Raw genomic sequence first — 72,089 nt, forward strand, 5'->3', positions numbered from 1 at the left:
CTCAGATCTCTATGTTACTCATTCCTTTAGGTTTTCTGAGAAAATGTCCCCTCATCAATGAAGGCTTCCTTGACCACTGTGTATAAAACAGCAATCCCTCCTCACCTCAGCAACCCCTAGTTTCTTACCCACCTTCATTGTTACCCTTTACAGTTTCATATCTGATATGTTACACAATTTTTTGTACATTGCACATATCTCTCAACCATAAGCTAATTGGAGGCAGAGATTTTTTTTTTCTATTTTTCAATACTTTTCCTTCAGCTCTTGGAACAGTGTCTACCATGAACAAGATGCTCAGTAAATATTTATAGAATTAATAAATAAAGGGTAAACATGAGATAAATAGGAGATCAGAGTATCTAAAAGTCTTTACTGGGAGTTGCAAGGATTCTCACATGGCCAGAAAATGCATACAATTTAGAATATTTAAGACACAAAAGGAAGAATATGTAAAAAAAAAAAAAAAAAAAAAAAACAGTTGAAAAACAAAGGTGGAATATTTTATATGTTTTTTTTTAGAATGATAGCTTCAAGTTTATGAACTCAGATAAAATCATTTGCAGAATAACTTAGTTCATTCATTAATAACTCTCATGCAAAGTTACCAAGATAATAAAATCTTTCAGTCCACTGAAGGTTATCACATAACAGATACTGCCTTAGCTTTGTAGATCATTAAGAGATTTAGCTGATGCTCATTCCAACAAACCCTTCATAGGTAACACACTGATAAACTAAAACATTCTATAAATTTCTCAGTAGAAATGTAACTGGGAGCCTTGATGACTTTCAAATTTTTGAAAAAAGGGTTGGGTACCAATTCAAATTTTGTCCTCAGTAGGCTTTAGGACTCTGGAGGGAGTGTCATGCAACTCCTTGAAGCCATGTTTCTTATTTATAAAGCAATTATAGATAGCAATTCCTACATCACATGGTAGTTATGAGGATCAAATGAGATACATCTATTGAGATAGCATGGGGTCATAGAGAAAAATAATCAAGATTCCTGGATGTTAACCTTAGTCCCCATATACTTGGTGTGTGGCCCTAAAAAGACAATTGACCTTATGGGTTTCAGCTTCTTCTTTTTTTTTTTTTTTTTTGTATTTTTTTTTCTGAAGCTGGAAACGGGGAGAGACAGACAGACTCCCGCATGCGCCCAACCGGGATCCACCCTGCACGCCCACCAGGGGGCGATGCTCTGCCCCTCCGGGGCGTCGCTCTGCCGTGACCAGAGCCACTCTAGCGCCTGGGGCAGAGGCCAAGGAGCCATCCCCAGCGCCCGGGCCATCTTTGCTCCAATGGAGCCTTGGCTGCGGGAGGGGAAGAGAGAGACAGAGAGGAAGGAGGGAGGAGTGGGGAGAAGCAAATGGGCGCTTCTCTTATGTGCCCTGGCCGGGAATTGAACCCGGGTCCCCCACACGCCAGGCCAACGCTCTACCGCTGAGCCAACTGGCCAGGGCCTTTTTTTTTTTTTTTTTTTTTTTTTTTTTTTTAATGAGAGGAGGTGAGACAGAGACAGACTTCCACATTCGCCCTGACTGGGATGCACCTAGCTAAGCCCCTTACCAGGTGATGCTCTGCCCCTCTGGGGCCATTGCTTGGGGCAACTGAGCAACTTTTACTACCTGAGGCAGAGACTCCACCAAGCCATCTTCAGCGCCCAGGGCGATCCCTTTGAACCAATTGAGCCATGGCTTCAGAAGGGAAGGAGAGAAAGAAGGAGAAAGGACGGGAAAGCAGATGGTAGCTTCTCCTGTGTGTCTTAATCGGGAATCAAACCTAGAAAATCCACATACTGAGTTGATGCTCTACCACTGAGCAAACTGGCCAGGACCTGACAGCTTCTTTACCTATAAAATTAAGTGATATGGCTAACTGGATCTCTAGGATCTTCAAATTCTCAGAAGGTATGATACAAAATCTTTGAAAAATGTAAAGTAAATGGGACAATGAATTACTAATACCAACAGTTGCTAAAAAATGATCAGGCTAACCTCTATATTTACTCAAGGACAGTTTCCCTTGTGATAAACTGACCCTGACCCTGCCCCGCAATTTCTGCTCCAAAGTTATCTAGAACAATCAAGCTGGGTCAGTCACCATATACCCACCAACCTAAGAACAAGAGTTACTCTGAATATTAAGAAGGTAAAGCCATAAATCCGTCTTATGATTATTAAGCAAGTCTTTATGTACATAGACCAACACCATTGGAAATATATCACTTTTTTTGTGTAGGCCACTAGATTTTTATTCAGCAAATGACTAAATCAGTGATAGAACACAGCAGCTTCTTAAAAACTTCATAATTAAACAATAGTTATAAATACAGATTAAAGATTTCTATTTGATGGTGAATAAATCAGTTTATTATTTAATTTTCTTTTTTAAAAAATGGAAGAATATTTCATACTTTATTAAAGGTTATAAGGAGATAAATACTTCAAAGTTATCTTTGTGTTTTGAAGAACAATAGTGTAAGTGACCTTTGATCTCACATACTATCAAATATATATCTTTTTGAAATGTCTCCAATAAAGTAATAATTAAAGCTCATTACTACTCTAGGTTATTGCATGAGCCTAAAGAACACTTTAATAATAAAAATAACTTATATTTAGCAAGTTTGGCATACTACACATGTTTTATTCTCTAATTGTTTAAAATGCAATGCATGCCAAACAAAGGATCTTTCAAATATGCCTCATATCTTTTATCTTAGAAATAGTGTTTTTTTTTTAATTTAAGCCAATCTTGAACCATAGAGCTGATCTTCAACACCCAAGAGCTGATCTTTATCATTTCCCTGTTTATCTCATTGAAATGACCAGTGAAGATGCTAATTTTGGAAATACAATAAAATCTACATTACATAGAAAAGCTTGATATTAAAGTCTATTAAAATTGTCAGTGATTACTACAGTTTTTAGCATCACCTGCTGTGAGCTTTTACAAAAGACAGGAGGTGTACCAGAGAATTCCTTTCTTATCTGACGCTCATCTCTTGAAATTCATTTGTGACTATTAAATAATAGCAAATAATTTGTTCTGCAGCACAATTACAGCCTTTTTAATAAGCCAAATAACCTAAGCACAATCTCTAACAATGACATGCTGAAATAGAATAAAATTATGTTATTTTTCATTGTTAGAAATGGTTTGACTTATAACAGTTCTTTCTTTTTTTTTTTTTTTTTTGTAGTTACATATTATAAAGGAAACTTCTGTTTTGGGACAAATCTCAAACAGAGTTCAATAACATCAGAAATTTTTTGGAAAAGCAATCATGTGGGGTTTTTTTTCTTTTGCTTCCTGTTCAAGGATTTAAATCTTCTTTTATTAAGTGTCATGTTTATTGAGTGGCATTATGGCTTTCCTTCCCAACCAGGCAGCCCTCCCTTCATCCTCTTCTCACTTCCCAACACTCCCTCCCGACTTTCCCCACTTTTTTCCTGTGTTAATTTGCACACCTCACCTGCTCCCCTGTAATTGACCGTTGCTCTGTGTGTGGTATTCGAAGGGCCAGGGAAAGAATAATGAGAGGAATGCACGTGTCAGCTTCCTTTGCCTGATACACAGCCACTGGCGCTGGGTTTCTGCCCTTTCCCTGAAGTTAGTGAAAATACATAAGTAAACCTTGTGCTGCACTTTGAATATTATCCAAAGAACCCAAAGTGCTTTATAAACACAATACCCTTGACACTGACTGCCACTCATTATCCTCTTTCAGGAGAGGCCAAGCAACCCCCCATCCTAGAGCTCTGCCTTTGAGAACATTTGGTGCTAGACCCTTTGACTCGCACATCTGGGAATGTGCACTGAGAAATCGCTACCGCTCAGGCTCTGGAAGTATCCTGGATTCAAAAAGTCTGTGTGATTAAGCGGGTGAGCAGTAGACATCACCACCACCACCACCCTCCCCAGGCATTTCCCCTGATTAGACTGAAATCCAGCTCATATTCTTAATGTGACAATTTTGGTCTGTGGGTTCATATTAGGTTCACAGTTGAAAATAAGCAAAACTAAGTTCCAAAGTTCCACTTGGAACCAGGAAAAAGTTGAATTTCAATTAAAATAGACTTTTGTATTTGTACTTACCAATATGGGTTAACTGGGAATTTAGTTGAAATTAAAGTATCTTAAATAAATATTGCATACAAAGACATTCTGAAAATTAAGATTAATTTCTATTGACTAAAATAATATTTTGGGGAAAAGATATCTCAAAATGATATAAAAGTTATGTCACTTATTTGTTCACTAAGAAGTGGAAGGTCACCTCTAAAATTTCCAAGCCACTGTTTGATCAACTTTATTATTTATTAGAAATATCTAGTCATCTATATCTCAGCCAAATATTATGTACTGGATATTTACATTTATATCTGAAATTCAGATTCAGTATCTACATCCTTAACCAGTCATCTTTTATATTGTTTGTGACATCTTGAGGATATTTGAAATATCTCTTTGAAAAAGGTATTTTCACAGGTATTTGAAAATCATGGAGCTAAAATACTTTTTTCAAAAACAAAGAAATTACCATAAGCAGTTATGAATTAATCATGGCTCATATTTTGACTTATTTGAGAGATTAAATTTTTTTTCCATTCACTTGAAGTGAACCACTAATCAATTTGGATGAAAGAACAAACACATTTATTTTAAAAGTAAAGTTTAGTAACATGACATTATAGCAACTCTTTAGAGTATAGGGAAATAAAATTAATTGTTCTTTACTATATTAGAGATTTATAAAGATTCATTACTTCATTCTATGGTAAGTAGAACTTTTGAAAATGGACGTGGTCATTAACCATTTGGTATACTACGAAGTTAACTAGAAAAGTGTCTCTGAGATGCCAAACTGGCTTCAACTCCTAACTAGTTTATTGCTCCACTGGCATTCGCATGCCTAAACTCGGGGAAGGCTGTGCTGTACTACAGTGCCGCACAGCAAACACCTGGAATATATTCTCCAGAGTGAAAACAGCAGGGAACTGACCAGAAATAACCTCTCTCATATTATTGCTTCAATTAGACCAAAACAACTTTCCCTTTGAAAACTTAATAATAAACACTGCAGGTCATTCACTTGTTTTGAGCCCCTTTGGGAGAGAAGAGCAGATGTATCCCCTTAGCCAGCCCCCTTGCTGTCATAGAGACAAGAAGCACAAATCAGGACAGATATTGATTTTAATTGGAACCAACAGCACCTACATGCCATATTAATTTTCACATCTTCCTGAAAAAGAAAAAGAAGGTTGGTTTCAGTTCCATCAGGTTGATTAGACAGTGACATAATTGATGCATTCATAGATTGAACAATACCTAAGAAAACGTAGGTACCTCTGAAAGCTGCATTGTGTACCCAAAACATAGAAGGAAACATCCTTAGTACATTAGATTCTTGTTTCTAACCTGTGAATAGCTGTTTTCCTTAGTAACTTTCACTGGAGTCTCAAAAGATGCCACAGTACATAAAAAGAACAAACAGTGAAAAGAAACTTTTATAAACCTAGATGGTTTTTCTTCTCTTCATTAGAATTGCCCAGTGGAATTTTTTCCACACAAAACAAAACTGACCTTCAAACTTACTTCTTTAACTTCACTAGAGCCTCACCCTGCTTTCAACCAAAAGGGGACACCACTGTCTGTGAAAACACAGACTCCTACCCCCTACCTCCCAGTTTTGTCTTTCCTCCTGATACATTAATTCCACACACGCTGGGAAGTGCGATTTGTTTTATACTTATTCCATTGATGGATATGCAATATTGAATTGGTTGCTGACCCTACCCCAAAGTAGTTTTCAGACTTTGCTAGGCTCTAAATTGAGACATTTGTGTCAGTGGGTCTAGGGTGTGGCATGGCACGGGAATCTGCATTTATAACTAGTGCTCCAGTTAATTCTGATACAGGTGATCCCCGTTTTGGAGACCAATGACCTGGCAGTGTTGAGCCTACATAATAATGACACTTAAAAAGATAGGAACTAAAAGGGACCAATTGTCAATGTCATCTCATTTATTCCTATAGTGGCAAAACAGTCAATCATTGATCTGGTAAAACTGCAATCACAGATCTCACAGGATAGTAGCTGCATGTGATTTAGCTTCATTTGATTCAGCTATCTAACTCATATTTTTTTAGAACTATCATTTGAGTAGTAATATGTTGAGTATGGAGAGAGAAAATGTTGAATAAAACAGAGAAAAATTTTCATTGTATTTCCAGGTTACTAATATGTCCCTATAGTATATGTGTGCATATGCTTATTTACAGGGTTTATGTGAGAGAATAGGAAAAAAATGATAAAAATAAAGTGAGTTATTTAGGAGGAAAAAACTATAACCATCAACTGTTTTCTTCTTACCAACCATAAAACAATTCATATTTTAATATTTTGCTCTACTATATAGATTTTTATATCACATCTGAAGAGTAATGATTGTTTTAATAGTGATATTTCAATTCCCTATTATTAAAATGATACTTTTATGTTTTATAATAAGAAAATATATTTATGCTAAATTATAAATTTTTAAAATTTCAAAATACTATATATATACTGTAATACATTTTTGTAATAATAATTATCTATTTTTATGCTAGAAAAAAAGTTTTATCTAGTGAGATTACAGGTTATTTTTACTTTTTCTTTTTTGCTATCCATGTTTTCTAAATTTGCTATAACAGCCACATATTACTATTTTTCACATATACTCTAACAATAAATAAGAAAGTATTTCAAGTTGACTATTACCTAACAACTGGGAACTTTTGAAACAGAAAGGGAGCCAGAAAAAAAAATGAACAAATAAAGAACATTGTAGAAGGGTAACTTTATGTGCTCTTTAATCTTTCTCTTTTCCTGTACTTTCAGTCTTCATGGAGGGAATTTCAGGACAATATTCTCATTTACAGATGAGTCTTGAAATTAAAAAATATGGCTGATGCTAAAACAAATTTTAGTTACAGATCTGGGACTAGTCCTTCTCCATCAAGGCTCCAAAGAAGCATGCAGAATCTTATTGGAAAATCTTGTCAAAGAGTGTAATAACAAACTGTTTCTGGGTTTGAAAATATCACCACTTAGAAATGGAATATATCCACCCCTCCCTATACTATATTTGAAAATTAAGAAGGTCATTAGTAATTTACAAATGTGTAGAAATGTTCAGAGAAAGCTAAAAATAGCCCTAACAGATTTTTATTATAATTGGCTGATATTATTTCTGCCTCTTTAACATTTAAGGTGAAGTCATCAAGAATATACTATAGATTTAAGAAAATACAAATAAAACTAAAAACAAAACAAAAAAAGCAAGGTAAAAAGCAAAGAGAAATGATATTAAACCCAAAGGTATTAATATGAGTTGACTTGCAAAAAGGCAAAGATAAAAAGAAATAGTGATGTCAACAACAACAGAACAATACCTATAACTTACTGAGCATTTGCTAAGTGCTGGACACTGCTGGGCAGTTTACATAAATCATCTCCGATCTTGACACAACCCTAACAATTAGATAATAATAACCACATGCACATGTTAGGAAATAGAATTCAGAAAGATTAAGTGAATTGCTCAAGGCCATTTCAAATCATAGAATAACTGCATTTTATACCATGTTGCTTCTAAAATGTTTAGAAAATTACTATGTATTCATTTTTTTTTCATTCAGTTAGTCATTGAACAAACCAGTGGAAAACAAATAGACAAAGCTCCCTGCCCTCATGGCCTTTCTAATTAGAAGAAATAGCGAAAGAATATAGATGAGTAAATTATGTAATGTGGTGAATAATGGTAAATGCCATGGAGGAGAATAAGGCAGGGAAGAATCCTAAGTAATGCTGGTGGGGAGAGGAGCACCTCCTGGAGGACTTTATCTTCCAAACATTCAGATACCGTTCTATAATATTTTGGAGAAATATAGACCTGCGAGTATCTTGATTATTTTCAAAGCAAGCTATACACAATCATTTCAGAGGGGGTGGGGACTAGGGAAAGCTGTTTTCTAGTCTAAAAACGAATTACATTTGATCTGATAGTCCTTTCCCACATTTTAGTCTTAAAAGTACAATGTCCTCCACAAACAGTGGTGATAGCCAGAGGGGAAGAAGGGTGGAGGGTAGGTGGAGGTGGGCAAAGGAATGGAAGGATGAGGACAGAAAGAGATTTTACTTGGGGCTACGGGCACACGATACAGTGTGCAAACAATGTTGTATTGAGTTATACAGTTAAAACCTGGACCCCAATAAATTCAATTTAAAAAATACAGTGTCAAGAGGAATTCAAAGATCTTTTACCCACCCACTCCCACCCCTGTCTCTCTCTCTTTCATATTCTTTTTTCTTTCCCATCACTGATTTTAAGTCAGTTTGGGGAGTTGGGCGGTATTTGATTCAGTCAAAGCTCCCAGTTCTCTAAGAAGGTTTTCCCAGGCTTGGGTTTAAAAGACCCCCTGGAGAAGCACTACAAGACAAACACTAATTAGCGTAACAATTTATTAAGGAAGATCTTTGATCTTTTCTCACCTACACAGCTGCCTAGTTCTGCTTTGTCTCCACAATTACAGAATGTGTTTATATAACTAATTAACACAACAGATTGAGTTTTACTGGGTACATGATAATAAGTGGTCCAAATGGTTGATCTCTTGATAAAGGAGGAAGTGTTCAGAATTAGCACTTTCTTAGATATCCAAATAGAAGTAACCATTGTCAGTTCCCATAAAACAAAAGTTCTTACTGTTCCCAAATTGGCCACTCTCTTATAGTAAACTTCAGCATTTGAACTCTCACTACAGAACGTTTTAAAAGAAAAATATGTAAATATAGCAAATTCTGAGCTATTTTCAGAAATGGACAAGCTTTTTAAATATCGTGTTTATTTTCCCCCTATAAATTCTCCTATTTGTAACATAAACTAATTTTAGACAAATTAGTATTTTGCAGAAAGAATGTTTGACTTTTGCTTTGTTAAGCTCACCTCTAAGAGATAAACAGTTGATAGTTGTAAATAAAACCAGTTGTGGAAATTATAAAGTTTAAAATAATTTTTTTGTTGTAACTTAAAATTCTAATATTATTTAGTTACATTTACTTATACTGTTAAAGGATTAAAATCTTCCTGCTTTGTTTGCCATTGAGCACCTTCTACCGCACATTCTGAATTCTAAAAACGCTTTTACTTAGACAAACGAATGACATATTTCCAAGGGCAGGTGAATGTCTATATCAAAAAGTTTGAGTCAGGCTCAAAAGTCCAAAAATCTTTTCCTCTCCAAGAGCTGGTAACATATACACATTTTTTCCCATCCATGATTTTTAAATTTGAAATTCAGTTCACTCTTCTGAGAGGTTTTTGTTTATGCACACTGGTAAAACTCAACTTCCTATAGAAAGGAAAAGATAGAACTTGTGATTAGAAAACAGTTTGACAGTTTAAGTGCAAATGAATCAGACACATGTGGATTAAATTTCCCTTGATACACACATGATTTTTAAAAATGAAAAGGAAAGCAACTTGGCCACAAAGATTTTAGATTTTTTCCAAACCCAAAGCATTTGAAAGAGAATCCAGATTATGGTTGGGTTTTCTTCTCCATAGTCAACTCTCAATTTCCACATGTCAATATCTGGAGCTTCTCATCACCAATTCAATGTGTAGATACATAACTACTTGAACATATTGATTTTTACTTCCATATTATTTTAGGGTCAAAAGAAATTAAACTGATTGTGAACAAATTGAACCGAGGTAAGGGAGAGATTCCTTATTCGAGGTACACATTCCCAAGATAAGTGGCAGCAACTGTATTCTGAAGAATATTGGTATATGAACATCTCACACATTGGGAGAAGTAAATGCATTCAGGGAAAATCCTAATATAAATTTTAGGATAATCAAGAAAGTGAAGGTACAGCAGGCCACTAAAAGAGGGCATACCTTTAATCCATTATGCTTCTTTTTAATGCAGTCATTAATCCTGGTCAATATCCTGAATAAGAATACCCTCAGTTAGTCAAGTCTTACTCATATTTACAGAAGATACACTATTCTAATATTGAGCATTTTCTCTTGTATTTTCCCTTTATCAGGTAATTTAGATAATGTAAAATATCCTGTTTATAGAAAATGTAACTTCAATGATATTTTATTTTTAAATGTCTTATCTGCATGAGGCTTTTGGATTTTCATATAGCAAATATTTTTAAATTGATGACTATATAGACATCAAAAAGAAAAAAAGAAGAAGGAAGAAAGGAAGGGGAAGGAAGGAAGGAAGGAAGGAAGGAAGGAAGGAAGGAAGGAAGGAAGGAAGGAAGGAAGGAAGGGAGGGAGGGAGGGAGGGAGGGAGGGAGGGAGGGAGGGAGGGAGGGAGGGAGGGAGGGAGGGAGGAGAAAGAAAGCAAAGAAAAAAGAAAGGAAAGAAAAAGAAAACAGAATTTTTAGATTTTCTTCAAAAGTCATTTTTGGAGAATAGAAGCACAAAAGCACTAAGAATCTTTGGGATATTTAGGAGCCAAACTATGTATAATGTTGGCAAAGCTTAACAGCGGCAGCATAAAACAAAACCATTAGTTTCTGTGAGTGATAACTGTTATAGACACCATGGTAGGTGCTTCATATGCATTACCTGTTTGCATGTCAATATGCACTCACTAAAAAATGAGAATTATAGGTTAATTAACTCACCTATCGCTACAGAACCAAATTCAGACTCAGTTTCTTCTCTTTCTAAAGCCCAAGCACCTAATCACTTTGTGTCCTCCCCTTAAGTATTATGCAGGGAGCCAGCCTCCTTCAATCCAAGACTCTTTTGTAGGTTCAAATTCTTCATTATCAATTAGGAAACTGCTTTCTAACCAGTTACTGGATTACTGAATGTGTCTTTCCTGAGGGTTTGGTAGAGGTCAACTGTCCCCAACACTTGAAATATGAGCACATTTTCAAATTTGAAAAACCTTTTTAAATTATTTACTTTTTAAAGAATTATTTATAAAACTTTATTTTAGTTTTATAAATAGACATTTCTTTTAGGAAATGGAAATTATTTAAGGAAGTAGGCATACATTATGTTAGTATGAAATAGAACTTCTTTGCAGAGAGCTTAAAAGATTTTAAGTCATATACATTTAAAATATAAACTGGTCAGAAACCTCAGAAATGTTTATTTATAGTTATATATATATATATTATTAACCTCTAGTTGAAAGTTAAATAAAAATATAAATAGAATTTCAGATATTTAGCCTATTTTATCAGGTCAATAACTTTCAAATGTATCTATAAATTAATAGATATATCTTCACAGTCAGTTTTGTCAGTTTTTTAGATTCGGCTATTTGCTGTTCTAAATTACAAAACTGTTCTAATTTCCATGAAACCAATTTTTAGTAAGCCTATTCTTATTTAAAGGAACAAATATATCTCTTGAAAAAATACTATAGATCAGAATACTTTCAAATAAAATTATCTTTAGATTACATTTCTGATCCCTAAATATGTTCATTTTTATTCTCCCTCAAATATTTGAGAAAGCCAAATTAGTTTATGGAACCTATACTTTCCTAGAAAAGTCTGTGAATACAAAATAATTATTTAAACTCATTGGTTTAACTTTTATGAAGCATCATTATTTTCAAGACATTGTTTTCTGCCTTTAAGAAAACTGAAGCCGACTCAATCAGTCACTCATTACTGTGTGACATAAGGATACAGTCCCCAGAATAAAAGAAATTTTCCTTTCCCCAAATTTTATCATGTCCTCACAATAGTATGAAACTTTAGAGCAGCTTATTACTAGTTGAATATATCAATTAACTGCTAGTCTCAAATATTCCATTTGCTGTTGTGCCTTACTTATGATAAACCTGTTGAACCTAGATTCAAAGAGCAGAAAAGAATTGTTGGTAGAGTCAAAATAGATGTCAAAGAAAGAGCCAAAAAATATATTTTCTTGGAATGTAAAGTCATTTTGAAGCATTTCCTATACTTTTAACTTAATTCATTCAATAAATATGTCCTGCATACCTCTGTTTGAGGCAGCTGGTATTAGAGGTAAATAAAACCAAGTCACTATTCTCAGGGAGCTTCCTTTTCAGAAACACTTAGCTAACCTCCCTGTTTCCAGCTCATTTGCCTTGGACATTGTCACAGAGCCAGAAGAAAACTTGGGTCACCTGGAAACTCTCTGTAATGTTACTTTCTTACATTAGCAAGTGTTAACAGTTAACTCAAGGGGGGGGGGGGAGAACACTTGAAAATAAGCTTTATAATATTAAATCATCAACTGAGTTTTCTCTAAAAAACCCATAACAACGGAAGGTTACTTGTGACGGGCACATTCTTCCTTGTTGCACCAGGAAAGATAAACCCCTCCAGAGTTGCCACCTGTGGGGTATGGGAGGACCGACGTCCTTCTTCTACTCTCAGACCACGAGGCTCATTCTTGCCATAATGAAGAGGCTGATTGATGGAGTCACCTTCCCCGCCGCTGACACTCTTATCTTTCTCAGCTTAGCAGTAACAGACATGACCTGCTCCCTACCAGCTGAGCCCTGTGTGAGGGGCCTGTCCATCACTCGGTTTCCCCACTCCATCTGTTCTCCCTCCTCCTCCAAATTTCAGCCCATATGCCTACTGGCAGCAACCAATATGTCTGTCTGTCAGTAGCTCTGTAATGAGACCAATTTATAAGGTCACATAATCCTGACTTTTCAGGAAGAAAAAATCTCTTGCCCCAGTTACTGAAAGTCACCTTCGTCTTTAATTCTCACGACTGTGGGAGGTCATGTACAAACCACCAGAAAGTAATTTAGAATTAATTTCAAGCGATCTTATTTCCCCACCAAATTTCCTTAAAAAGTATCCCCTTGTTTTGCTTTATTTGCCAATGTACTTAGCTAGAAGTTGCAAAGTGAAAATATTGACCTTTAGGGAGGAAACAATTTAGCTTATTCTGTCAAATAAGTGAACACACGACTTCACTTCCAGTAGTGTTTGTGGTTATCAGCACACCCTCCCTCTCGCTCGCATAGGAAGTCTATGCACAGGATTTCCAAAGACCTGTCAGTAAGAGTTTGTATGGCACAGCAGAAATTTCCGCGGGAACATTTTGTGCCTTCAGCTGACTAGTGCAAATTAAATTCTGTGTCAGTTTTGCCCAGAGGCTAAGAGCACCTCATTAGATTTTATTGAATTCAAATAACTGCAATCAAAATATTTGTAAGCGGAATGCAACCAGTGAGTCTTATTTTATGATATAAGCTGTCATGGGTAGTATATTACATTTCTTTTCTATAAAGCACGGCACTTTATACCACCCAATTCCTCCTGCTCAAAAACCATCAGTGATGTTTCATATGTGGATGTTGCTATATGTTTAACAGGAACAGATAAAGACCAAACGCTGAAGTGAATGTTTAAAAAACATTTCAGGACATCTGAACTTTGAGAATGATCAGTTTTTGCTTTTTTGTCATTTAGGGACTCCTGCTGGCTGGTCAGAGAGCCCATGCAAAATAGTCTCCAAGAAGCTGTCTGGCAGTGAACTGTCATTTTTCTCAATGAAAAGACATTTTTCTCTGGGAATCCAGTTTTAGGTGACTGATAATATCTGTCCATGCATCCTGAAGCTGCTCTAGGATTTAAGACCTGGGATCATTGTCTAATACATAAGAACCTAGGGGATTGGTTCAATCGGGATTGTGGATTATACTTGTGCTCAGTACCAATTATGGTCCAGCTATTTTCCTGTATGTTACCCCATTTAATATTGTAATTGGAGTTGGAAGGATCATTTGAATCTGACATAGACATCTGGCTTCTTATCACCTAGAACTGTCAGGATTCTCTATAAGAGTCTGGAGCCCACATCGTTGCCTCGCAATTGGTGGGCTCTACTTAAGGTCTTGTAAACCGGAAGCCATGTGCAGCAGCCTGCGCTCCGGGATTCGTTGCTGCACTGTGCTGCAGGGTTCAGACTCGATTTCCTGGCTACAGTCCCTCCTCTCCCCACCTCTACCAGCCACCCCCGCTGGGCCTTTCCATCACCAATTTACTCTGAACTAAAAAGTAAGTGGGTGGAGAAGGCAGTTAGTAAAATGAATGCCAAATGTCATGCTTCGATGTTTACAATTTTTAACTGCATTTACTGTTTCTACTTCATTTCTGTATTCCTGGCTTTTCAAACTGCAACTTTCTATCGGTAAAAATCTTAGTTATCTCTTCAAGAATTAAGCTTAATTCTAGTATTAAATGTTGATTATGTGGCTGATCATAATCCTCTATAGTAACACATAAAACATTGAGTCTAAAAAGAATCATGCAGAAGCTAAGATAAAAAGCAAAACAAAACAAAAAAAAAACGTTACTTAATGTGCTAATTCTGTCTTTCTCAGGGTTTGTTTTTGTGACTAAGGGCATTTATTAATTTGTATACAATATAACAAAACCTAAAACTGGTATCCTCATAGTCTAGGCTGTTTTCAGTAACTTACATATTAAATAATAAGTATATATATATTTTATCTAAAACTAAGTATTTTGTTTTTTATGTTCAAGTATTAAGCCCAGTATATAAGTATGTTAATATTTTTTTGGACAGTGAATATGGCCAGCCTTTGAGATTTTGTTCTAATTTAATAAAAATACCATATTGTTCTTCATATATGTCATTTTACTGGCCTACCATTGCAAAGAGATTTTTACTTGAATTTTCATTAATAGTGACAGACCTATGGACCTACACAAATCTATCTACATCCTTTCATTTAATTTCACTTTTGATTGACATTTGCAGAAAAGCTGGCTGAGTTTGTTTTTTAGACTACAGCTAAAGAGCAAAACTGATCAGCCTTGGATTTAAGAAAAAAAAATTAGCATATTCTAGTCAATGAATCTTGGATATATGTAAGTCTCATCATATTTAATAAAAATGGGACTTTCCTAATTTATATTTTAAATTATTCATCACTGTGGTATAAAGAATTTAGGAATAAATTATCTAGAGATAAACTGGTGATTAGGTATCTAAAAATTGCTTAAATTGCTTTGAGGCCCTGGCTGGTTGGTTTAGTGGTAGAGTGTCGGCCTGGCATATGGACATCCTTGGTTTGATTCTTGGTCAGGGCACACAGGAAAAGTGACCATCTGCTTCTCCACCCCTCTCCCTCCCCCTCCCCTTTCCTTCTCTCTCTCTCTCTCTCTCTCTCTCTCTCTCTAACTCTCTCTCTCTCTCTCCCACAGTCATGACTCAATTGATTTGAGCACATTGGCTATGGGTGCTGAGGATGGCTCCATAGAGCCTCTGCCTCAGATGCTAAAAATAGCTTGATTGCAAGCATGGCCCCAGATGGGTAAAACATCGACCCCAGACAGGTGTTGCCAGATGGATCCAAGTTGGGGCACATGTGAGAGTCTGTTTCTCTATCTCCCCTCCTCTCACTTGGAAAGAAGAAAGAAAAAATGTTTTGAATCTATACTTTCGTTTCCAATTCTCTAATTTAGAGTTTGGAGAAAATCAACAGAGTTGTAAAAAACTGACTGAGAGCTTTTGGGGTCTAACACTGAATAACTGAAGTGGTCAGATGTATGTCGGTCACAGCTGCAGATGCAAATAGTATTCCATACACATAAAAGTGGTTGATTAGTTTCACCATGACATGGATGGACACATCAGCCTACCTCTTAAGCCACAGCACTAGTCAGGCACTTTGCTGGAGGAAAAGAAGGGATCCAGAAATGATGTGTGAGAGCCCAGAAAAGAAAAACAGAAAAAAAGAAAGAAAGAAAGAAAGAAAGAAAGAAAGAAAGAAAGAAAGAAAGAAAGAAAGAAAGAAAGAAAGAAAGAAGGAAGGAAGGAAGGAAGGAAGGAAGGAAGGAAGGAAGGAAGGAAGGAAGGAAGGAAGGAAGGAAGGAAGGAAGGAAGGAAGGAAGGAGAGAGAGAGAGAGAAGGGAGGGAAGGAGGGAGGGAGGGAAGGAAGGAAGGAAGGAAGGAAGGAAGGAAGGAAGGAAGGAAGGAAGGAAGGAAGGAAGGAAGGAAGGAAGGAAGGAAGGAAGGAAGGAAGGAAGGAAGGAAGGAAGGAAGGAAGGAAGGAAGGAAGGAAGGAAAAGCAGGGCTCGTTTATGAGTGAAAGTTGTGCAGTGCCTCTGGAAAGCAGCGTGCTGAGACAGAGCAGACAACCAGGGTTAGGGAGATTAGCAGAGGCCAGATCGAGAAGGTCCAGCTAAGCAGTTTGGAGTTTATCCTCAGGGCAACAGCTTTTTAATAGAGGATTAACATGATAGTGTTACAAGCTAGGATGAAGCCTCTACCAGTATGAAAAGTAAAAGGGGGCTGGGCAGAGAATGGAGGTGGGAGAACAAGTGCAATGATACAGTCTTGGCAAGAAATGTTGAGAGCCTGAAGCAGTGTGAATGGAGAAAGGGGACCCATTTAAAACTATTATGGGGTTGGAATTATTAGGACGTGATGACTGACCGGATTTGGGTGTTTAGAAGAATCAGGAAGCAAGGAGGGATCAGAGTTTCTCACTGGAGTAAATGGGATACTCTTCTCAGGCAAGCAGGAGGAGGAACAGGTTTGGGGGAAACATACTAAATTCTTCTGGGATGTGTTGATTTGAAGTGTTTCGAGAGCATGCATGTGGGGAAGGTCAGCACTCAGTGGGAGCTCTGAAAGAGGAGCCTAGAAGATTTGGAAGTTTCAGGGGGAGATCAAGTGTGTAACCACAGAAGTACATGACATCGCCAGAGTTTCTTATCTACTTATTCTAAGCTAAAACAGGTCTCAAAACACACTTTCTTGAAAGAGTCAGAAGCCCTTTCTTCTACTGATATCTGAGGTATTAATCTTGATCTATATGAGAAAGGGTTTTTTGGGGCTCAGGGTAAAACTGAAGCAAATGTCCTAGAGATCATTGTCCTAGTATGATATAAAAGACACCATGTAGTATACCTATCATTTCTGGAGCTACAGTCCTATAAAACTGCTCATGATGTCAGGCAGCTAGAAAATGTCTTTTTGGTGGACTAAGCCAAACATATTTTTCATGGAAATTTTTCCTAGCTGAACAACTTGTACCGAGTTAACCTTATCCATGAGAATATTTCTGGAAGCTCTCCTATCCATCCATCTAGAATATTTATAGACAGCTTAGCAGTCAAACTTCCATGTATGTACTTCCTTTCTTCTCTTCTTCAGACAAGTAAATTACAAGACACTAGACATTATAGGGACATCCATATCCAATTCACTATCTCAGTCCCTTCTTCCTACACTTTCCTCACATTTAGACTCCCCACATTTACTGGTTGACTACCCACTTTTCCATATTAACTCCAGTTTGAAACACAAAGAATTTGGGAGGCTTCAATTTCCATCCAGACAAACTCACCAGGTCCAATTTTTAAGTTCTCCTTTTTAGTTGCTTCAAGACATAGCACCTCAGGACTGGCCCTTGTGCATCCAAGTTGTGCTTAGATCCAAGTTCTTCTCATTGATGCTCTGATATTCATGATCTAGTTCTTACTAGCAAGAACCCATGTAGCACTTATCCCCATTGCCACAGTTCTCAAGGTTAGAGATGTGATTTTATTTATTTCTAAGTTTCTGTTTTGTCGTATTCTTCCTCTCATTTTAATCAATCAGGATTAGAACTATGGATCTATCCTCTACCCCAGCTGCTTTATGAAGTCTTGAAGCTCTGAGGACATTTGACCTTCCTGTATTTTTAGGAATCAAGAGGGCCAAGAATATGGTCAACAATTGTACCATTCACCAATTCTGTTCCACTCTGCCCTGTGAGGTTTAGACTTTATTGCTTCCTCTCAGCACTTGTGACTTGTCTAGTGAAATGTGATTGAACATGTCAGTTGTGGCCCAGATTTTGGAAACTCTATTCATCAGTGAGGATGATTTGGAGCAGAGTCGATACATTCTATCCCCCACCAATCTTCAATAGAAATGCAGCATGAGTGACAAACAAACCTTTATTGTTTTAATTCACTGAGTATTTTTTTTTATTGTGAATTACCATAGTGTCACTAGCTTATCCTGATGAACAAAATCACCTTCCTCTTTTGCTGTCTTTGGGATCCTGCTCTTATATGTCAACTGGATACTTATCACCTCTGGAAGCTACTGGTTATAGTACCAGGCTGACAGTTGCTGTGCACAGTAAATACCTTGCTTTACCTTCTTGTCTAAATCTCGGAACAGGAGATTTAGGGCAAAGAAGAGTCTTTCTTAAAATATGACTATGATTCTTAGCACAGACTATGATTCTTAGTATTAAAAAACAGGGGATGAAATTTTCATTCCTGGTGAATACTTAAAAATAAGGTATGGATTGAATCAATCTGGAATGAATTAAAGCGTTTCTGCCTAAAAGCAAGGGGGTGGACTGGGATTGATTACAAACTACAATTCTGCTGCATTGAACAGTGAATCTCTACTCTAATGGCTCGTCATTGTGGAAACAGTACTCAAAAATGTTTGCTAGACATTACAGCGAAAAGGTGTTTTATTTTTAGAGAGATAACTAGTGTGTTGATATCCCCCCTTTAATAAGGTGAGTATTAAGTTGATGTAACTAGTTAAAATTGGTGTAACAAAGACTACAAAAGTATATTTTCACGTATGTCTCAGGGAATTGTGGGAGGCCTGCCCCAGGGAGCCCACTTTGCATTGGAGTCACATCAAGGCTTCAGGACTCTTGCCAAGGACATTGGCATGCCTGAATTCACAGAAAACACAAGATATACTGATTTCTCTTCTAGTGCCACTTCCTGGGAGGGCAACAGTGGAAACTATTAGTCCTAATCCTGGCCCAATCACTGACTGACCAGTTTCCTTCAGTAAAAAAAGATAGAACAGCCTGACCAGGTGGTGGCGCAGTGGATAGAGCGTCGGACTGGGATGCGGAAGGACCCAGGTTCGAGACCCCGAGGTTACCAGCTTGAGCACGGGCTCATCTGGTTTGAGCAAAAGCTCACCAGCTTGGACCCAGGGTCACTGGCTCCAGCAAAGGGTTACTCGCTCTCCTGAAGGCCCACGGTCAAGGCATGTATGAGAAAGCAATCAATGAACAACTAAGGTGTCGCAACAAAAAACTGATGATTGATGCTTCTCATCTCTCTCCTTTCCTGTCTGTCTGTCCCTGTCTATCCCTCTCTCTGACTCTCTCTCTGTCTCTGTAAAAAAAAAAAAAAAAAAAAAGATAGAACAATCTTTTTAAAAATCAACTTTATTGAACTATAGATTATATTTTTAAAATATACTAACTTAAAGGTATAGTTCAAAGTACGTGCTTTTGTGGCTACAACTCCATTAAGGATATGAAACAGTTCCACCACCCCAGAAGTCTCCTCAGATCCCTTTGCAGTCAATACCCCTTCATCCATTATACTGACTTCTATTACCATAGTACTTTTTGTTCTTGAACTTCATACATAATCATATGGCATGCAAGACTGCACGTGGCATCTTTCTCTCAACATAATGCTTCTGACATTCATCCGTGTTTTGACTATATCAATAGTTCATTGATTTGTACTGCTGAGCAGTATTCCTCATGTAAATGGACCACAATTTGCTTATTTACTCAGTTGATGACAACAATTGAGATGATTTTGGAGTTAGTTTTTAAAAAATATCCAGAAGTGGAATTGCTGAGCCATAGGACAAGTTTTAGTTTAACTTTATAAGAAACTTCCTGACCATTTTCCAAAGTGACTGCATAGCTTTATATTATGGACAATGTATGAGAATTTCAGTTCACGTCAGTTTGAATTTGTATTTCCCTGATGACTAATGACATGCAACTTTTCATGTATCAATGTGTGTGTGTGTGTGTGTTTCTGTGTGTCTATGTGTATGTGAAGTGTCTTTTGCTCACTTTAAAAAATCTGATTAATTTTTTATTAGTGAATTGTAAGAGTATTTTTATTATATTCTACATGCAAGTTCTTTTTCAAATATATGCATTGTGATTATTTTTCTCCTAGTCTGTGGCTTACTTTTTCATTTCATTAATGATGTCATACGAAGAATGGTAATTTTTAATTAATATGAAACAGTTTTGAGTTTTCTTTTTCTTTTTAGGACTACACTATGTTTCTAGTTAGCTTTTGTGAAAAATGAAATATAGAGGTCAAGGTTCCTTATTTAAGTGATTATTCAGTTATAGTTATTCTAGCACCATTTGTTGAAAAGATTATTATTTTAACATTGGATATTATTGGTACTTCTTTCAAAAATAAATTAAATATATGTACAACTTTGTTTTTAGACTTTTAAAAATTCTTTTTTCTTGATATATTTGTCTATTCTTCTACTATTACCATACTATCGTAATAAGGTCTATAGTAAGTCTTGAAATCAGATGGTATAAATCCTCCGACTTTATTTTTCTTTTTAAACAAAACTGTAGTTTGCATTTTTTAGGTATAGTGTTCTCAAAATTCCCATTAGATCAACTTGTTTGATAGTGTTGTTCAAATCTATATTCAGACTGATTTTGTTTTTGTTGATGTGAACTAACAATTGAAAGACTGTGCTAAAATTTTTATGTTCCCCTGTAGTTCTGGGTTTATTGTTTGTTTGTTGGTTGATTGGGTGGTTGGTTTTTGGTCTCATGTTTTATCAAGCTACATTGTAAGTTTTAAATTTGGATGTTATTTTTCATCTACAATCTTCCAGGATATTATCTTTGTAATATGTTATGTCTTTAAAAATGACCCTCAATTTCTGTTATACAAGTTTCTTGAGACTATTTTTGCTTATTTTTAATATTGTCAATAGCTTGCTTATTTTTAGCATTTTATGTTACATTGTTTTCCAATCTTGTATTCACAACCACTATTTGTTTTGCTTTTCCTTCTTTAACCAGTTCAACAACTCCTGCCTTTTAATTGGAGTGCTTAATCCATTAACATTTAATGCGTAGCAAAGTCCATTTGTTTTTTATTTATACTCTTTGTTTTTGTGCCCTTTTTCTTCCTTTTCTTTTATTTTGCATTTATTGTTTTCTAGTATTACTACATTCTATTTTTCCTATTGTCTTTGAAACTATACTTCATTAGCCTCTTTTTAGTGATTGCTCTAGGATTTACAGTATGCATTCTTACCTTATAGTTTACCTCAAATTACAGTTATATTATTTTTATTTAATGAAAGAACATTATTATTTTTCTATTTATATGCTTTCTTGCCCTTTTTCTATATTTATCATATATTAATACTTAGCTCTACATATAGCCTAAACTTCACAAAGTATTATTATTGTTTTATTTTATCCAATGACATTTTAAAAATTAAGAAAAGAAAGAAATCCTTTTGTATTTATTTATATTATTATTTCCAATGATCTTATAGTTTCTTATAGATTCTAATTTCCTTTAGGTATTATTTCCTTTTTACTGAAAACTCCCCTATCATATCTTGTAGTGTTTGTTTACTGGCAACAAAGTCCCTCAGATTTTGTTTATGTCAAAAAACTTTTAACTTTGATTTTTTAAAAAGCTTTTTTTTAAATATAATTGAAAGCTGTCTTTCTGAGTCTCTGTAAATATGCTATTTTATTTTTGCATCACTCATTGTTTCTGATGAAAGGATTGACATTGTTCTTATCATTGTTTTCTTTTGTGTAACATGACTACTTTTCTGGCTGCTTTTGAGATTTTATGTCTAAAACAGCAGTTTAACAATGTTGTGCTTAGAAGTGGCTTCCTTAGTCATTATTCTGCTTGCGGTTCACTGAGCATCTTGGATCTGTGGGTTTTGTTTTATCAAATTAGAAGATTTGCAGCCAGTAATTCTTTAGTTTTTCTGGCACATGCTCTTTTCTCTTCTTCTGGGAATTCTCTTTAACAGCATTAAATATGTCATTGAAAGCTTTTTTAAAAAAGAATCTTTTTCTTGGCTTCTGCTTGGATCATTTCTATTGACCTGCTTCAATTCAATCATCCTTTCTTTTATTTTTTTGTGGGGTTTTTTTTTTCAGTTCTTTGTTAATTGCATCTAGAATTTTTTTATATTTAGATATTATATTTTTATTCTAGCATTTCTATGCCGTTATTTATTTCTCCAAAAACTCTCTAACATTCTCAATTACCTATATTTTTACCATTATATGTATCTTTCTTATAGTTTCTTTAATATATTTGTCATAATTATTTTAAATCTTTGTGTTTAAAGATTTATTTATTTTAGAGAGGAGAGAGAGAGAAAGGAGGAAGATCAAGAAGCATCAACTCCCATATATGCCTTGACCAGGAAAGCCCAGGGTTTCAAACCAGCAACCTCAGCATTCTAGGTCGATGCTTTATCCACTGTACCACCACAGGTCAGGCCATTAAATCCTTTTTTAAATTATTTTAACATTTAATTTATTCAGATTATTTTTCTCTTGAATTGTTTTTATCTTGACCACAAGTTATATTTTTAAACTTCTTTGCATGCCTTATAATATTGTATTTGGATTTGTATCTTAAAGAACAGTAAGTGTCGTGGTAGATTTTTTTAGATATTATACACCTATACACACATATTATGTAATACTTTTATAATATAGCATATCATAATACATTATATTATATATTATGTATATTTTCTCAATAAGGAATGCTATTTCCTATGTTACACAGATAGGTGGAAAGGCTGATCAGTTTGATTTTATCATGGTTTTAGCTACTTTGGGGCAAAGTTGTAGCTTTAGTCCCTCCAGTAATAACTTAGAATTCAAGCACAACAAGTTCACATGCTGTCCTTGCTACCCATTCCAGCTCTAGCTTTTGGTACAGATACTGGGATGATTGACCCTGATCTTATCAGACATTGAATGAGGTGTGGTTTGGATTAAAAATTTTGGTTAAATTTAATTTTTCTCTAGGATCAGATGTTCTGAAAGTGAGTTCAGGCCTTCTTGCTCCAGGACTACACACTGTCAGAAATCAAATCAGTAAGATCTTGAGTCAGTTTGACCTTTGAACCGCAAAGGGCTAGACTATTCAACTTAGAGACTTTTAGTTGTCAAATATGACCCAATGAGACTCTGAGACCTTGAGAAAGTGAGACTGCATAATATGGAAACTGTTGAGCTTGTGAAACCATAAGCTTTCTCAATCACAAGTCCTCAACTATAGGACTGTAAGACTGCAAAACCACCAAGACTGCTAGTCTGAGAGATTGTTACTTGGCAGACTGAACCTTAGATGTGGGTATTTTCCAGATGCAAGCCAATAGGTCTGACCCTATGATTGGGAAAAGTTTGTCAAGTTTTTCATTTGAAGAAACATCACTATTCTCTGGTAAGCTTGCTTCTCTAACTGCTTCAAACCTAGACAATCTTCTGTTCTTTGCTTACCCATCTCCCTGAAGTTTTGAGGAAGTGGGAGACACTGAAGATGCATGTTGATAGCTTCGATTTGTACCATTCTCTACTCCCCACCATGCTGGGTTCCCTTGCCCTTTGGCTTCTATTAGTTTTAACCTATAAAGAGAAGTTAAGATATTTATTCCTTGAACTGCCTCCCTGCTGAGTTACCAAGGCTGGATGAGTTGATCAAATGTCAGCGTTATTGTCACACACACATTTCAACATCATTCTTCCTCCCCCTATATTTAGGGAGCAGCTCACTTCTTCACCCCAGGCAATGGTAACAGCATTCTGGTGTTACTAACCCCAGGGCAGTACATTCTCTTTTGTGGTTTCTTATACCCTGCCCTTACCTTCTTAAGTGCTCACATTACTCAATTTGAAAGTGCCACTTTTGTCTTGCTGAAAGTCTGACAAAGGAAGTTATCAAACAGTATCTCAGAGCTGGAACTGCCATGATATAGGGTGAGGGAAATAACAGAATCTTCAAAGTGGAACTTGAACTTGGCCATAGAGGTGACTTTTGAAAACGAGGGTTGTAGAAATGACCAGAGCACCAACAGGTAATGTCAGAATAATTCAACTGAGGTTTCACTTTGTTCATAACTTGTGTCTCTCACAGTTCTAAATAGTGCCGCAAAACCATTATGCCTGCTCTCAAGAAATTCAAAGTCTAAAAGAAGAAATGCCATCCAGCAAATGCCACATACAGTGTACTACACACACACACACAAAAGTGACACTTGATTTTGAACTGATTACACATGAGAATTGTCCAAAGGGTCATTTGGGAGTGTAATCCACAGACAAGACTTTGAATACTTGGGATTGATAACGTTCTTTTCAGTCTTCTTGGTTAATAATCAGAAACTGTGATGTAGACTTGGATTTATATCCCTTTTCTACCTACAAATTAGACTCAGTTTAAGAGGTATAGCAGATGGGTGAATTCCCAACTATCATACTTTTAGGTCAACCTTGAAAATAAGTACAAAAAGTTCACCAGCACACATTCATTTTTTTGACTGGTGCCTCTCTCCCAGGAGGTACACAGGTGGGAAAATGACTGGGATCAGAACTCTTTTCTACTCACCCAGCGTAAATTATTACTTTCCATTGGAGAATGAGTATTTGCAAGGTTGCCGTAAATCTTACAAATGAATGTTTGTAAGGCAGCAGAGAGCATGTTCTCTTATTCCCTCGAAGGGGGTGGGGGTAGGGAGCATAGGAAAATTATATCTAACTTCCCAGATTAATAGGCAGAGGGACTTCATAGCTTCAGCTCCCAAAATAGCGGGAGAGGAAGGCAAAAAAAAAAAAAAAAGGCATGTTGATTGCATTGCTACAACTTAAATTGTACTCAGATGCGAACTCTGACGTGCCAAAAACAGTGAAGGCCCAGCCTGAAAGATCAGAAAAATGACATCTGGTATTGGATGCCCCAGCAGACATGACTAATACTATTGGTATTGTGTAGATTCTGCCTTCACTAATTTAATATTCAAATCCGAGGGTCAGCCCCACAGTGCACTGCAATAACAGAAGACGTAGGCTTCTCAGAAAGCACCCCCTTACCCCCAACAGGGCTATTTAAGGAGGCTGAATGTCTATCTTTGCAGGCTGACCAGGACGAGGTCTGTTACTTCCACATGTTCGTTAAGAGTCTTTTGTTTCATGACTCTCACACATGGTTGAGCTATGAGGGAACCCTGAGAACTCATCCATAACTTATAATAAATAAATAACCTCCTCATAGTTTGCCCCTTGGATATTTGCTTTATGCCAGAACATTTTAGTTTTACACATACACACGCATGCAAATGTATTTCTCCACTGAAAATAAAAACCTGATGTCCCCCCTCAGCTCTTCCTGCTGACACTCAAGAATACCACATTGGATTGAGGCTGAGGGGTATTCTGACTAAATTAACAGAGTCACGCTGGACCCCAGTTATCAAATGTATCAGCTTGGCAAACAGGACTTATTGAATACCTACTAACAAGCATCGTGCTACGTTCAGTAGCAGTTACAAAGATAAATTTTAAAACAGCATAAAATAACTGTGTACATTGTCATTTAATTATGCACTCACGATTCAAAAGACAATTCAGACGTTTGAGTAGATCTGAGCTTTCCTAGCAACCTCCAAGTATCGTCAAACAATAATGTTTCGTTTATTCTCAGACACATAATAATAATAAGAATCACTGTTTAGTGACTGTTCATTATAGGTAAAACATTGTGCACTGGGCCCTTCATCTAAAATTCTCAACAATCTTACAAGGTAGATATGAAAATCTCCCTGTTTTACAGATAAAGAAATAGATTCAAAGAAATGAAGTAATATTTTTCAGATCATACAACTTAGCCACAACTGAGTAAGAATTCTATTTTGAATCTACCTGCAAAGCTCACAAATTGTCGCTAGTTTTTGGGGTTTTTTGTTTTTCTTTTTTTGGATTTTTCTGAAGCTGGAAACGGGGAGGCCGTCAGACAGACTCCCGCATGCGCCTGACTGGGTTCCACCCGGCACACACATCAGGGGGCGATGCTCTGCCCATCGGGGGGTCGCTCTGTCACGACCAGAGCCACTCTAGCGCCTGGGGCAGAGGCCAAGGAGCCATCCCCAGCACCAGGGCCATCTTTGCTCCAATGGAGCCTTGGCTGCGGGAGGGGAAGTGAGAGACAGAGAGGAAGGAGAGGGGGAGGGGTGGAGAAGTAGATGGGTGCTTCTCCTGTGTGCCCTGACCGGGAATCGAACCCGGGACTCCTGCATGCCAGGCCGACACTCTACCACTGAGCCAACCGGCCAGGGCCTGTCTCTAGTTTTTATCTTGGCATAATCATCAGTGTGGGAACATCAGTAGTTAATCCTTCAAGATTCTAAGATGCCCCATAAACTAGGTGGGAATATAAGAATCCTCAAGTTTGTAGAATTGTATTTTCTGTGATATTACAAAAAGTAATACTTTATGTTCACTTTCCAGATATAAAATTCGACTTTAAAATTCAACCAGTATCCATAATTCTTTCCTCTCCTCACTCCCTATCTTTCCCAAACGCTCAGGATCTATCTCCTGTCTGTAGTCACTGTACCTTTCACATTGTCTTGCAAGAGTCACCCCCCTTTTTTATGATATAGTTAGTCTTTTACTCAAAAGTCTTTTTCATTTAGTTTTCTGAATTCTTCTATAATTAAAAATATAACTTTTATCTCCTCGATTCCTGAGGAAATGCAAATACCCATCAGAGAGTTATGTTGTTAAGTTTATTATTACTTATTAAGTCCTTAACATGTTAGCACAGTTTAGATTTTCTGTATAGCTGGTCACCTCAGCAAGAACCCGAGAGGTCTGGGCTTAGGGAACATCTATTGACAGTGAGTCCAGAGAGCTCTGGGTCAGGAGAATGGAGGCCACTTAGAGAGGCCCATGAAGTTTGGTAACTCTCTCCTAGATACACAGGGGACAGTGTGAGAACACTGTGGGGGAGATGGGGAGACAGTGGCTACAGAGCTAGAAGAATGCAGAAGAAAAAGAAAATCAAAGCAAAGTTTAAGAAATTGCACTTTGGCTCATAGATCACTTCTATCCTTTCATCTTTGATTTACAATATTTATATTGCATTTATAGTACAGTTAGTTCTTATGAACCTGAATTTAGTACTTTTTTTTTTTTTTTTGGTATTGCTTTTCTTTGTATTTTTCCCCCAAGAAATATAGACTCTTTTAGGGAGGCCCATTACTTCCCGAGGTGCATCTAGAAACAGTGATACATCAAACAACTCAGGAAATTCAAAGCATTCTCCTGTGTGAGGATCCCCAATAGCTGCAGACACAATCAAGCTTTCGGGCAACCCTGGCATGCAGGCTGACCACAGCGACAGGACATACCCCACTGGGAGAATCGGCCCAGGAGAAGAATGAGCTCTCCACTCAGAAATGAGGCTAAGAGGAGCCTGGGCTATTTTTTAATTGGGTGTTAGAGGAGAAATTAGAGGGAGGGGTTAGCAGATTGAAGCTTAGCTTTTAATTTTGCATTGAAGAGTCAGTTAACAATGGTTACAAAAGGAAATTAAAAGTCTGGAAGCAGTTGAGGTTTTTGTTATTTCTGAAGTTACGAAACACATCAATATTGCACAGGCCTGTGTTTAATGTGGTATAGCACTGTGACAGCCTTTGTGGATGGGCTCTGGAACCCTTTGAATGGCTTCCATGAGCAAATCAGCATTCTCTTTATTACTGTGACCCTTGGATTGTGTGTGCCCATTTTTCTGGCTCTTAGAGGGCATAGTTCCAAACTTGTCATGAAGGGCGCTCAAACAATGTGTGTATGGGGATTTGAGGGAAAGAATAAAGGTCTGACTGAAAATGTGTCTGTGAGGTTGAGGAAGAGCCCAGAACAGAATCATCAAGTGACAGTTAAAAGCACCAAAGTGACTGCTGATAATTCTTGTGATGAAATTGCCACTCAATTCCCAAATTGTAGTCTGGATATCAGCATACATTCATACTTAACTGAAATGCACACAGAGTGCACTCTTAGTGATGGCATAGGGAAGAGGGATTCTTCACAAACTTGTTTAGGTTGAGTGTCCGACCTTGAGTTGATCTAGTCTCTTAAATTCATTCAACTAACAGGTGAGTGTCATAGAACTACTTTAAGTTGCAGAAACAACCTTGTACTAACATTGTTTGTATCACTTATTTGTTGTGTCAGAAATTCATCCAAATATTTATAATTATTCAAAAAATCCTCACAATGAGATTGATGTAGTATTATCATTCAACAGAAATGAAGTGGAAGCAAGAGCATTGAGTAATTTGTCCACATTCACAGATCTGGGAAGCTATGAATCTAGAATTCATTCCCGGGCTGACTGACATCAGCTCCCATACATTTAATCATCACCTCTACTCACACCTGCCTCATATTCTACTGCTTAAAAAAGCATCCATTCTTGGCCCTGGCTGCTTGGCTCAGTGGTAGAGCGCCAGCCTGGCGAATATCCCAGGTTCGATTCCCGGCCAGGGCACACAGGGAAAGCAACCATCTGCTTCTCCACCCTTCCCCCTCTCCCTTCTCTCTATCTCTCTCTTTCCCTCTGGCAGCCAAGGCTCCACTGGAGTAAGTTGGTCCAGGCACTGAGGATGGCTCCATGGCCTCAGCTTCAGGCACTAAAATGGCTTCCGTTGAAACAGAGCAAGGGCCCCAGATGGGTACAGTATCACCCTTTAGTGGGTTTGCTGGGTTGATCCCAGTTGGTCACATGCTGGAGTCTGTCTCTCTGCCTCCCCACTTCTCCATTAAGAAAAATATGAAAAAAAATATATAAAGGAATCCATCTTAATACAACAGAAAAATAAATGGATTTCTACATTACTATATCATCTATGTATTTGTTGAATGACAAACTTGGCAATGATTAAATAATGATTTTCAAATAAACTTGTATTTTGTTATCTATATACATTTGAAAACCCCACCCTGATCCGAAGTATATGAGGCATTTGGTTTCCTGGAACCCTTGCATTAATCCCAGGCTTCTCAGGCCCCAGCTCCATGTTAGGAGGACAACATAAGACTCAGTTCCAGAGCCGGACCCCTGATAAAATCTGTGAGTCCTTCTATCTCATACATTCTATTATTATATGCTTTCTGATACTCAACAAGTAAGTCCCTTTCAGTGTTTGTGGATCTCATAAAAGACAGGAGATGGACCAAGGGTGTAAAACAAAGAAAGACGTAGGTAGATTCTGAAAAAAGCATCATCAGCCTGTGTCAGCCTTACATTTTTTTCATTCTCTGTTGGATTTCATTTAAAAGAGGAATTTCCATTTTTAAAAAGAAAAAAAATGATGAATATGTATCTCCTTGGAGAATGGCTCAGATTATATAGTTGAAAGTCATTATATTGTCTCCTCAGTAGGAAAATAACATTCCTGTATGTTCAAAATCTAAAAGAATTTGGCTTTAGTCTAATGAAAATCATGTATAACTAACCTCAATTTTATTTCTATATAAATGTTAGTTTCTTTGTTTCTTATGGGTGTGTGGGAGGCAGATAAATTCCTAAGCCATATTCTGAGGACAAACAGATGAAGAAACTTTAAAATATACCCATTGTCAAACTATTTGCTGAATACCTACAATGTATGTACTGAAGGTAACAGGAAAAAATTTAAAACTTAATTTGTTTTTTGAAAAGTATTTGCTAACATGAAATTTCCTTTCTCTAAAAAATTAATAATTTTTTTTCTTTTTTTAGATTTTATTTATTCATTTTAGAGAGAGGGGAGAGACAGAGGGAGAGAAGGGTGGGGAGGAGCAGGAACATCAACTCCCATACATGTCTTGACCAGGCAAGCCCTGGGTTTCAAACTGGCAACCAAAGTACTCCAGGTCAATACTTTTATCCACTGCACCACCACAGGTCAGGCTAAGACAAAATTTTCAACAAGATTGTATACAAAACTATATTCCTCATTATGTAAAAAATCAGTGACATTAATTTCTCCATTCACTGGAACACGTTATCTTTTCAAAGAGACTATAAAACCTGACTAACCAGCCTCTTTAAATAGACCTTATTTTTCACCATCTGCCCTGGAGAAAAGAACTTCTGCTTGTATTTGTATGAACACTTCTTTATTAAATAAGCATACTATGCTCCTTACTAATAAAGGAGCTAAACTATCATTGATTAAATGTTTTCTATCACATCATAAAAACTGAGAGCTCAAAGCAAGTTCAGTATCAACAGAAGGCAGAATAACATTTAAAAAGGTAAATGAACTGTAGCAAGTATTTAGTCTACCACTTCATTTAAATTTTAAAAGAGAAAGACATATAAGGATGCCAAGGAAAGTTTACTGCATGACCAGGGAAGGCAACAGTTAAATATTTCTCTTCAAGAGCAGGGAAAAAGACAAAAGAAACAGAAGAGTTGGCCAAGGGTGTTTCTTCTGGTCAGATGCTTGGATGTCCATAATGTCCTACAGTGACAACTGAAAAGATTGATGAGAATAGAAAGTGAGGTAGAAAGAAAACTTTATTGAAGAGGAGTGACTAGAGGAAAAATGCTGTTACCCATATTAAGAATAGTTTGAGAAAAATAAAATAATATTAGTATTTCTCAGTAGAGGAAAAATAGCTCCAGTTTTACCTATGTTTTTCTAATTTATGTGCAAAGTACTCTGAGAATATGAGGCATAGTCCACAGTGTCAAAGAGAATATTAATAAAGTAATATCTTTGCTTAAGAGCAAAATAAAGGCTTCAACTCTCAAGTAACTTGTCTTACTGTGATTTAAAAAAATCTTGGCACATTCAGGAAACCACACATAGGTCAAGTGGATTCCCTTATGACATATAGGTTTTGGTTAAATAAACCCCATCTAAGTCTTCCTGAAATTCTTAAGGACTGAACCTGCACTGGAGTGTCCTCCAAGAGTCCATGCTCCAATATGAGTTTAAGACAAACACTCATAGAAAGTGGTGTGGCATGCAGAACAGAGTATAAATCTAGAAGCTGAAAGGCATGAATCTAAATTCTGTCACTACCATTTACTGCTTGTGTAACTTTGGGTAAGCCATGTAAAAATCTCCATGGCTGAGTTGTTTTTTTTTATCCTCAAAAATGAGAAAAACGATGTGTTCAGGTTTCAAGGTGATACTGTAAGTCAAGCACATGCTCCATTCTACAGCTCTGAGTACATGCAGGTGAGTTAATGGCAGCTGCTACTGCTCTTCTAGTTTAATTAGTCCCCGTACAGAAATAAAATTGGCATCTATGAGATCACTGAAATGACCTAATTAGATCATACTTTTAAGCAGTGTACTGGCTATAATTTACAGGACCCAGTGCAAATGAAAATGGGGCCTCCTATTCAAAAACGGTTAAGACTCAAGACTGCAGTAACAGATCATGAAGCCAAGTACGGAGTCCTTCTGAGCGTGGGGCCCTGTGTGACGGCACTGGTCACATGCCCTCGAAGCTGATCTTTCTTTTAAATCATCCTTGACAATTTCAATCTTTGTTTCAAGAACCAGGATAGATATGTAACCAATGCCTGTTGGTAACCAATATTTCTTGCTTTAATAATATATCATCATTGATACTAACAATGTTACAAAGGAAATTGTCAGCAAGTTCCTCTCGCCTAGGTCTGTTCAGTGCTTTGGGTTATACTTCCTAAAGAAATACATTTAATACTTAAGTTCTGATGAAAAAAGTTTCCATCAACCCTTCTTTATTTTGTAGTTCAATCAACCCTTGGGAGCCGAAAATGAATGAGAAAAAAAATAAACACTAGAAAACCTGAGGCATTCTGGACAAGGATCAGAGAGAAAAATGTGTTAACAAATGTAATTCTGTTTAGGACTGCAAAATGAGAATACAACTTTCATTAATACTTTGGGCTGAATCCAGCCTTTTGTCTGATTGATATGGAGAATCCCAACTGTGAGGTTGGGAAAGAGACTAAAATTTATGCGCACTAGTATTTTTCACAGTTATGTTCATGACTCCAGAGGCTCAGGCAGATTTAATAAATCAAGTAAATAAATAAGCAAAAGAAGCATTCTATGATCAGTTCTTCATGCAAAGTTTCCACTGTTGTCCAAGAGATTTCCACATGCGCAGCAAGGACAGAAGATGGCTCTCTTGTTACCCATTATTTGAAGGAAATGTCTAACTTTGATAATGATGTAATATGACTATTCCCCCTGAACTTCATAGAAGTCTATTTAATCTTTGCCAATATCCTCTTATGAGCAAAGACGTGTTTTCCACTTTTAATGTTGGTTAAATAGCTTATGAAGGCTTTACAAGGGATATGTCACTGCTTTGGTTTGGGGTTTTTATGTGATAAATAATTTCAGCTGTGCGAGAGCCTGGGAAATAACTGTACCACTTGGGGAATCATTTTTATCTTTAAAAGAGCAAAAGAAAGAAAGATAAAGAGAAAAGAGAGAGAGAAAGAAAGAGAGAGAGAGAGAAATAAAAGACCAGGTACTCCTGAGCCCAGCAAAAGTCAACTGACAATAATAAAATTCTCAATTAAGACTTTAAAAAATGGTCATTAAAATTCTGTCTGGAATCAAAATGTCATATAATTTTGAACTAAAAAGGATCAAAGAAATCATAGGCCACAGCTTTATTTCATAGGTAAGGAAATAAAGCCCAGGGAAGATAATTTACTTACTAAACATGAATGGTTTATACACACATTCCAGCTTTCTAGCTACATTCTTGTACTTTTCCTACATGAACTCCCCATAGAGTTCATTTCAGGAAAAGCTTTAAACAGAACCTCCTCTCCCAGAAAATTATGTCCAACCAGGTTTATAAACATTTGCTATCTCACATGATAGCTCATTCATTTATTCTCTAAATAAGTTAGATAGGTCTTGCAAAGACTGTATCTCAAGCCCATGTTATATTTGGGACTGAAACAGAGACCTCGTTCCCGACTATATGAGATGAAAAACAATGGGAATAAATAGAGATATAAAAACAAAATACAACAATTAGTAACTAAAGAAGCCCATGAGTTTGGAGCGAAATGCAGTGCATATGGTCAATGTACAGTAACCACACAGTTAATGACAGGAGTTATCCTAAAAGTGAGGCTTATTCAGAAGGATCTCACTAACAATTGCCTGGTTTCAAATACCAGCTATGTAGCTTGCTAAATCTGAACTCTAAGGAGTTATTTAATGGTTTGAAGTCCCAGGTTCCTCCTTGGTAAAATGCAGATAGATAGTACCACCTAGCTAATGTGGAGACTGTTATAAGAATTAAAAGAGTTGATCCATTTAAATGCACTTAGAACAGCAGCTGCTGCATAGTAAGCACTAGATGAATGTTAGCTCTTATTATGAAGTTGCAGTACCTGAAATTATTCACTGTAAAGATCAATACTTGCTCTTTAATTGATTGCTAGCTTTGAAAATATGTGAATGATAGATTTTAAATTATATTGTCCTAAACTAAAGGACAAATAGCAGAAGTTTTTAAAAATATAGAAATCCTGGCTTTTCTTTATGATTCCCTACAGTATATTTATCAGTTCTAGAAACATAAGTACTCTATTTGGTATTATTTCCCCCCCCCCCCAAAAAAAAAGATAACACACATCAGAATGTCACATCAGTTGTTTCAGTAACTACTTTCATAATAGAAAAGATGGCACACAGGGTTGGTTTAATGGTACAGCACTCAAAGAATAAAGTTCATGGAAAGCCACTCTGCTTCCTCCTGTATTTGTCTATACCCAGGCCCTAGGTCACATAAAAGGAAGCATCCCTTATAGAATGGAAGGAAAGTGGGAACTAAAGTCAAAGTTCTTGTCTCAGTACTGTTTTTGCCAATTCTTTGCTTGCATGATCATAAGCAATCCTAAGCAAGTTGCTTAAACTGTCTGGGCCTTAATTTCATAATCCTGAAATTGGGGATGATAATGTGAGAGCTTCAGTTTATTGTGAAGGTGAAATGAGAGAAGGTATGTGAATTTGTGCTAAACTATAGAGCAGTATAATCACTTAGTATATTCAGTTTAATTTCTAATTACTCATTTTCTAGGCTTTAGACTAGGGAAAAAATCAAGGTTAATGAAAGACAGAGAGAGAGAGAGAGAGAGAGAGAGAGGGAGGGAGGGAGGGAGGAAGGAAGGGACGGAGAGAAAACACTAGTCTTTCTTTATCTACCTCTTTTGCTTCTCAGTTACATCTCACCCCTTTCTTGGGTGGGGGAGCAGGAAATGAATGGATACTATTTACATTTTGATTGAGCTTGATTCCCTCTGCTGTGTTCTCTCTTAGGAGTTTGCATTATAACACTGATGTGTCACCTCCCTTATGTATTTGGCATTTAATCTCCATTTAAAAGCATTAGTTACTTTGAAGTGAAGCCACAGATGGATCTGCTTCAGCATTTTGTGGTGTGAAGACTTAATCCAGAAGGGGGGAGAGTTGAAGTGTCTTTTTCTTTTTACCCTCTTCACAGTTCTATCCTTTAATCTCAATGTCTCTGAATATTCTGGCCAAACACTTTTTCTGTGCTCACAGTCAGCTACTTTTGCCATGATGATCTTTCTGCTTCTCTGTTCTCACCTTTCTGCTGCAGGTACTCCTTTCTATGGGATCCAAGGCTTCCACCTCTCAGCCAAAGTTTCTGCTGCTGAAAATCTCCAAAATTTAAGGCACCCAGCCCAGAAGGAGCCCACGGTGGCAAACAAACAACTCTCTTATTTTGGTGCATGAGAACCTGAGCCAGAATTTTGTGGGAAATAAGAAAGGACAGAGGAGATTATTAGCAAGATTAGAGTGGATGAGGGTCTCATACTTGGAGCTGACAGTAAGCAGTAAAATTGTAAAAATGTGATGGGATAAGTTTCCTTGAAGACTAGGTGATATTGTATAACAGAAAAGAACCAAACATCTTGAAATTATCTCTAATACTCAGCCCCAAAGTAACATTGGGGTATTGAGGTGGGGTGCTCTATACCTGGTGGCTTCTTCCCACCAGCAAGTGTACATAATCTTAGGGAAAATGTCTACATTGAATCACTTGTTGATTCTGAAGAATAAACATCAAAATGTTAGTAGTGCAGTTTTAGGGGCTAATAGTATGCTGGCTGAGATAAGGAAAATAAACGCATTATAAACTACAGTGGAGCCTGACCAGGCAGTGGTGTGGTGGATAGAGCATCAGACTGGGATGCAGAGAATTCAGGTTCAAAATTCTGACGTCACCCGCTTGAGCGCGGGCTCACCAGCTTGAGTTCAGAATCACAGACATGACCCCATGGTCGCTGGCTTGAGCCCAAAGGTCACTGTCTTGAAGGCCCAAGGTTGCTGGTTTGATCAAGGGGTCACCCCCCCCATCAAGGCACATATGAGAAAGCAATCAATGAACAACTAAGAAGCCCCAACAAAGAATTGATGCTTCTCATCTCTCTCTCTCTTCCTGACTGTCCGTCTGTCTGTCTTTATCTGTCACTTTCTCTGTCTCTGTCACAAAATAAAATAAAATATTAAATAAAATAAAATGTAAACTATGGTGGAAATAATCCTCCACAGTACAAAAAAATTGATTACCCAGTTTTGTCCCTTGAGTTATAGAGATTTCATGTGACTTATCTTAGAGGTGTGACTTCTAAACATCTCTAAAATTATCTGGACTTTCCTGATAGACCTACTCCTCACCTAGAATGCCATTCATGAAAGTCAAAAACTCTGTTTTTGTTTGTTTGTTTGTGGTTGGTTGGTTGATTGGTTGGTTTGGGTGACCTTTTCCCTCTTTATTTTTCTAAAATTTTTCAACTATTGGCATGTTGAGAGTTTTTAACCTAGTTGAGACTTCTGTGTTGTTACTTCACTGCTTGTTTTTATTATTTAGTTGTTCACTTTGTTCTGAGTTTCTGCATGTTTATTTGATTGCATCTCACATTCTTCTATTTTAAAATGAAAATAGAAAGTAGTAGTCAGGAGGAGACCACTCTTTCTCCAAGGATCACATGACAGACACTTGGTTTTCCTCTTGGTACAAGGCTTCACTGAGCCACCTTGAAGATCTCAAATGATGATCCTAAAGAAGGCTTCTAAAATCAGCAAATGAGAAAAAAATAAACAGCACTTGCTAAAGGTCACTCACTTTAGAAGCCAGAACAAATCAAAGTCAAAGTACTAATGGAGAAAAGCAGTATAATTATCCCCAAAAGCAAATTTAAGAGAAATAATTATTCCTCCAATACATTTAAGGGCTTCTATGAGACAATATGAGATTAAAACTACAAAGTCTCCAACAAACACAATTTTCCTAACCATCTTATAAGAGATGACATAATAGATAGTTTATCAGGATGCTTTAGTGCAATACACGAAGTTTAATGTTCAAGAAAAAGCAGATTAGCTTGAAAAGGGGAAGATTAGTCAGGAAATATATATTAACCTATATTTTTATTATTCATTATTCACTTTAAAGAGATTCAAAGAGGTAAAATAAATTGCTCAAGGCCTGATAACTTATAAATAAGTAATTGAATCAAATGTCAAAACTTGGTCTGCATGAATCCAAACCAATGCTTTTTCTACCATGCCAACAATGCTGATAGAAGAAGCTTTTATAAATCTCTTTCAATCCCTGCTTTGAGAACAAGGTACCATTAAGGCAGGCTGGAAATCATTAATCTGAGGCTCTTATGTTAATGTACTCATTTTTACTATACCAACTTTCCACGCAAACAGAGCTGGCAGTTTCTTGTTTCCTACACTCAGTTTATAATAAGACCTCAAGTAGTTCTAGAAACATATTCTCTTTCTTTCTTTCTTTCTTTTCTTTTTTTTTTTTTTTTTTTTTTTTGTATTTTTCTGAAGCTAGAAACGGGGAGAGACAGTCAGACAGACTCCCGCATGCGCCCGACCGGGATCCACCCGGCATGCCCACCAGGGGCGACGCTCTGCCCACCAGGGGGCGATGCTCTGCCCCTCCGGGGGGGGGGGGGGTCGCTCTGCCACGACCAGAGCCACTCTAGCGCCTGGGGCAGAGGCCAAGGAGCCATCCCCAGCGCCCGGGTCATCTTTGCTCCAATGGAGCCTTGGCTGCGGGAGGGGAAGAGAGAGACAGAGAGGAAGGAGGGGGTGGGGGTGGAGAAGCAAATGGGCGCTTCTCCTATGTGCCCTGGCAGGGAATCGAACCCGATCCCCCGCACGCCAGGCCGAGGCTCTACCGCTGAGCCAACCGGCCAGGGCCATATTCTCTTTCTTGATGGATAGTGCACTTAGTCTGACTCTATAGTTGAGTAAAATGTAATTTTAGGAGTATCCAGATTAGTGCTGTATCAATATATCATAGAAATCTACCACAGATTATAAACAGTACAAATAAATATATTGAGAACTAACTCAAGAAAAAAACTTGAATATTACAAAAATTACAATTACTTATTTAAATTATTTTTGCTTTGATTCCTCCATACTTAGCAATAAGGATAACACATAGCATCAAGTATACATCAAGTATACACTGTAATAAATTTCATTGTGATTCTACAATGTATAAAATACTTTATGCTGAGAGGGCATTACCAGTGAACTATCTGAATAAAGTGAAGGGTTAAAATACAGCTGTTTGACTATTTCTTTAATGTTTCTAATTTTCTAGTGTTTCAGTTACTGTTGCTATATAACAAATCAACCAAAACTTGATAAAAAACAAAAACAAAACAATTATATAGTGCTCACAAATCCTGTGGGTGAGATATTCAGACTGGTGATAGCAGAAATGACTCCTCTTTGATCCACAATGTCTGGGGTCTCAGCGGGGAGACTATAAAGCAAAAGGTGATTCAACAGCTGGGATTGAAATCTTCTGGAGGCATCTTCACTCCCATGCCTGATGGCTGGCACTGGCTGTTGGTTGGAACCTCAGCTTGACTGTCAGTAGAACACCTGCATGTGGCCCTCTTTATACAGTTTCCTTCTGCAGGCTAGTGTGGCCTTTCTCTCAGAATCGTGGCTACATTCTAAGAGCAGGTGTCTTAAGATAGTAAGGAGAGATGTACAGCATTTTCATGATTTAGTCTCAAAGTCGGTTAGCGTCCTTTCCCCGTCTTCCATTAGTTGATAGTCTGCCAAGTACAGGCAGTGGGAACACAAATTTCACCACACAATGGCAAGGCATATTAAGGTTTTGAGAGTCACAGTTAAAAATGTGACTTTTATTTGACTGTCATTGTTAGGGGAGCATGCAGGCTATCTCTGGAAAATACGCTATTTCACAGTCTGAACTCTGGCTACAAAAATTCACATTCTCTTCCCTGAGACTTCCATGTCTCATTCCATTTTGGCATCTGCTTAAGGTCTAATCATTCTTTGTCTAAATTAGGTCCAGGTGCAGACAGATCTCCTTGGGTGCAGTTCCTCAAATACAGTTTCTTCAGTAACACTCATCTTGGTCTGAAGACATGAAGACTAAAGAGTCAAGTTATCTGCTTCCCACATACCCAATACTTAGTAATGGGACAGCATAAGACGGTCTTTCCACACACTCCCATCCAAACAGGGGGAAACCAGGAGGCACACAGCAGTCACAGAGCCATAGAAATTATTCTCACTTCACTGCTTTCAGGTAGTTTCACCTGTACAAATACCATAACAGTACTAATTTTGCTAATATACTAACATTACATAAACACTTTTAAATTAAATACTAGCATCTTGATTATATAAGCCAGAAAGTAAATGCAATAAACAATTTCTATAGTCTCCAATTATAGTTTGACATATTCACTATGTTAGCCCAAAATGCTTCATTGCACTACTTTTAAAATGTCTTTCTCACAAATTCAATCAATTGTATAATCATGTGACTTAATCATGTACTTTAAAAATTTAATATATACCTTCTGGATATATTCCTTTTTAACTTACAGTCATTTTAAAATCTTGAAATAAATTTAGATGATATCTCACTAAGGAAAACTCAAGTCTGTAATGGCCCCCAAGAGTTCTGCTCTAATTTCTGGGATGATGATTAAAAAATAAATTTCACTCTACTGATTAGGTTATGTCATGTGGTTCAGATGATTTTAAGAAAGGGAGACTAGCTAAATGAATCTAACCAAATTACATGAGCTTTTTGAAAAACAGAGAGTACTTTTCTGGCTGGTAGAAAGAAGAGGAAAGAGATGAACTCAGGTAGGCAGTGAGGGAACAAACTTATCCAAGGTGTGAATTGTCCACGGAGGTGACCTTGAAAGGACCAGAGAGGGACCTGTAGGAGCTGAGGGCAGCCAGGCAGGAAATGGGAACATCAACTACAATTGCAAGGGAATGAATTCTTCCAAAAGCTGTTATGAACTTAGAAAAGGATACTTTCCCCAGAGCCTCCAGACAGGACTCAGCCTGGCCAACACCTTGGTTTCCGACTTGTGATACTGAGTAGAGAAGCCAGCCATGCCCTACAGACTTCTGATCTACAGATTCATGAGTTAATAAGTAAGTGTCATGTTTTGCTGTTACATACATGAAGATTTCTTCTGACGCAATAGAAACTAATACAGTCACCCAGGAAATGGGAGTTTTAACTGAGCAAAGGGTGGAAAAGGAGCTCAAGATAAGTAAAGAATGTGATAGGGATAAAACTGATCTCACACTGAACTGACTCTCCTTCCCTGGCTCTCTCTCCTCCTTTGGTGTATGTACAGGTAAATTCCTCCAGAATGTGCCACAGGTTTGGTTCAGTCAGACTCAGAATTAGAACGAGGCTCTTCCATGTGACTACAAGCCAATTAGTTTCTCTGGGCGTCCATTTCTCCAAGTGTAATTGGAGACAGCATCTCCTACAATGTGTATTTAGAGGGAATAAATGAGGTAACAGGTGATAAATATTCAAATAATAATTTACTTAAAGAATTCTGTAGATGTTTTAACCATGCGTCATTTAACAAAACACAAGCTCTTAGGGAGACCAGGATTCCCAAGCCATATGTAGAGCATCATAGCTGTGACACCTTTTTATTTCCCAAGGTTCCACTTGCATAGAACACTGGAATGACTGGGAGATAGTCTCCCCAAAGAGCCCTTGAAACATGTAATGAGAAGATAATTACCAGGAAAAGGGGTTCATGTTTGGCAGACATTTAGAAAGTTTTCTAACTTTAATTTGATCTGAATGAAACATAATGATAGTATTCACTAACACTGGGTTTTTAGAATTAAACACAATCTCAGAAGCCTTTTAGTTCACTTGTTTCTAACAAGGAATTTTTGTTGTTGATGTTCGTGGTGTAGTTATTCTTTGTATTTTAAATAAACATGACATTCTATATCACAACCCTCCTTCCCACGTTCTGTTAGAGAAGTACTCACACAGAGTTATAATTCAGATAAAGAAGAGACCACTGAAAGAAATTGCTAGACTTCAGATGGAGTGATTATCTCCTCTAGTTTACATGATCTTAGATCATCTTATCTGTGAAAATAAAAATTGTATCCTTTGGCATAAAATAAAAAAAAATAAGAGAAACATGAAAAGTGCAAATTGAACTTTTGCCTCGTGCTACATCTCCGCTGTTTACCAAAATCAATTTATTTCTGTTTGTTTTACTGTCTATCTGCTGAAAATATATCTGAATCCAATGAAAATGTAAAACATGTGATTTGAAATAGTTTGAGGAAAGAAAAAGGAAGCATGCTGTTCAACGTTAAAAACAGGTTCTGTGGTCAATTGTATACATGCGCCACATCAAAAGTCAGTCGAAGTTAAAATAAATAATGTTACACTGAAAGTTGAAAGAATATAGCAAATCATAAAGATGCTTGTATGCTAATTGAGAGTGTTTTAATTGTTAAAAGATTTGGAGGAATAAACACTGGAGATGAGAACACAGCGCTGAAGGATCGGGGCTGGCTCTGCGTCTCCTTTCTAGTGGCTTGGCACAGGGGGCTGGGCTGAGCGCCAGGCTCGCCTTCAGAAACAGGAGCGAGGCCATTCAAAGGATTCATCAGTGGCCCCTACAAAGGAGGCCGGGAGAAATACACATGAAAGGTCTCAAAATCCAGTAGAGAAAACGTATGCCCTTCATCCCGGCTGTGCTGTATTTCCGTAAAGACATCAGTCCCTGGCAGGTTTGTTTCTGTCTCCATGTCTGCAGTACTATTATTGACCTCAGCAGCTCCTCCGTTCTCTTCTTCATTCTGCTGCTATGAGTCGCAATTTATGCACTACAGCAGTAAAATGACCAGTACTTTTTCTTCCAATCTGATTCCTTTTCTGTCTTCATGAAAGCTTTTAGTTGTGTGTATCACCTTCTCCAATTGTGTTCAATTCGTATCAGTGGACTTGAAATGTTTTTTTATAATATTTCATAATTTTTGAATGGGGAATAAAAGCCTCCCAGGATTCAATGGAGGTATATTAGCATTGGTCAAGCTTTGGGATTTTAAGAAACAAAAAGGTTTAGGTTTATGTGTATCTTCTAAATTTATATAATATTAATTTTGAATCCACAATCTTTTTCTTCTCTCTTCAAAGTTTACCTTATCTTCACCTTCAAGGGACACATTAATTGTTAAGTATAGTCAAGGAAAGTACCAGATGGAAAAAAATGATTCAAGTGTTTCATATGTAAGTAGATAATCAACTAAATAAATAATCACCATCAAACATTTTAAATATCCACCTATAGTATGTCAAGAATTACTCCAGGTTTTACATATAATATCATAGTTAGTCCTTAAAAATAACACGGCAAGGTAAATATTAGTATTCTGTTTTAAAAATAAAAAAGAAATGTATAAATATTAGTTCATTCACTTATTTTTTTCTTAAGTGTGTTTTGAATACTCAGTGCCAAACACTGGTGAGGGTTTGGGAGATAAAACAAGCAAAAATCCTCACGGTCCATTCTCTAATTGGATTTAGGAAGAATACTGTACAAAGGATTTATAATGATAATGTTACAGTTTCAGTCTTAATTTCATTTTTTTTTGTCCGTTGACTAGTTTTTAAAGGATTGCTTATAAAAAGTATAGATTTTTAAATAGGATTATAAATCTAGAACTTTTCTGTGACTTGAGCCATTTATTTTCCTGCCAAATAAATCAATGTCATACACAAGTCTGAGTCTAATTTAACAAAATATGTCAAGAACTAATAATTTATCATCTTTTTCCTGCACTCCAGAACAAGTTCAAATTGGGAAATAATTCCATCCCAGTCGGGGCACACACTGCTCAAAAATTAGGAGACTCAATCATTTTCTGAGTGATACGATCACTTAGAAACCTATTCACAAGTAGGTGAAAAAGAAAAAGAAAAAACTACACAAAGAGCTAAAAGCAACTCACCAGAGAAGTCAGAAGGTCCCAATTTTGATTCTATTTTCTGTTTCTAATAAAGACCTATTGCTCTTACATGTCAGCACTTCCTTGAGGCACAAATGACCACTCATTGTCCTAAAGATTATTAGTCTGTGTCTTGTTGAGTCAACCCCCTACAAATAAATAACTACCTTCCATTGATAATTGCTCTCTCATATTTCCTTGGAGATAAACTTGAAAACAGCACTGAAAGAACTTAGAAAATATTTATGCATGCAGTCTTTTGATTCCAGAGCTTAAATAATTTTCCCTGGCTCTTGAAAAGACTAAACATTTTGGAATGAAAGTTTGGTGGTTATGTGCATGTCAACTGACTTGCTGCAAATAAGCCAAGTGTATATTGCAAGAACTCCATATCTCATTTACTGGTTCAGCATGCGTTCCTTCCCAGAAATATAAGAAATGTAGCTTTAGTCTCCATTGGTTCTCTGTTAAAGTTGTTGTAAGACTGAAAACATCTTTCCCCCTCCAAGCTGTGTCACTGTATTAACCTGTATTGGTAGATATGACACCCCTTGAGTGGTACAAAATGCCTTGGTGCACTGGGAGTGCCTATAGAGCCAGGTTTGAACACATTATGAAATATATGCCTTTCTTTACTAATGAAAATGGAGCCACATTTTCCTGTTCTTTCAGCCAGATGGGGTTATGATTGGTGTGTGTTTGCCTTTTACATTACTATTTGATTCCATAATAAGAAACACATGAAACAATTTTAGTTTATTAGTTCTTCAGTTGCCAACATGGCTTTTGGACAACTAATAAAATAAATAAAAATATTTCCCCTGTGTTTTTTCTTATAAAATACACTTGTTATATAAAGGATAAGCACATACCAGTCAAAACTTGATCTGGCACAAGCAATATTGACTTGACTTGCTTTTTCTTATTTAATAGAAAACAAAGGAGGCATATTTATTAGTTTCCTAATAGCATGGTGGACTCACACTGGCCTATACCTACACATCAGATATTAGAGACATTTATTTAGAGTAGAACAGTTTATGCTAGCATCTTGGTAAAAATTTCAAAACCTAGTTACTAATGAAAATACATTACCAGGAAAGGCATATAATAAAAGAATCGAAAAGAATAACCTGCATGTTCTTGGTGCTCATGGTAATTCAGCCACGGTCTCCTTCAGGGTCAACCCCTAAAATAGTACAGCTGGTGTTGGGCCTTCCCTGTTGCACCAAGAAGTCCAAAGTGAACCATGCAAGCTTGTCTAAGGCCAATGGTCTACCATTCATTGAATCTAGGCCCAGGTTTTGAGATTGAGCTAAAATGTCACCTTTTGAGTACAACTTAAATATAAGTCATACCATTTTGAAATAAGTCATCAGTCAAAATAGGCTTTTTAAAAATTGATTTTAGAGAGAGAGATAAAGATATATTAATTTGTTGTTCCACTTATTTATGCATTCATTGGATGATTCTTGTGTGTGCCCTGACCAGGGATCAAACTCACAACCTGGGCATATTAGGAAGAAGCTCTAACAAACTGAGCTACCCAGTCAGGGCTATATACGTTCTTATAATTTGGCACACTTAAGAAACAATACATGAATATGCCCCTTCAGTATATGAATGCTCAACAGAGCAATGACCTATGTAACAGCTCTGTAGTAGAAACTTGATTTCTTCACGGCGATCTTTCCGAGGCAGTGCCTATGAAAAGACCACTTGACCTCACCTCGATGTCACACTATTATGAACTGATAGCTCCACTAAGTCCTTAAAATCTATATGAGGTCTTCTTCCTTTGTTCCTGCTTTCAGTATTCAGAGACCCTGAAAGATGAAGAGAGCAATTGCAGTAGTCCCACGCTCACTGGAGCCACACTACAGAAAACAGTTGAGAAATGACTGTTTCCCTAAAACGGCGCTTTCTTATAAAGAAGAGACTACTCTACATAAGACTTGAATTATACTACAGAAGACTTGAATTTAATTAAATGGTTGCAAGAAATACTGAATAAGGCTAACTTTACCAGTCATTTTTTTTAAAAGGATTCAAACCTGTCCATGTTGTTTCAATAAATGTTGGCAAAGAAAATTCCACTTGCTTAAACTCTTCCATTCCCTGGTTTGATCACTTTCTATCATTCTACATTGAGAAATACAGAAGAAAAAACAAAGGCATTCTTCTACCTGGATCTTATAAAACCCAAATATTATCTTAACATGCACATCTGTCTTAAAGGAAAAAATAAGAACATGTATTCTTGAAAAAAACCACACAGAAATTTTTGTTATTATCAGATTTATAATTAGTAAAGATATGGATTATATAAAAAACGATTAAGCAATGCAAGGAAAAGTATAGTTTGTTGAAGAAATAGACTATTGTTTTTGATATATTTTTATATATTTACATATGTATTTAATTATTTATTTATGAGAACAGACCAAGAGGTAGAAAAGGCAGAGTGCGTTTGGATGAAATCTTAAAAGAAAAAATTCTTTCCAATAGATTTTAAGATTGAAAAGAAGGGAGAGAATTGATTTGAGTCATTTTTCCACTGCTTGGTGAAGCAAATCCATAAAATGAGTTTGATGGGCACTGAGGATTAACTTTGACCCCTCCATGGCTTCAGAGAGTCCGGGTCAACTTGGAGACTGGAAGTGCTACTACACAAGGGAGAGCAATGTGATACAGACCTTGTGCTCAGAAGACGGCTGTCTCACAGAGCCAGCCAACATAGCCTTTCACAGCTACGTCGCTTTTCTTTCTATGTCAGGGTTAAGGTCATTTTTCGGGCACAGTGAGGAAATGTGAAGGCCAGGGCTGTCTGCACCACACCTGGGCTCTGAGAAACAGGGGGTTTCAATTTCCAGCCCCTAGATACCACACAGCCTAACACTTACCTGCCTGCCTTTACAGGAGTACACAACAGTTATAAAAATAAAATCAGACACTTTAGAGTTGTGAACGAAGCAAGTTCAAGGATGGACATTCTTAGACTGCATTAAGACCTTCAGAAAAAGTTAAGTGATAAAGGCAGAGCTTTATTATTTAGCTACAATCACAATTTCTATGTTTACTTATTGGGGGCCAGAATTGGGACATGAGTGTATAGAAACTAAATTTCAATTATTTGGTAAATACGAGAGAAAAAAATCGTGAGCTATTTATAAATCTATGTTACTGAGAACTAAATTTGCCCATATAAGTAGTTTCTTATCATCTATATCTTATTCTTATATTTCCTTTATTAATGCCCCAGTCACTCTCCTAGAACACAAGAGAAAAGCAATTAAATTGCCACTGGAAAGGAGGTAAATAGAAGAAAGTGTTTTGCTTTAGGGTTCTGGAGCTAGTGAACTATCTCCTATCTCAGAGAATAGAAACTTAATAACCTAAATCATAAAAACAGCATTAATAAAAGCTAACATTGTTTTAAGCCTTATTCTGTGGTATACATTGCTTTGTATGCTTAACCTATAGTAGCCTGTCAATCTTTATTGCATACCTATGAGTCATTATTATTATTATCAATTATTGCCATTCTTATATGATGAGAAAATTGTGACAGTTTCTTCATATATTTCATATGATTTTTCCACACTTTTTCACAGTGTGGCTAAATATTCCCACTGTGTCCTTGGGATTCAATAATAGCAAATGCCACTATCTCTTTTTTAATGAAGTGAATGTTACTGGGAGTGCTTGTGAGACTCTGAGGCTTCTTTGAAATTTTGTAAGTATTGTTTTTCGACTTACCACACTACACCAATTTAGAAATCTTTTAATTGGAAACTATAGAAAAGGACCAAGTATCCTTTAGAAACATTTCATAAATTAGTGTAAAGCAGTGGTGGGATTCAAATAATTTAACAACCAGTTCTCTGCCCTAATGACCATATCAAGTGTTAAAAAATGAAATAACGAAACGTAGTTTATTACTCATTTATTTAATACTTAAATAAGAATAAAATAGGTACACAAAACTAGATTATGTTATAAGAAAGAGTTTTAAAAGATTAATGAAAAAATATTAAATAATACCCGACATAAAATAATAAAACTGTTATTTAAGATATCACCATATTGCTTTTTGGTTGGTATCCTCACTTGTAATTTTTTTTCACTTCTGGATGGAATGAACATTACTACTGGTGCTTAGAATATGCTGTTGTGCAGATGAATGTTAAAAAGAGTAAGGAGTGTAAATTTGTGATTTCCACATTGGGAGCCTGCCCAGGTGTCCACCTGAGAGAGAACTCTGATTACAAGTACACGTACCAAACTCAACAAAAATTAGGTATAGGTTCTGCTGAACTGGTGCGAACCAGCTGAATCCCACCACCGGTGTAGAGCCATACTCTGTGGAGGACAAGAAGACTTGTATCAATGAGGCATGGTTTCTGAGGCACTGGAAGGTTTGCTTACACTACAGGGAAAATAACTCAACCTTTCAAATCAGACAAAGCTAGAATCAAACTCTAATTTTATCATAGTCATTATGACCTTGAGCTGAAGTTTCTTAATTGAGCCAAGAGTTGTTGTGAGGATAAAATATGGCAATGAATGTAAGTTCTTTGAATATGACAAATATAACACATCCTGTTCCCTTTGTCTTCCTCTTTCTTCTTTCTCTTTCCTGTGATTTAACATTAGGAAGACATTTCATACTATGCATGATAAAAATATATAAGTGTCTTAGAATATGCCTTTGAGGAATGCAAAATCTAATGTTATATTTTGTGACCCAAGAAAGGCAAAGTGGGCTCTTAAACAATTTTCAGTCATTCGGGTCTTTTTTTCTGGCTAACAATAGAAAGAAAAAACTCAGGAAAGTACTCAAATATTTAGCTTATGCAAAATGGCACCTCATTTCACATTGTCTCAGGAAGGAGAAATTGCAATATAATATTAGTCGTGGATATTTATTATCTCTAGGTCTTTTTCTGTTTCTCACCATGTTCCTATAAAGTTTTTGATAGTTTAAGAAAATCAGGAGATCTTAGAAACTGACTTTCATTTATAACCCGCTGATTCACCTAGATCAGATTACTGGGAAGAAATCCAAGTCAGACCTCCTGACCTACCCAAAACAGCATGAAGTATGCCCTGCCACTAAATCCTGATTCCTGTGTACCTCACTCTGTCACTAAATATGATTTAGAGAAACCTTTAGAAAGTCAGGTACAAGGATTTAGTGCTTTACATGTAGGTTACAGCTGCTGGACTGGCTTTTATAGTAACATAAGTAAGTAATTTATTAAATGGTTCAGTCATTAGATCTACCAGACTTTGAAAACATTCTTGTGAGGGAGGCTACTTTGGGTAGTGAGAAGATTAGCATTTCTCAGCAGCAAGTATTTGTGACAAGATTAATGAGGCACGGGGACGATGGACCTGTGTCCCTCTTTGTGTCTGCTCTCCTGGTTTCCTTGCTCTTTATTTGGTTGTCCTTTCCTCGGTGGCACCTGCTGTCACTGAAATGGGTGAGATGCCAAAACAGCATTCCTTTACTTCGACACTCTTCACACCTTCTTCTCCCCTCCTCTTTCTCCGTGGGAGTTATTCCTTCCTCCTCTGCTGGGATCTGCAAGGACTTTATTTCTGTGTCTGTAAGAATGTTTTTCAGGCATTTTTATGGTAAAAGAAATCATAGAATTATAAACAAGATCAGAAATACTTCCCAGTGGTGTCATTTACTTAACAAAAACAGTTTTATAAGAGATCATTTTAAAATTATGCATCTGTCCTAATGCATCCTGCATTTCCTTTCAGAATTATTACCACTTCTCTGGTGTCCACTGTATCTTTTAGGAGGATATGACTTGCTCCATACACTAGTCATTCAATAAAATGTTTATGTTCCAGTTTTCTTTCTCATGTTCTCAGGCACAAGAGGCAGACACTCTCCTGCTTGTGTGAGCTTACTTCTCTTAGGAAAGATTTATTTCTTTCAGGCTAATAAGAAGTGTACTTTCCTTTAACAAAGCCTCCAACTTTGCTTCTGTTTGTTCTTCTTCCAGCTCAATTTCCCCTGGTGCCTTCCAATAAGTTACCATCCTTGTAATCCACAGAAGTCTTCTAAGTGTATCCTTTACTTTGATAAAACACATGTCTCACATCTTATAAAAGTTAATGTAACAGAATTTCCCATTTGTGTTTTTAGTATCTGCCAACAAGTTTTTACAATGATCCCAAACAGCAGTTATTTTTAGATTTAAAGTAATGGCCATGATATTAAAGGCGAAAGAGATGGCAAATCTGTGGCTATCCGATGGGCATTCCTGGGTTGGAGGGTTGTGGAGTCTGTAAAGTTGTGAGATCAGCAAATGGTAAATAAAATATTGGATTTCTACAGTTACCAAGGATGTTTCTAGTATATTTTTATAATCTAATTTTATAATTTTGAGTTGAAATTGTGCTACTGACTTTATCATTCTTGATTTGACTATAAAACTTTTTAATATAAGCAATTGTTTATAAATAAGAACCACGAATTACAAGAAGTTACTGAATTGCAGTAATTGTAAAAAACACAAGTTCCAGTTTTCTAAGGTAACTTATTATTTATTGAGCTCATCTCTGGACCTTAGTAGAGCATCTGTAGATGGGGTCATTCAGGGGGCATTTAATGAATACTTGACCAAAACCACAACTGGCATTTGTTTACATGGTTGTAGAGCCCAGAGTATGAAAAAAAAAAATAGACAAAGTGAAGTAAAAGTAGAGTTTACTCACTTACAATTACCAAGGGGATCATAGTGGTAAAAATGAAAAAAATCTAAAAGGTACAGTATTATCAATACAATTTATTGGATGAGAAAACCAGCACTGAAGTCAAATTTTGTGGCTCACTTATCAATCCTCTCAGATTCCTTCATCTGTAACTTGTTAATAATAGTAATAATCATTTTATTGGGTCAGTATAAAGATTGAATAAGATAATATATCTAAAGCTTTTAAAATAATGATCAACAATAGTTAAATTAACTATAATAATTAACTTAAAGGCACTAATTATTCTCTCAAGGAATATTTGATTTGGATAAATGTAAGAAACACAGGAAGGCAAAAGATCACAGGAATGTAGAAGAGTAGGAAGAGAATGGTGTTTATAAAGACAAAACGTGATGCACTAGGAACAGAAAAAATGAAAGCATTTTAAGCTACTGGAGTGCAAGAATTAGGAAAAGAGAGGAAGAGAGAAATTGATGACTGAGATAGGAGAGTGTGGTGTTTAAGAAAATTGTGAGAAAACTAAACTTCTCTATTCCAATGTCACTGTGCCTTCCCAATGCAGTAGAATTATTCTTAAACTTAAAAAGGCAGAAATTCAAGATAGATTAGAAGGTTGGGAAAGAGCCCTTAGCTGATTTTCCGGGTTCATTTAAGTTTTATATAAAAAATGTTTAATACATGTAACACTTTCTCCTAATACAATTTGCTTTTTTTTTTTTTTTTTTTTTAAATTTTTTTTAAATTTTATTTATTTTTTTTACAGAGACAGAGAGAGTCAGAGAGAGGGATAGAAAGGGACAGACCGACAGGAATGGAGAGAGATGAGAAGCATCAAACATTAGTTTTTCATTGTGCGTTGCAACACCGTAGTTGTTCATTGATAGTTTTCTCACATGTGCCTTGACCGCGGGCCTTCAGCAGACTGAGCAACCGCTTGCTGGAGCCAGCAACCTTGGGTCCAAGCTGGTGAGCCTTGCTCAAACCAGATGAGCCCGCACTCAAGCTGGCGACCTTTAGGTCTCGAACCTGGGTCCTTCCGCATCCCAGTCTGATGCTTTATCCACTGCGCCACCGCCTAGTCAGGCACAATTTGCTTTTTTTACACAGCAATGCCTTACACAGTATTTTAATTCACCTGGAATTTCTTTCCTTAATTTTTCATTTGAAAAATGCTATTGCTTAGACAAGAATTGCCCAGCTTACCTCAGCTGATATAATCACTCCCTGGCCACCATTCAGTCTGCACACATCTCTGTTTAACATTTGTGAGAACATATTGCAATGACAAGATTTTTATTTCATTCACGTCCTCCTGTTCAAATTATGACTTTAATGCTATAGAACATTGATCTTTGTATTATAAAATTCTACCACTGTATGTATAACTCGTGGTAGTATTCCATAAATGTTAATTTGACTTAATTTAACTTAAAGTGGAGGTGTGGTTGCAGAAGCTAAGGACTCTGGACAGGAAAAGAATTCAGGGAATGGGATTGAATAATAACAATCTTCATTAAATGACAGATATTATATGAAAAAAAAGTAACTCTATAATATAGAACTAATAGGTTAAAGTTAAAATGAAATAACCTTTGGCCCAATATGAAGCTGAACTTTATCAGGTTTTCTCAATGGAAAAAGGTCATCTTGTATGGTAATCAATTACCTGCTAAGACACTTGCTTAAGTAAAACTGAGTCATCTACTTGGGAAATTGCTACAGCTAGTTCTTGAAGAACACTAGGATTGAATTTAAAAATTGTTAATTTTCTTAATATAATTGTAAGAGTCTATGTGTAGCTTCATATCTATCAATGTCTCAGTTTGGAAAGTCAGGTGTTGTAATAAATTTCCTCTTTCACAGAGACTATATTTATCTCAGCTGCTGTCTTCTCCCAGATAATAATCTCCTCTACAACTTTGGAAACTTGTTCTTCACTGCAGGCCTTATTTTTATTAATGCTTCCTTCCAATAAAACTTGCCACACCACAGGTATTGGCCATGGAGACTCAGAAACTTGGCACCTCTGAAACCCTATTGTGAAGTTTCCTCTGCTTTGTTTTGTACGCCTAGCTCAGCTGAAAAAAGAAAAAAACTAATATGTTTAGAAGACTATTAGTATAAACCTGAATAATCTGAAAGGGGCTCAGTTCTGTAGACAACAATAATAATAATTAAACTTGGCTTCTTTAGCGTCTGGAATTCCAATTGGGACAAGCTCAAAGCTTTGGTTTATCATCACAAAAGAGCCACAGAGCCCTCAAGAGCCCTTTCTGGTATTCCAAAGAAAATCTACCAAGGCAGAAACTTTTTCTTCAAGTTTTTTTTTTATTAAAAACAAATAAAGGCAAACACAAACACATTCCAATACAGAAGCACTTCTGAAGAGCCACAAATCCACAAGGTTCCAAGCCTCTGGCTAGTTCAATCTACTGCTGTAAAATGCTAGACAGAATTTCAGCCCGCGTGGGTCTACCCATACAATAATCAAAGACGGCAATTCTATCACAAGAATCGGGCTCTCCTGTACATTACCACCTACCTTTGCTTATGTTCTCAGAGTTTGTATTTTTTTTTAGAGAAAAAAGAAACATCTTTACTGCTTCTTGCCTAATTCTTGTTTGATCTTGAAATTAATACACTATCTTCAGTTCTGAACTAATCGCACATATGCTTTGTTTATCTATACGGTGGCAAAACGATTTCATGATCTGCCCAAAGCTTACAAACTGATCAGTGAGATCTGTCTCCATGGGGCCGTGACGAATGGACATCTGGAACTGTCAGTAGTGCCTTTGTAAGGTTTAGCCGTGACTTGAACTAAAGCTGCAATGTGAGCAGTCATTTGAACTTCCCTGCCACTTGCTAGGTGAAAAGATAAGGAGGAAAAGGATAGTCTGAAGTATGAAGAAAATTTTCCATTCTATTAGTTTACATGTTCCATCACCTGATGGAATGCTTTTTACCAATTTTATGCATTTGGTAAGATAGATCATTAGTATAATTAATTGATTGAGTTATGATTGCACTGTGTTTCAAGAGTTCTTCTATTTTTTATAATCTAGAAATTCCTCAAAGTAAAGTTTAAAGTAAATAATATAATATAATTAATTAGAGCAGTTTTTTTAAAGATATATGTCTTTAAAAGAAGTGTGTAGTATTAGATTATACTAGCTCAAGATAATATTAAGACAATCGAACATAGCCACATGTTTCTATCTTAGGAAGCAGTGTGACAGAATTAATAATTATAAGCATAATATCTGACATATATAGTATGTATTATATATATAGCACTACTGCACATTCTTATAATATATTAAACCCATTTGATTCACATATGAGGTAAATAATATTACAGTATCTCCATTTTACATTGAAAGAAACTGAGGTTTAGAGAGATTAAGTAGTTTTTCCAAGGATAACGGAAATGAACTAGAGGTGAGATGTTTAAGTATTATTTGCATATGCAAAACTATCTAAATGATGACAGTAATGTTTCACCTTGAGTTAGTTATACATGGGTTTCTACTATTAATTGCTAGGCTTTAGGAATATTTGTCAAGCTGATAAAAATAGGTCTAATGTAAATATATTTCTACCTTCTGGGAAAAAAATTTGTACTCCATCTATTGCTGTAGTCCAAACAATCTCTTAAATTGGTGATGTGGTTTTCTCAAAGCCGTTTAACATAATGTCCTGAATAAATTCTTTGAAAACTATTCCCCTGAGAGCAAGGAAGACAGGCATGATGAACTTGACCCAGTGATTTACTGCAGTCACGGGAGAAGAGCAGAAATGTGAGTCTACCTCAGGCACTGGTATTTGAACCCAAATAATGGACATTAGGGACTAAAATAATGTGGACTTGGGACCCATCAGAGAGAAACAAAAAAGGGGAAAGGGCAATTTTCCCTTTTGGCACCCACTACAAGGTGGGTTTCAAAGAGAGGTTTGTAGAAAACTGGCATTTACAAAGGCAGGTAGGAAATGCCCACCCAACACAGTAAGGTGAAGCATGCATATTACTTTTTAAGTTTGGTGTGGCAGCACCTAAGATTTGATGGATATGGCATTGTGGGTACACAGACCTCCAAGAAATACTTGACAGCTGAGTTGACATAATATGCAGGTAGGAGAAAGTGAGAAATCCTGTCTGAATAGAAACCGGAAAAACTCTGGGTAGTGATTAGCTAGTAGGAGTCATGCAAGAAATTTAGGATATTACATTAAAAATATAAAATTAACTTAATAATGTGAATCTGGAAATAAAAACTATAGTAAATTTATGACCTCAAAATAAAGGTTATTCCTGTAGATTAAAAAATATTGGTTTGTGAAAAACATGTTCTTTTTTTGTTTTGTTTTTCAGCTGAGAGGAAGGGAGGTAGTGAGGCAGACTCCCATATGCTCCCCAACTAGGATCCACCTGGCAACCCCTATCTTGGGGGCTGATGCTAAACTCAACAGAGCTATTTTTAGCACCTTGAGGCTGATGTTTGGACCAAACAAGCTATCCTTAGTGCCTGGGGCCATGCTCGAACCAATTGAGCCACTGGCTATGGAAGGGGAAGAGAGAGAGAAGGGGAAAAGGGAGGAGGGGAGAAGCAGATGGTTACTTCTCCTGTATGCCCTGACCAGGAATTGAACCCAGGATATACACTGGGCCAACGCTCGATCCACTGACTCACCAGTCAGAGTGGAAGACACATTCTTTATGTTCTTATTTTACTGCAGACTGATAAGTATGTCATCACAGGCTTCTATAGATCCACCAGGAGGTGTTCGGGACCAACCAATATGAGAGCAGTTTTTTGGGGATGTCAGTGGCTCACATTGTGAAGATTTAAAACCTCATTACTATCAGTGCCAAGGGAATACCAGACTTTGAGAGAATGAATCATGTTAACTTAAGTACAGATAAGATTGGGATAGATATCAAAATGTTAATTTATTCCTTTAAAATGAAAAATATCTACAAGAATTGGAATATGCATGCTGGCATGTGTATTATATTTTCTCCCTGTAGCCCAACTTCCTGGAAGTGTTTCAATCACATTGCTTTTCACTGCAAGATTTTTTCCTCCATATTTATTGACCACGTACGATATTCCAAAATCCTTTGTTTTTTACTTTGTATTAACTCTTCTGGTCTGCATAACAAACAACTGAGGAAACTAAGGCCCGACAATATTAAAGTAAATACCCCACATTCATGCATGGAGGAATTGGCAAAGCTAGGATTCATGATCAGGCAGTTGGCTCCCGAGTCTGTGCTTGCATCATCCTCAATACCATACTTCCTTGAACTATGAGATAGTTTGAGAAATAGAAAACCTAAGTCTTAAATTCATGGTATGTGTTTTAGTGCAGAGGTAGAACAGACCCAGAGCTAGTTAATTTATGGGTCACTTGTGTGTGTAATCAAAGGCACAGTCTTCTTCTTTCTCATTTCTCTTTCTCTCTCTCTCTCTCTCTCTCTGTCACTCTATCTCTATCTCTTTGCCTCTCTACTTTACCCTTAGCTAATATCTTCCCTCATAGGGTAAATGCAGTACTTCAAGGTTTCATGCAGAAGACAGAATCTTTAGAAGAAGAAGCATGCTTCCCTTAGTACCAAATGTAGAGATGGAGAAGCTTTCCTGAAGCTCATCAGCAGACTGCCTTTGTATCTCACAAGCCAGGGTTGTTTCTGTTCTAAGCAAGTCAGATCCAAGGGAAATGGAAATCAGAGATTAAATTAGGATTCACCCCTGCTTAAAGGCTGCTTTCAATACCTATGAAGCCCATGATCACAAGCAAGAGGACTTGGGGTATTTCCTAATAAGAAAAATAGTCAAGCAAAAGTGACCAAAACAGAAAGCTAAATAATAATCAGACATTATTCTATTGAATTCTCAGGAGAAAATTCTGTTATAGGGACAAGAAATGTATGATGTCAATATGTCCTCTTTGAATATGACTATTAGGTAGATGCTTGGTGGGCATAGGTATGAGCAAGTAGAATCAGACATATCTATTGAATAGCTTCAGGTAGATGTGTCCATCACACAATAAGGACAAGATTGACAATGAGAGTTAAAATTCATTACTTACAACTACCTACATTCATCTGCATCCCAGCAATATCTCTGTCTTGAGGAATGGGAATATTCCAGGTTGGATACCAATTTCCATTTCCTTAAACTATCTTAGGATAGATGTTGCCAATATACACTCACTTCTTTCCTATGTGCTAAGGAGTGACAAATCTCTCTTTTTGAAATGGTCACTCTTTTTTTAGATACATTAGCATGCCAAATAGGTTACCAGAAACTGTAACTTCAAACGACATACTTTCCCTATATTCTGTTAATTTTATAGTTTAATTTGGACATAGTTTTTAAAATCCAGTTTCAAATTCTTAGAGACCACTTAATTAGATTCCAAAACTTTACAATAGTAGACAACAAAAAACTATTGTAGGTATCTATAGAAAGTATTGTAATTGTGATTGTGGTAGGCAGGAATTAATAAAATAGGTGAGAATAGACAGGAGAGCCAGGTAGAAAGCTCTTATAATCCAAGCCAAGAACTGATGATTCTTGAATATGGAGGCAGAAGAAAAAAAAAGAAAAGGGAAACACAAGAGAATATAGGAACTATAAAAGCAGAAAGCAACTGTGTGCCAAAGAAATTTCTTTTACAGATTTACATTAAAGATCAGGAGACATTGGTGTTTCTTAGTTAGAATCTGAGGTCCCAGTGTGGAGGAAATACCAGGCAGATATATACACCCCTGAGTATCCATGTTAATATATAATTGACTGATAACCTATATGGATATAGTGGCTTCCTGGTCTATATCATCAAGCATTCTTTAAGCCTATAGGTACATTACCACAGGTTTCTGAGAATACATACATACATACATACATACATACATATAGATAGATGATAGATAGATAAATAGATAGAGACACCCCTGGACAATTAGCAAAATATAGCAACTGGTCTAAATGAGACATACAGAGAACAGAAAACATTTCTTTTTTTCTAGGCTTAACTGTAGATTACAGAACACTGTTTCTCATCTAGAGGTTATAGCTGTCCAAAAGTTAGACTATAAAAGCTAGTATTCACTACTTATTCCAGACGACCATAGTACTCTGTTGCTACAACAGCATTAAGAACAATGTTGAATACTTGCCTGACCCAAACACTGGCAAGGAACCATTCTAAATGTGATCTCTTAATTTCTTTTTTTAAAAAACATTATATTGGAATCATTCCTTTTTCTTTTATGACAAAGCCAAATTTGTTCTTTAACTTGCCACAGTTTTGTCAGGATCTTTTAGTAGGGAGAAGAGCGTCTATTCTCATGTGTTTTGTACCAAATACCTAGTAGTGTGGTCCCGTTATATGAAAATTAAAACCAAATTTACAGGCAAGGGTAAACTTTATTGCACTAAGAGTAGTTCGTTCCTTTTATTCATTCATTCCCTTCTTAACAAGAATCTGTTTACATCATATGCTAGGTACAGTTCTTGCCTCATTCACTTAGCTACTGAACGATTGACTCAGATCTGCCTGACTCCAAAACCCATGCTCTTCCCACACTACAATATAAAATTAAAATGGTACCGTTCAAAATAATCTAGAGTAGCACATTTGACTGAGTTAAATAGTAAGAGACTTACTATTTAAAAGAATTATATTCTCATAAAACCACATTCAAACAATGTCCCATATCCCATACATTTATTTTACTCTCCCACTGGCCAATACCACAATCCTTCAGATTAGAAGATTTGGCTGCACTACAGAATACACACTGGAAGGCGAGCAACACCCAAAGCTCCATTAAGGTCATTATTCTTGTGGATTTCTTTTCCTCCCACAAGGACAGGCATATCAATTTTTCTATATGTTTTGAAGAGTTTAGCCACATGATTTTAATCATTTCTCCCAGGTGGCTTTTAGAACTTGCATGGTGGCCCTATATATTATCCAACCAAAGACAGGTTCCAGTGTAGTTTGATGAATGAGCAGGCCATCAAAATCAGAGATCTGAAATTCTCATCCCCAAAGAATAATAATTTTACCTGCTATTGCTTAGGGGTCCTAGAGAATCTGAATACTGGGAACAGTGTAACTTAAGGTTTTAAGCTGGACCACAATTTGAGACCATCTAATATTTTTAAGCTATTTTTACAAATGTTCTGGTTTGGGTAAAACCTAAGCTATGTTTTTTCTAAGTATTTTTTCCTTCAATTTTTAAATCTTCATATATTTTAATGAAACTTAATCCTCTTAATATTAATTTATTTATAGTTAACTCATCAAAGCATATTTAAAAATATATTTCCCAATTGGCTTTACAATCATTTTTATAAATCTTAGGATACACACACACACACACACACACACACACACACACACACACAGCATCAGAGCATGTTCTCTTGCCAGGGAAAAAAAAACAAAAAGAAAATACACAGCACCCAGAAGTTCAGGTTAGGTTCAGCTCTCAAAAGCCACAGGTTCCAAATAATTCTAAACTTGGATGATGTTTTCTTCCATCCAAGAATGTGCCCCACATGTCACAGAATGGTGCAACCACTTTAACCACAAGTTTAACCTACTTCTCTTGTACTTTTTAATTGACTTCAGCCCCAGACTTTTCAAAATGTAAACTTAAATGAACTTCTCTAAAATATTGCAATTAAATGGCGTTTTTCATCTGGCCACTGGCATGGGAGGCAATGTCAATCATTTTTTCTTGGTATTAAATCTTTCTCTTCCTCTTCTCTTCCAGACAACAGAGCTATGCAAATTTTATTCTGGGGCTATACTCTCTCCTATTTCCTAATATATATTCTTATCACCATATCTCCAAAATATTTACTCATCAAATATCCATTCAGCCCCTCTTATAAGTGCTTATTTTTAACAAACGTTAATTCAACAAATACATACAAATTGTCTGGTCATCTTCCAGCCAAGATAATTTACTAATGATATAAGCAAGTATGCAAAATATAAGTCAGAGTTGAAAATCTGTGATATTCATAATGCTGCATCTGCCTCCATGATAGACATTGTTAATCATGATAGATACTGTTAATCAATGAGGTATACTTTCTTGCTTATCTCATGCACAACCTCTGAATTTTCCTAAAGAATGTTGCAAAAAACGACCACCAAACTACTAGAGTTGGTTTGCAAATATAACTTATATTCTTTCTTCATATATGCAATTACCCTGAGTGATCTTCAACTACTATGTGTGTTGCTAGGGTATGGTAATAATAATCTATATAAAATTATTTGTAGTCTAGATGTTCCCACTGTATACCTATATAATTCTTCTCTTTAGCACATGCTTCCTAAACACTGTCATTGTCCAGACCCACCAGTACTTTTTTTGGGTGGTTTTATTTTATTATTATTTCTAAGATTATGAAAAGCAGAAACTTAAACAATACCTATCCAATGCAGTGAAAATCTATCTGTCATGCTTCCAAAGAGAGTAAAAAGAAACAGGTGAATATGATGTGTTAGACTACAGCATTAGGAGGCAAGTAACCAGGATCACTTACCCTAATTCTCCACCTGTCACTGCTCCTCTGACCTTAGCTGAACCATTTATTCATTCAACCATTCATGAAACTAATATTCAGAAGCAATCACTATGTGTCAAGCACTCTTCAAAGGCCTTGGTTGATTCATCTGAAAACAGAGGAGCATATACTTCTTTCAGCTTAAATTATAGGCAGATCAAGACTGTGTTGATTCTTTAAAAAAAAAAAAAAGAGGGTATTGTTTTGCATTAATGTAGAACCAGTAAATTAAATTAATTAGAAAATTAGTCTTCATTATATTCCCAGTCATGTTTTCTAGAAATGACTTAAGAGAACATTCCAACCACTACAGTATCCAGTGACTACTTTTTCTTCTTTCTCCTTCCCTTTCAACTTCCTCTTCTCACATTTGGATTTATTTCTTTTCTCTTGCCATAATGTGGACTAAATTTCAAAAACACCAGGTCCTCTCCAATATTATTTTTCATCTCTAATAAATGTATCATCTTTATACTTAAAATTAATCATTCTTCTCATCAAGGTAGGCTTTCATAAGGCTGTCAGTTTTCAGGCTAAAAGAGAAAAAAATCATATATCCCCACAAGGCAAATTTCAGTGAATTAACAACTAGAAAAATAAAAATATCCTACCACTTCTTGTCAAAGATGATATCAAAGCTGAATTACATAAAATTTACAATTAATGAAATATGACATTTCAGAAGATATGAGATATATGGGAAAAAGTAGTGAAACACTTCTTACAATAATAAATTTAAAAAGCATGAAAATAAATAAATCAAGAATTTAGTTAAATAAAAAAGAAAGTAGGCCCTAGCCGGTTGGTTCAGTGGTAGAGCGTTGGCCTGGTGTGCGGAAGTCCCGGGTTCGATTCCCGGCCAGGGCACACAGGAGAGGCGCCCATCTGCTTCTCCACCCCACCCCCTCTCCTTCCTCTCTGTCTCTCTCTTCCCCTCCCACAGCCAAGGCTCCAGTGGAGAAAAAGATGGCCCGGGCACTGGGGATGGCTCCTTGGCCTCTGCCCCAGGCGCTAGAGTGGCTCTGGTTGCGACAGAGCGACGCCCCCTGGTGGGCGTGCAGGGTGGATCCCGGTCGGGCTCATGCGGGAGTCTGTCTTGACTGCCTCCCCGTTTCCAGTTTCGGAAAAAAAAAAAAAAGAAAGTAACAAAACCTTTGACTTAGAAAATTTGAAGGAAAAACAGGGTATATTGAAAACATCAATAAATAAATTAGAATAATGAATATGTTATTATGACTAATATTTACACTCTAGAACAGAACTGTTCAATATAGTACATTAGCAACATGTGATAATTTAAATTTGTGTTTAAATTAGTCAAAATGAAACAAAATTAGACATTCAGTTTCTCAGTCTCATTAGCCACATCTCAGGGGGTCAATAACCATATGTAGTTAGTGGCTACCATATTTTGCAATACAGATATGGAATATTTCCATCATTGCAAGAAGTTTTATGATAGTACCACTTTAAAATCAGAAACAGTACAGAGAATCCAAGATGGTGGTGAAGAAGGTAGATGTTACACCCATCTCCTTCCATGACCAACCTGGAGTTACAAGCATCCTGAATAACCAACTCAAGACAAAAAGAAGAGGGTTTATAACCATGGATTCACAGAAGAAGCCAAATTAAAACTGGTAAGAAGAGCAGAAATACAAAAAGAGCTGGCTCTCATCCCAGGAGCAGAAGCAGGGGTGGGAGGGCTTCTGAGGCTCCTGAGGGATATCTCAGCTGTGGGGTATTTTCCCAGGGACGTGGAGAGCCTAAACCTCAAGTTTGGCTTCCCAGCCCAAAGCACCAGATCTGGGACGAGTCAGCCACGTACCATTTTGCTGTGAGAAGAAGTGAGGTTTCTGTCTGCCAGAAAGAGACAGGAGCCCACAGAGACTAAGGCACCCTCTTAAAAGGCCAACACACAAAATATCATATTTACCTTGGGCTCCGGCAGAGGGAGGGTTGAGCAGACTAGACTCACATGAAGAGATTCCAGGTCTTGAGGCTCTGGGGGGAGACAGAGGGGAGACTGCCACCAGGAGGACCCCTGTTCTGAGTCATTCTCCAATACCAGTCACCATATGGCATCAGCCTGGGGGAAAACAGTTGCCCTACCCTCTGGATTCCCTCTTGCCCACCCTTCATGGATCAGGCCCTGCTGAGGAGTCAGCAGCTTTGACCAGGGAGTAAAGGTTTGGGCAGACTCAGGGGGTGACAGTGACTTAGTTGCCTGACTTTGAGGTGGCAGTTTTACCCTCCACTTTCCTGTGAATCTGACTGGTGCTTCCCCCTCACATGAGAATCAGTAGAACCACTGTCTGGGCTCCGGAGGCCCCACCTGCCTGACTCCTAGTGGTTTTGCCCTACAAAGGTTGGAGCAAAATCTGGGGCAAACGGACACTTGTGGTTCTGAGGTAGAGGCCACACCCATCACCTTCCCTGAAGACTGACTGGCACCTCTCCCTCACAAGAGATCCATAGCCCAATCCTCCCAACTCCACCAGAGTCTCTTTAGTGACTGAAGCTAATAGATAGCCAGCAGACGGAGACAGCCAGAGGAAGATCTTGGGGTACCCTGGGACTTTGCTGACCTCTCTCCCATCTGGTGCTGGTAAATGCTGGTCTTGGTGTGCAGCTTGGTCTTTCCCACACATCTCTAAGCCCAGCAGAGGCGGTCAGAAACTGTGCATCACTTGCAGCTCCTGTTTGCTGAGGGTCAGTCACACGTAATGTCTTACACTGGCCAGCATGAGGTTCCCTCCTCAGAGGCCCGGAACTAACACACTCAGTGGCTAGCTTCGGACAACATCAGAGCAGGGTATAGTTCTCATTAGGCATTAAAACCTGCTGAGGTGAATTCTGTTTTTCTGAGAAGCATCAATCATCAGTTTTTCATTGTGACACTAGTTGTTCATTGATTGCTTTCTCATATGTGCCTTGACCGCGGGCCTTCAGCAGACTGAGTAACCCCTTGCTTGAGCCAGCGACCTTGGGTCTAAGCTGGTGAGCATTTTTTATTTTGCTCAAGCCAGATGAGCCCGCGCTCAAGCTGGCGACCTCGGGGTCTCGAACCTGGGTCCTCGCCATCCCGAATTCTGTTTTTCTTAGTCAACACTTACACAGCAACTTGCACGTTTTGGCTGAGGTAGAGCCTCACAGTCAGCCAGCATGATGGTTGATCTTATACATAATGAGCCAATAGCACTTAAGACTCAATTACAACAGGAGGGCTCACATAACCCACACAAGGGATGTTCCTGAAGCACCCAGCTCAAATGATCAAGGAGACTGTTCCAGTGGACTCAAGAGAACACCCCACAAAGACTAGAATCATAGCAAGTCTATCTAATAAATAAAACAAACACGAAGAAGCAGCAAAAACTGGTAGAAAAAAAAAAGCAGACCCCAAATGACAGAACATGAGAAATCTCCAGAGAAAGAGCTAAATGAAAGAGAGATAAGCAGTTTATCAGATATAGAGTTCAAAATAATGATTATACAAATGTTCAAAGAACAAAGTGAAAACTTCAACAAAGAGTGAGCATAAAAAAGAACATAGAAACCATGGAAAGCAACCATTCAGAAATGAAGAAAATAATATCTAATATCAAAAATACACTGGAAGAAATAAAAAGTTGGATGAAGCATAGGATCAAATCATTGATTTGAAAAACATGGTAGAAAAAAACACAATTAGACTAGCAAAAAAAAATTTTTTTTAAAGAAACAGTAAAAAGCACTCACTAACATAAGCATTAACTAACACTTCTAATAAATCACACTGAAAAAGAAAAATAAAGAATATATAATTTTTAATGAAAAAGTGAAATTATATTACATTGAGATATAATACTAGAACTGAAATTTCCAATACATTTATCAAGGAAACTATAACCAACAATAAGAGAATTCAGCAAGTTTGCTGAGTACATTGATATACAAAAATCAATAGCTTTCTTATATAGAAACAACTCTCGGTTGCAAAAGATAATAAGAAAGAACCCATTTCAAACAACAACATGAAAAATGTAGACACAGAAGAATAAAATAGAAGAAGATACATATAAGTGGATGCATATACCATGTTTATGGACAGGAAAACTCAACATCATTAAGATGTCCATATTACCAAAAAGCAATCTATAGATTCAATGAAATTCCTATCAAGATACTAATGGCATATTTCACAAAACTAGAATATTCCAAAAATTTATATGTAATCACAAAAGACCTTGAATAGCCACAGCAATCTTGAGAAAAAAAAAAACAAAGTTGGAGGAATCATGCTACCTGCTATCAAACTACACTATAAGGGGCCCTGGCCAGTTGGCTCAGTGGTAGAGCGTCGGCCTGGCGTGCAGAAGTCCCAGGTTCGATTCCCAGCCAGGGCACACAGAGAAGCGCCCATCTGCTTCTCCACCCCTCCCCCCCTCCTTCCTCTCTGTCTCTCTCTTCCCCTCCTGCAGCCGGGGCTCCATTGGAGCAAAGATGGCCCGGGCGCTGGGGATGGCTCCTCGGCCTCTGCCCCAGGCGCTAGAGTGGCTCTGGTCGCAGCAGAGCGACGCCCCGGAGGGGCAGAGCATCGCCCCTGGTGGGCAGAGCGTCGCCCCCTGGTGGGCATGTCGGGTGGATCCCGGTCGGGCGCATGCGGGAGTCTGTCTGTCTCTCTCCATTTCCGGCTTCAGAAAAATACAGGAAAAAAAAAAAGAAAAAAAAAACCTACACTATAAGGTCACAATAAGCAAAAAAGCATGATATTAAAATAAAACAGACATATAAATCAATGGAACAGAATAGAGAGCCCAGAAATAAACCCACACCTTTATAGTTAATTAATATTTGATAAAGATGGCAAAAACTTATAATGGGGTAAAGATAGTCAATTCAATAAATGGAGAGAGAATTGGACAGATATGTGCAAAAAAAATGAAACTAGACCACCTTCTTACACCATATAGAAGAATAAATTTAAAATGGATCAAAGACTTAAATATTAGTCTAGAAACAATAAAAATTCTAGAAAAAAACAGGCAGTAAAATCTCAGATATTTATTGTAGCAATTCTTTTTCTGATATAGCTCTTAGGTTAAGGGAAACAAAAGAAATAAAAAGAGACTACATCAAACTAAAAAGCTTTAACACAGCAAAGGAAACTATCAACAAATTGAAAAGACAACCCACTGAATAGGAGAACATATTTGCCAATAACCCGGTAAGGGGTTAATATCCAAAATTTATAAATAACTTTAAAAACTCTACACCAAAATAAAATAAGCAATTCAATTAAAAAAATGGGCAAAGAACCTGAATAAACATTTTTCCAAAGAGGACCAACATATGGCCAATAGATGTATAAAAAAGATGCTCAATGACACTAATCATCAGAAGATAACAAATTAAAACCACCATGAGATATCACCTCATACCTGTCAGAATGGCTAGTATCAATTAATAAACAAATAACTAGTGCTGAATGTGGAAAAAAGGAAAACCTCATGTATTGGGAATGCAGATTGGTGCAGCCACTGTAGAAAGCAGTATGGAGTGCCTGACCTGTGGTGGTGCAGTGGATAAAGCGTCGACCTGGAAATGCTGAGGTCGCTGGTTCGAAACCCTGGGCTTGCCTGGTCAAGGCACATAGGGGAGTTGATGCCTCCAGCTCCTCCTCCCTCTCTCTCTCTCCTCTCTCTCCTCTCTAAAATGCATAAATAAGTTTAAAAAAAAAAAAGAAAGAAAGCAGTATGGAGTTATCTCAGTCCTATGTTCATTGCAAGATATTTTCAATAGTCAAGATTAGGAAGCAGCCCAAGTGTTCATCAGTAGATGAGTGGATGACAAAATAGTAGTACATTTACACAGTGGAATACCACTCAGCCACAAAAAAAGAAAGAAATGTTACCTTTGCAACAGCACGGATGAACCTAGAAAGCATTGTGCTAAGTAAAATAAGCCAATCAGAGAAAGAGAAGTACCATATGATTTTACTCATAAGTGGAATCTAATGAACAAAATAATTTAAAAGCAAAATAGAGACAGACTCATAGAGAGCAAGCTGCAAGCTGTTCATTTTGGAGAATGGATGGGGTTGTAAAAGAATTAAGCAAAAAATAAATAAATAAATACACCAGTTTTCAGATACTAATCTAGTTGTTAATGTGAAGATATTTTGTAGATGCAGTTTACATCTGCAATCAGCTGACTTTAAGTAAAAAAGGTTATCTTCAACAATCTAGGTGTACCAAGTACAATCATTTGAAAGGCCCCAAAAGCAGAACTGAGATTCTCTTGAGGTAAAAGTGCTTTGGCTGCAGCTTCAATTCCTGTTCCAGAACTTCCAGCTTACCCTGCCTGATGGCCTGCCTTGCGGATTGTGGACATGCTTAATCAGCCCATAAATCACATGAGCCAATATAGTAAATTTAAAAAAAGTGTATGGGGAGTAGTGAATGAGTATCTCTATCTTTTTTGCAAATTTTGTTTCTTTGGCAGAACCCCAACTGATACAATAAGTACAAATGGAATTCATTGTTTATACATTGTTTATAGGATATTCCATGGCTCAATTTCACTAATATTGCCCAACTGTGGTTGTATCAATTTTCATTCTTGAAGTATATTACAGTTGTTGCCACTGTTCCTCATTCTTGACAGAACTCTGACAAAAATTCTTATCTATGACACTCTAAAGTGCATAAATCTGGTTTAATTTTTTATTTTCCTGATTATTATTACCAGTAAGTTCGACAAGTTTTCCTATGCTTATTGGCCATTCATGTTGCCTTTTTGTGTATGTGATTTTTTTCTGTATATTTTTGTCAATTTAAAAAATGAAATGGCTTTGAAAAGTTATTTTAGGAGATTTAATGTATTTTATCTTATTTTATTAATTTTATTTAGAAAATTAACTTCAATAGGGTGCCATTGATCAATAAGAGTACTCTGGTTTCAGGTAAACATTTCTATTATAGCATTTGAACTGTTGATTATGTTGTATATCCATCACCCAAAGTCAAATCATTTTCCGTCATCTTATATCTGTCCCTCTTTACACCCTTCCTCCCAACCCCTTCTCCCTGGTAACCACTTCACTTTTATCTATGTCCATGAGTCTCAGTTTTATATCCCAGTTATGTGTGAAATCATACAGTTCTTAACTTTTTCTGATTTACAATTTTATGTATTTTAGATAACACTCCTTTGCTACCAATGTGTGTTGTAACTACCTTTTTCCATACTGTGCCCTTTTACTTTTTTGTTTGTGAACCAATATACTATGGTTTGAGGTACCGAATTTTTCTTTTGTAGTAAGCACATTTTGTATTTGTTTAGAAAAACCATGCCCTATTATGATGTTAAAAGGATACTTTACTAGCCTCTTCCACTTGAGATTCATCCACGTTACTATTTACAGCTGTGGTTATTGCTAGGAGCATTCCATTGTACGATTATTCTACAATTTGTTCATTTACTCAGCAGTTGACGGACTGTTGTCTTTTGTCTGGTTTTTCGCTATTATGAGTACAATTGTTGTGAACATTTAGTGTTGTTTCATTGTTTTTCGTTTTTCTTTAATTTTATTTAGAAAATTACATTTAACAGGGTGACATTGATCAAGAAGAGTACATAGGTTTCAGGTAAATGTTTCTATAGCATTTGAACTGTTGATTATGTTGTATACTGTCACCCAAAGTCAAATCATTTTCCATCACTATATATTTGTCCTTCTTTTCTTCCTTTTCCCCATCTTTCCCCCACATCAAAAGACTATATAGGTAATGAGTGGTTCACTGAAAGATACATGAAATTTCAAAAAAGATAAACTTTTACTGATAGATAAAAATATTGGTGGTCACCAGAACCATGACTACAGGGAACATGAGCAAATGTGGGGGAGGGGGTCAACGATGGTAATGTCCCATATCATAATTGCAGTGATGGTTAGAAAACTGTATGCATCTGTCAAAAGTCATCACATTGTATGCTTAAAATTGGTCAATTTTATACATGTAAATATTTATATATTTTTACAAAGACTGGAAGAAAAGGATAAAGAAAAATAATTAAACTAATGAAAAAAAGGATACTTTACCATATTTTTTTAAAAAAAATTTTAAACTATCTTTTTAGTCGATCAGAAATTGATAGCTGGCCCTGATTGGTTGGCTCAGCAGTAAAGCATCAGCTGGTGTGCGGAAGTCCCAGATTTGATCCCCGGTCAGGGCACACAGGAGAAGCAACTATCTGCTTCTCCACCCCTCCCCCTCCCTCTCCTCTCTCTTTTCCCTTTCCACAGACATGGCTTGAATAAGCAAGTTGGCCCTGGGTGCTGAGGATGACTCCATGGCCTTACCTCAGGTGCTAAAATAGCTTAGTTGTCAATCAATGGAGCAGTGATGCCTGATGGGCATACATCAGCCCCAGATGGGGGTTGTCAGGTGGATTTCATTCAGGGCATATGTGAGAGTCTGTCTCTCCACCTCCCTGCCTCTCACCTGATTTAAAAAAGGAAAGAAGAAAGAAAGAAAGAAAGAAAGAAAGAAAGAAAGAAAGAAAGAAAGAAAGAAGAGAGAAAGAAAGAAGAGAGAAAGAAAGAAAGAAAGAAAGAAAGAAAGAAAGAAAGAAAGAAAGAAAGAAAGAAAGAAAGAAAGAAAGAAAAAGAAAGAAAGAAAGAAAGAAAGAAAGAAAGAAAGAAAGAAAGAAAGAAAGAAAGAAAGAAAGAGAAGAAAGAGAAGGGAGGAAGGAAGGAAGGAAGGAAGGAAGGAAGGAAGGAAGGAAGGAAGGAAGGAAGGAAGGAAGGAAGGAAGGAAGGAAGGAAGGAAGGAAGGAAGGAAGGAAGGAAGAAATTGATATATGTGTACGGTTTGAGGTAGTGTTCCAATTTCAGTTTTTCCATATTGATAATCAGCAGGTCCAGCACAGGTATTTCGTAGTCCCTCCTTTTCCCTGGTATTTGCCATGTTAACTGACCTATATTCTTTTCCACAAATTAATGGGTCTATTTCTGAATTCTTTATACTGTTTTATCGATCATTTTAAAACTCTATTCTAATTCATGATACTAAATCTTAATATTTAGCTAGACAATTCTCCCACCATGATTCCTCCTTTTTAGCTACATCTTGACTATTCTTGGGCCCTTGAACTTTTTAATAAATTTTAAAATCTGTATGTCAAATTCTCTCCAAAAATTCCAGTGATAATTTTGGTCATAATTACATTGAACACATATACCAATTTGGGGGAAACTGATATTAAAATATAGAGTCTTCCTATATATGAATATGGTATAATTAGGCAATGATTTAAGTCTTCTTTCATATTGTGATTCTCATTGCTCTCTATTCTTTTCACCAAAGCTAATTTCCATTTATCAATGAGAAAATTCATGATTAGAAATTATTTGTTATAATTAACCTAGTTTCTAGCTACAGACTATTTGGAAGGAATGTCAGAGTATCTACGGCGTTGCTGGAATCAAAAGTACAGCTCTTATTTACCACACTAAATAAAAAATCATGACCATCAGTTTGCAATCTTCCTTTTAAAAAGAGAAAAAATGTGTTCCATACCTGGTCCAAGAACCTAATAATTAAAGAGAGAGAAAAGGGCTTCATAAACATGTCAGCCCTGTAACAAAAGAAACTATGGCAATGAGTGAAACTATCTAAGAAAATCCAGAAAGCCTCCCATTCAAGCTCCAAATTGATACAATAATTCCTTTGACAGCATACTACAGATGGCTTTGCAACATCTCCAAAAACATTTTACAATGATGTTCAATGAATTCTAGAACCATATTTAAAAGATATTTAAAAAAATATTTGAACCATACTCCCTTTCCTGGTAAATTTATTGATGTAATCCACTTTTTCAAAATAAGTGAAAACACAATTTAACATATGCCCGAACCTTCGATATTACAATAATGATGACACCATATAATGCAGAGCCAACACAGTATATCATTTAAGAAACAGAGCACAACTGCATTTTATTTAAAAATTGGAAGATGTTTTCACATTTCTTGAAGTTGTGGTTCAAATCAATCAGCATATGAACCGTACGCTTGGGACAAGCCATAGCTCTCACCAAGCCTACCCCTCTTAGACAACTGTACTATAAAACCATGAGAAACATAAACAGGAAAAAAAAATCTCTCATTTGGAAATGGCTTGATAAATTTTATATTAGTTAGGAAGAAATGGAAGCTCCTAATTAGAAATGGCATCTGTTTATTTAATATTCTACATGAAGGGGAACTATGGAAATACATCTGGTGCTTCCAGCAAGTATATAATAATCAGGGTACCCTGACTCTAAAGAAAAGCAGAAAAGAAACTGAACATACAGACTTGAAAGAGTAATATGATCCCTGTACTATCAACTAAACATCTCAGGCTCACTACCCTTCTGAAAGGGGTATGTTAGACAACCAGCGCAGAATAGCTGCTGCTCAGCTGAATTCCGTCTGCTTGCTTTACATATTTTCTGTATCTCTTCTCTCCTTGTCCAACAATTAAGGATGCTGCAGGTTTCAAAGTGCTGCTACAAAACAGGGGAGCCATGGGAAAGCTGAAATATTAAGGTATACTAGGTAGACTGCAGTGCTGTCTGTGTAAGTATGTAATAAAGCACTAAGCTTGGGGGTTAATTTACTGTAATAGCAAAATATGCCTATTCTAATTAATATTGAGCAGCTGCTAAATGTTCTCTTTTAGAAATTAAAACGGAATCAAAGTTTTCAAAATTATGGTGTGACCCATAATGAGAAAAAGACAAATTTTTGCCTGTCTTTATTTGTTTCAAGGTAGATATAATTCTGGATTACATAAAGAGAATTGATTTCTGACTTATGAGCTTTACTTCTATGTGTGCTCAGAACTTCATTTAGTCCATTATAGCGCATAAAACAGATATAGTAAACATTGTTATTTAAAAATGATTAACTTGTTGGGAAGTCAATGGTCCAAAGGCCCTAATGAGCAAGGCACTAGGAGGGGAGTTCTTGGGAAGAGGGGTCGTTGGTGATGCTCAGGGAGACTGAGGCACAGTTTTTCTGTGCTAATCTAGACTCCATCCTGATGGTCTTACCCCATTCACCTTGCAGCTCCACTCTGACCCCTCTGCCAGCAGCCCCCATGTCCACCCTTCCCTCCCACTGTGGAATTCAGCAAAGTCATTGTAGTCGTGCCAAAAAGGAGCGATGTATACCTATTACTTTGCAATTGCCCACTCCTCAAAATCTTAGGGAAGATAGAGGGAACCTGGAATGGCTGTGGGATTCCAAAAATAGGAGCCAATATAACTACAATAACAAAAACCCAAATCAGAATACAAATAAGTAGAAATTAGCAAGTACCAAGTACAGCCATTCATTCAATTAATATTAATTGAACATCCACAATATACTAAACACCATGCAAAGCACTAAATACAAAGAAGTAAATGAGACTGACAATCTGCTGCCAGGAACAGCAACTCAGAATCTAGTGAGCACAAAACAAACCAGACATGAAGAAAAGGGAAGGAAGCTGAACAAGCCATCTTTTCTTGTAGTTTAGGGTAATTTTTTTTTTTTTTTTGTATTTTTCTGAAGCTGGAAACGGGGAGAGACAGTCAGACAGACTCCCGCATGCGCCCCACCGGATCCACCCGGCACGCCCACCAGGGGCAACGCTCTGCCCTCCGGGGCGTCGCTCTGCCGCGACCAGAGCCACTCTAGCGCCTGGGGCAGAGGCCAAGGAGCCATCCCCAGCACCCGGGCCATCTTTGCTCCAATGGAGCCTTGCTGCTGCGGGAGGGGAAGAGAGAGAGACAGAGAGGAAGGGGGGCGGGTGGAGAAGCAAATGGGCGCTTCTCCTATGTGCCCTGACCGGGAATCGAACCAGGTCCCCCGCATGCCAGGCCGATGCTCTGCCACTGAGCCAACCGGCCAGGGCCTTAGGGTAAATTTTTATATTACTAGAAATGCATTATATCATTCTGCAAACAAAAATCTTTCAATGACTTCTTGTTGTACTAAAACATTTAATTATTTACTACACCTTATAATTTATTTGGTGATTGTTTTTCTACTTATTTCACCTCTCTAAGCATCACTTTCTCAATCTGTAAATGTTGAAAATAGTATTTACTTTATAGGAAATTTGTGAGGAGCAAGTGAGATAGTCTGTGCGCTGTGGCCTGGCAATAGAAAGCACACAATAAATGTTAGGCCAATTATTTTGGTATTATTTTTATCTCTTCTACATTATCCCATGACTTTTCCTTTCCTATCTCTGTACTTCACCCACACTGGCCTCTCAAAACTGTTAGACTAGGTCCCGTTCTTGTCAACCTTCGAACATAGGACCTTCTAGTCTCAGTCTGGCTCTTAGTCCTGCAGGATTTTTCTCATCCTTTCATTTCTATTTATATGGTCACTTTCAGACTCCACTAAAGTGCCTTGCTGCAACTAATCATCTCCAGCTAGCACTCTGTTTATTTCATTAGGCATTTAACTAGCTGAAATTATTTCATTTATTTGAGAATTTACCTGATTTATTCCATATCTTGCCCAGTAAGAGGCAGGGAGAATTTGAATTTGTCGTGATTTGTTCATTGTTGTGTCCATTGTGCTTAGAGCAGTAATATTCAACTGGTGTGGTATGCCACAAGAATTTTTAAAATATGTAAGACCTGACTATTTAGTGAGGCACTGATTTCTTTTCCCTTTCTGTCAAGTAAGAAGATGTCAATAGCCAACATAACAGTAGCTGGGCAATGTAAATGCTCTGTCTTGAACCATAAATATATAGGTCATATAATAGTGTTGCATCTTATTGGTCACATTGCGTAATAAGGTTACATCTGATTGGTTCAGTCTTTGTACTCAAAATCTTTATATACAAGATAGGTACCTGATTTTTTAAAAAGTCACTTTGGATAATCACTATTATTTTTAAATCAATCAAAATTATACCTATCTTTTGTCAGATTGGCAAAAAATATATTTTTTGATGTGAAACAGAATTTTAGTAATTAGTTTATGTGTGCCATAAGATGAAAAAGGTTGAAAATTGCTGGCTTAGACCAATACCTTGTAGATAGAAGTTTTTTAGCAAATATTTAGTGAATGAGTAAACTCAGAAATAAATTAGAAATTCTAATTAGAATGAAATCCAAGAAAATGTTTTTTAAAAAGTTAAATTAAAAAAACACACAAATAGGTAAAGCAATCTCAAAGTTTTGCCTTTCTTGCTAAAGTATTGATCAAGAAGTGAGTTACATCCTGGCCAGGGCACACAGGAGAAGCGCCCATCTGCTTTTCCACCCCTCCCCCTCTCCTTCCTCTCTGTCTCTCTTCCCCTCCTGCAGCCAAGGCTCCATTGGAGCAAAGTTGGCCCGGGTGCTGAGGATGGCTCTGTGGCCTCTACCTCAGGCGCTAGAATGGCTCTGGTTGCAACAGAGCGACACCCCAGATGGGCAGAGCATCGCCCCCTGGTGGGCATGCCGGGTGGATCCAGGT

The sequence above is a fragment of the Saccopteryx leptura genome, chromosome 3 (assembly GCF_036850995.1).
Source record: "Saccopteryx leptura isolate mSacLep1 chromosome 3, mSacLep1_pri_phased_curated, whole genome shotgun sequence".
In the NCBI taxonomy this organism is placed as follows: domain Eukaryota; kingdom Metazoa; phylum Chordata; class Mammalia; order Chiroptera; family Emballonuridae; genus Saccopteryx; species Saccopteryx leptura.